The sequence below is a fragment of the Helianthus annuus genome, chromosome 15 (assembly GCF_002127325.2).
Source record: "Helianthus annuus cultivar XRQ/B chromosome 15, HanXRQr2.0-SUNRISE, whole genome shotgun sequence".
Taxonomy (NCBI): Eukaryota; Viridiplantae; Streptophyta; class Magnoliopsida; order Asterales; family Asteraceae; genus Helianthus; species Helianthus annuus.
Genome location: NC_035447.2, coordinates 50,573,594 through 50,645,682, shown reverse-complemented (window position 1 = coordinate 50,645,682; position 72,089 = coordinate 50,573,594). Strand labels below are relative to the sequence as shown.

At 35.5% G+C, this 72,089-nt stretch overlaps 5 protein-coding genes across 10 annotated transcripts; 2 read left to right on the top strand and 3 right to left on the bottom strand.

The window, feature by feature from the left end:
- Positions 1–9,273: 9,273 nt before the first annotated feature.
- LOC110913655 lies at positions 9,274–10,149 on the top strand. Its single transcript, XM_022158476.1, has one exon. It carries the CDS (start codon positions 9,274–9,276, stop codon positions 10,147–10,149), a length of 876 nt encoding a protein of 291 aa, XP_022014168.1.
- A 16,820-nt stretch (positions 10,150–26,969) lies between these two features.
- Positions 26,970–30,416, bottom strand: LOC110911546 (V-type proton ATPase subunit c1). Its single transcript, XM_022156172.2, has 3 exons — positions 30,138–30,416; positions 29,017–29,302; positions 26,970–27,337 (listed from the first exon to the last, which is right to left on the bottom strand). Exons 1-3 carry the CDS (start codon positions 30,217–30,219, stop codon positions 27,205–27,207), a joined length of 501 nt encoding a protein of 166 aa, XP_022011864.1. The 5' UTR covers positions 30,220–30,416; the 3' UTR covers positions 26,970–27,204.
- A 1,694-nt stretch (positions 30,417–32,110) lies between these two features.
- LOC110911547 (polyprenol reductase 2) lies at positions 32,111–37,889 on the bottom strand. 3 transcript variants are annotated; one of them, XM_022156174.2, is made up of 7 exons: positions 37,659–37,889; positions 35,842–36,004; positions 35,030–35,376; positions 34,700–34,934; positions 32,709–32,807; positions 32,507–32,578; positions 32,111–32,425 (listed from the first exon to the last, which is right to left on the bottom strand). In XM_022156174.2, exons 2-7 carry the CDS (start codon positions 36,001–36,003, stop codon positions 32,321–32,323), a joined length of 1,020 nt encoding a protein of 339 aa, XP_022011866.1. In that variant the 5' UTR covers position 36,004; positions 37,659–37,889; the 3' UTR covers positions 32,111–32,320. The 3 variants fall into 3 exon arrangements, with proteins under 3 accessions (XP_022011866.1, XP_022011865.1, XP_022011867.1); XM_022156173.1 differs by lacking the exon at positions 37,659–37,889 and adding an exon at positions 36,455–36,720; XM_022156175.2 differs by lacking the exon at positions 37,659–37,889 and adding an exon at positions 36,420–36,715.
- Positions 37,890–41,790: 3,901 nt separating this feature from the next.
- Positions 41,791–45,057, top strand: LOC110911549 (bZIP transcription factor 18). 4 transcript variants are annotated; one of them, XM_022156178.2, is made up of 5 exons: positions 41,796–42,006; positions 42,920–43,744; positions 43,845–43,977; positions 44,090–44,174; positions 44,571–45,057. In XM_022156178.2, the coding sequence occupies exons 1-5, from the start codon at positions 41,978–41,980 to the stop codon at positions 44,738–44,740; spliced, it is 1,242 nt and encodes a 413-aa protein (XP_022011870.1). In that variant the 5' UTR covers positions 41,796–41,977; the 3' UTR covers positions 44,741–45,057. The 4 variants fall into 4 exon arrangements, with proteins under 4 accessions (XP_022011869.1, XP_022011871.1, XP_022011868.1 ...); XM_022156177.2 differs by lacking the exon at positions 44,571–45,057 and adding an exon at positions 44,305–44,554 and having other exon boundaries at positions 41,791–43,744; XM_022156176.2 differs by having other exon boundaries at positions 41,794–43,744.
- Positions 45,058–45,426: 369 nt separating this feature from the next.
- On the bottom strand, positions 45,427–48,950 carry LOC110911550 (alkaline/neutral invertase A, mitochondrial). The gene is made up of 6 exons (XM_022156180.2): positions 48,175–48,950; positions 47,392–47,551; positions 47,082–47,293; positions 46,525–47,018; positions 45,934–45,982; positions 45,427–45,854 (listed from the first exon to the last, which is right to left on the bottom strand). The coding sequence occupies exons 1-6, from the start codon at positions 48,763–48,765 to the stop codon at positions 45,528–45,530; spliced, it is 1,833 nt and encodes a 610-aa protein (XP_022011872.1). The 5' UTR covers positions 48,766–48,950; the 3' UTR covers positions 45,427–45,527.
- Between the last annotated feature and the right edge of the window lie 23,139 nt (positions 48,951–72,089).

Sequence of the window (72,089 nt, the reverse complement as noted above, 5' to 3'; positions counted from 1 at the left end):
TGATATATGAATTATCAACTTTCTATTATAGAGGCCTGTGTTTTTCTTTACTCGCTTGAACTAAAATGTTTCATTAATAATTAATACATCTTTTTATCATGATCATTTGTCTTTTCATTTGCATGAATCTTCTAGGTTCGAATTATCTTTTAGTTAAATAATTAATAGCAGTTTTAGGAAAAGTTACGTTCCTTGTATTTACATAATAGAACCACCAACGAATCTGCTAAGAATGCCAAGGTCTAGACAAAAAAAGGGCAAACATAAACAAAAAAGGGCAAATAAAGAAACAATATATAAATTGTCCAAAGTGTGGCTCAATGGTCACTAGATAGATCACAATATAAATTGTCCGCCATGAAACTAAAAGACAACACACAATGTTTGATTGATTGGTTTTGTGTTACCTCAATACCAAGAATATGACCTAATTTTATGTGATCTTTTGTGTGGTGGTTGAGATTTGATCAACGGTACGTAAATTAGTAAAAGAAATATTGGACGATTTTCGGTAATGATGTTTTATTAAGTTGTAAAACCATTTTACATGCTTCATAATATACTTATCGTTAGTTAACATATACGGTTAAAATATACGGTTAAAATGGTTTATGTAATTACATGTTCTGAATTTACATTGAGATAGATGGTAAACGAGCAACAAGCTGCGTTGCTACCCCTTTTTGAATAGATAAACTAAGTCTTTTGAAAACTCTGTCCATAGATCTCGGGTCATAACATTACTATGCATGACCATTTGAACTTGACTAAGTAGGTCCACAACCGCTGACGCCAATGCTGGAACATGCGGATTTAACTAGCTAAATGTTGGATTATCTACAAGTTTGAATTAAAGATTATTTTATTAAGAGAAAATTACCAAAATGGCCAAAGACCAAAATGACTTGCGAAAATAGCAAGCTCATGCCCCCTTGGAACCGGGGGGGCATCATGTGTGAGATGAGTCTTTCAAGCGAAACCCAATAAAAAATGGACAGATGGCCAATGAGATGCGTCCGGAGAATTTCTGAAGCGTCCAACGAGTTTTTCCTGCGAGTTAAAGGTTTCCGACAGTGAAATCTAAAGTTCGGCTGACGAAAAGATTATGTAGGTTTCTTGGTGAATGGGATGGGGCTCTTGAGGTCATCAAGGAAGAGGTATTTGAAGAAATCATCAAGGGTGATAGAGCAGAGAGTAAAGTTAGGTTGGAATCGTTGAAGAACTAGCTCCATTAACCGCTTAGAGTCGTCGATTGTGGTATGTTCTTGTCGCTGAGACTCGATTAAAAACTGTTGGATGTGATCCGGCCCGTCGGTGCAGGAACTGAAGGCGTCAGTGATGTCCGGCGGTGGCTTACGTTCAGTGATCTTGAACTTTCGGTTGAAGACAGTCATCTTGTAGTAATGATAATTCTCTTCCATTGTTCTAGTTCTTCGTTTTCTTGTTTAACAGTGTTTTAGATTTTTATCGCCGGAAACTTGTAACTTACCGGACGCTTCAAAAATTTTCCGGACACATCCCGTGCATGATGCCTCGCTTGAAAGACTCATCTCATATTTGAAAGATTCATCCCACGTATGATGCCCCGTCCAAGGGGGCATGAGCTAGCTATTTTCGTAAGTCATTTTAGTAATTTTCCCTTTATTAATCTTATTTGATTTATTTTTGTTTGGTATTTATCTTTTATTTGGTTTGAATTAATTTTATTTCCTAGTAAATATGATGTTGGAAGAACTTTATTTGAAGATTAAATTTTATTCATCAAGAAACCTTAGGGTTTGAAGTTTTTGAATCCATTGAGTACTTACCATTTAATTGTTATCCGTTTCTGCATCAATTAGCATCATTTCACGTTAAGATGATCAAAACACAAATTTTAATCATAAAACACAATCACAAAATATCAAGACAAGTTGTAAGGTATGTGATAGTCAATTTAGCTTTCACATCGCTTGGTATCATGTAGAGATTCAGGCTTAGTAAGTATGGCTTCAGTTCTCTAGATTGACGTCGAGTACAAAACTAATTTTAAGTAGAGACACATAAGAACCGTATGATATACTTGTAGTTTCTTACTATGTTATACTAGACAATATCTAACATCTTTCTTGCTTTTTTTCCAACTCTCATTAGGGCGTCCGGTGTGGTGCAGTAAGGGTGAGCGGCAAGGGGGTTTGCCGCGCGGGAACACCGCCGCCGACCCCCCTTTGCCGCTCGGTTTCAATCTTGATCGGTGAAGGGATGCCGCTGCGGTGAGGGGAGGAAGGAGAGAGAGAGGGGGTGTGTGTGGTGGGGTCCATGTCATCTCTCAACCAATCACACCTTTTTCTTTTTTTTTTAAGTTTACCACTTCACCAAGTGTCTAACCATTACCAACACTTTTAAGCATAGTTTAAACACTTCACTGATTGACGTGACGCACTCTGATTGATTGATTTTTTAGTTTGCCATTCTCAATTGTCTAATCACTCTTTATACCCTTATCCGCTCACTCAGCAGCAGCAGTATGTACTCTATTTCTGATTGTAATATCAGATGTCTCTTTGACATTCTTGTCAATTATGAATTGAGTTTTTGCCAAAAAAAGAACTTATATCATAAAGCTCCAAATAAAATTGTTAATTTTGTAATATGTGATGTAACCCATGATCGTATATATTATATTCAAAACGTATTTTCTTTGCATGATATCATCAACTGACGTGTATAGATAACAGTCTTTCATTATTTGCTCGTTACTTTTTATCATTTCTCTCTATTTTTATCAATTAAATATGGTGCAAACAAATGTGAAATGTCCGATTTCTAATGTCATTACTTATCATAAGAACCCACTATAAAAGTTTGTTCGTATTATTTAGGAGTTGGGGATTTGAGTAAATTATGAATTGTAAGGATTATTTAATAAAATTATTAAAAGAGAAAATATAAGATAACTCTCGTATGTTTTTTTATAATAAGAAAGCCAATAAATACATGATTTCGTTGTGATATTTCAATGTGATATCACAACCTTGTCAAAGTGGACTATGAATAAACCAAATGTATCTAACAGATTGTCTCCGAGAATCCACAACACGTTTTGGGCATGGGCGAGTACAAAATGCGGGCCATTATGAAAATTCAAATTTCAACTTTCAATTTTAAAACATCAATAATTCAAGTTTCAACTTTCTATTATCGAATATCAATACCTAAAATACAAAAATATATACTAAAAGTAAATAAAATAAGTCATTTACCGTTAGATTTTATATACAAAATGGGACGGGTTTCGGGTTTATCCATCGAGTTCGGGTTCCATTGCCATCCCTAAGCTGAAAATAGGAAGACATATTTTGTAGTCAAAAGGTGATTGCTTAGTGATTACAATATCGGTCCAAACCGAAAGAAACAAAGAATCGGACCAACCAAAACTTACGGAACCAAAATGGTCCGGTCATCAGTCTTGATTTTCCACTAAAATCGGATTTGGTCCTAATATTCATATAAGATAGGGAAATAATAAATAAGACAGTGAAGAAGGTGTTTTGCCCTTGATCAAGACGCCCTCGAAAGAGGATGCATACCAAATCTTCATTGTATTACATTCTAAACGCTTTTTCCAATTTCTTATTCTATATTACGTATCCTAAATCTTCATTGTATCACATTCTTTGTATTACATTCTAAACACTTTTTTCAATATCTTATTCTATATTACGTATCCTAAATCTTCATTGTATCACATATTATATTTCAAATTGATCATATAAAGTAATTAAATAATGATTTTCTTTTTCTAGATTGAACACATAACACAAAAACAATAAATTAACCAACTTTTTGTACTAAAGAGATAAAAAGAGAGAACATGGAGCATGGTCCCATGTTGAAAACACATGTTAACCTAATTTTTTCAGGTATAGTTATAATCACATGTTGTTTCTCAATACGTTTTCTTATTATGTATTTATAACTTTTATAAATATTATGTTTCTCTTAATGTTTGATTCTTATATTAAGGTTCTCTATTAATTTTAACTTTTATATAATTACATTTTGTTTGAATTTAATTTTATCTTCTTTTCTTTATATGTTCATTAATCACTATTTTCAATTTCAATCTCATTGCATTATTTAAGTATTTTTTATTGTTTTTAAAATACATATTCATTTTTGTTGTTTTACCTCTTTTGGTTTTCGTACTAGTCGGTTTCAATATCTTTTACACTGGTGGTTCTTTATTAATATCAGTTTTTATATAATTATATTTGGTATGAATATAATTTCTACATTGTTTTCTTTATAGACAAAATTGTACAAATCAACCGTTATGTTATAATTAAACTGCACTTTATACATTTTACTATGAAATTGGCCAAACTCATCCTTTATGTTCATGTTTTGTTACATTCTATACCCTTAAAAATTAACGTCGTCCAAAAATTCAGTTAAGTTATCGATCAAAGTTATTATTTAACTAGCTTGTTTGTATCAATTTCCTTTATCCTTGAAAGAAAAAGAAAAAAAAAAGAAGAAAAAAAAAGATTAAAGACGATCAACTTAGAGCAATTTTAAGCGCTAAATAGCACAAGATATGTTGTATAGCTCGAAAAGGGTAATATCGTCTTTAAGCGTTACTTATTTATAGTTGTTGATTCATTTACGCTTGGTAGAATAACCACCGAATTTTAACCATTTAGCCACTTTTAAATATCCATTCCACACCCTTAACCATAGCCTATCGTTACAACCATATGAGACCTCTTGATTTATGTTTTTCGCATGTTAATTGGTGGAGATTAGATCTTTTGACAAGCTTATGATATTGCATGATTCGTTGACTTGGCGTTGAGTGTTTTACACATACACATTACATGTATGATTCATAAATATAACCGAGTGTGTGTGAACATTGTGAGAAATGTAAAGATTTGCATGCTAAGTCGATCGAAAGGGGAATCATTGCCTTTTGGTTATCTTTATTTATATTCGCATACGCTTGTTTGGTTTAAAATCTTTGATGATTGACTTTTTGGAAAACCGATTGACCATCGAAATAAATTAGTAACTTTGTAAATTTTTAGATTCGTTCATTTGCTTTATTTAAGTTTGCTTGAGGACAAGCAAAGTTCAAGTGTGAGGATGTTTGATACGTTAAATTATACATGTTTTTATCCCACAAAACACTTCCATTTTAAGCGTTTTTTACCGAAACTGTGACGTTTAGGTACCAAATCAGGTACTTTTATACTTTCAGGTCTTAAACGAAGAACAAAAGACAAATCTAATGAAAACTAGGGAATTTCTGATGCAGTTATGATAAAAACGATAAAAATCTGATAAATGCCAGATATTGCACGGCCGTGCGTCTCAACTGCACGACCGTTCCAGATGTTCGACCTCGGAAACACTGCCAGTGCAGGAGCGTGTGCCACTGGTTACTCGGTACGCACGGTCGTGCGAGTCAACCGCACCCTAGGGCTGTCCAAAAAGCTCGCGGCTCGGAGCTCGCGCGGATTTAGCTCGGAAAAAGCTCGCTCAATATGGCTCAGTTTGAAAGTGAGCCGAGCCGGCTCGGCTCGGTTAGAAAGTGAGCCTAGCTCGGCTCGGCTCGTGTCGAGCCAAATTAGCTCGGTTTGGCTCGTTTGGTAGCTCGTTTCGGCTTAGCTCGAATTATTTTACTTATAATATATTTTATTTTTATATACATATAATATATTACAAAAAAGTGATTATTATTTACACGTATTGAGGCTTGTAGTTTGATATCTATGACATATTTAAAGGTTGATTGTCATGCTAATGAACAGATATTGTATTTACTTGAAATTTAAAACTTATTTTGCGTTGTTGAACGTGATTTTGGTTTGTAATGTATTAGGTTGAACTTATTTTGAATATGTTGTTTTGAAGTATTGAATAATATTTTAGAATATTGTAATTTGAGAGCTATCTATTAATTTTTAATTTTAAAATCGAGCTAAACCAAGCCTAGCCGAGCCAACTCGGTTTAAAACCAAGCCGAGCCCGAGCTTAGATTTTTAGCTCGGTTTCAAATCCGAGCCGAGTCGAGCCAGCTCGGTTTATAATCGAGCCGAGCCCGAGCTTGCCCTAGCTCAGCTTGGCTTGGCTCATGAACAACCCTACCGCACCCCGTGCACCACCTGGACCATGATTTCTGATGATCATTCTGACGACCTCGCACTACCGTGCGACCAGTGGCATGACCGTGCCAATTTGGTGACCGAGACAACTTGTCCACTAGTCCACTTGTCTGACCCCGAATCGGAGAAATGACGTCACCCGACAACGTGCTAGTGCATGGTCGTGCGATCCAACTGCACGGTCGTGCCAAACTAAAAATTGCCTATAAATAGCAGCATTCGCTACTGATCAAAATGTTGGGTTTTTCTCCATGTTTCTGGGCGATTTCTGGGTTCCGAAGCAGTTCTGATCAGACCACTTTGAAGCTTCAAGACCGAGTGGAAGCATAACCGATCCAACCCATCAATTCCTTGCTTGTTTATGGTTCGTTTCCTTATTCTTATACATGTATTCTGATCATTATTCAAGTGTCACACCCCAACCGATGGCGGAATCATCGGGGCGCGACACTAGGCAATCAGATTGCTCAAGAGAATCCATAACAACTATTTAGTGACAATGTTTAATGCGTTCATAATCCCATACTAATAAACAATACAATAGTAAACAGTCATACAGATTTCATGTTCTCTCAAACAATACAAATCTGACAACCTAGATTTATTGTGAGTTTCTAGACTTCCTAGCTTGATTTCGAGATAGCCTGCGATTAACCTGCAACATACGTTAAAATAATGTCAGTACAAAAATGTACCGACGAGTATACAGGCTTGATATGGGATAAGTAGATAAAAGCGCGGCGAACTTCCACATACTTAAAATGGATACACAACATACACATTACAAGACAAATACTACCAACTAAGTCACTCGATGACTGTGATTCGAGATCCCTAAAAGGGCGTGATTCCCATAACTAAACCCCGTCGGGTGTGAGTCCAACTATAGTACCATATTAGCTAAGGTGGGACGTCGCAAGTAAAAGTCCTAGCACATATGTATCAAGCATCACGTGTAAATATGTACGACAATTCGAATGTGATAATAGTTTAGAGTATAGACTGTGTTTTGATAAGTGCGTTTTCGGTAAGAACGTATGTTACACCCCAAAGTGTGTTTAAAGCATTTAAAAAGGGGTCAAGTATACTCATAGTAGGTGTTTAACAAGTAAAAACAACTTGATTGGATTGAATGGGAGAGCGTCTGAGTTAGCCTGAGTATAGAACAGTAGTGTAAGCGTTGAACAGTGCGTAAACAGGGTGTCGGGCGAGATAAGTGCCGAATGGTGAGTCGAACGGATGAACACCCATTCGATCGGATGGTCATCCGGACAGATGGTCATCCGAGCGGATGACCATTCGAACGGATGGCCATTCGAATGAGATGTGAGTGTTTCTGAATTGTTTCATAACTTTGAAGTTTTCATTTTAGTATAAATCAAGTCATCCGGACGGATGACCATTCGATCGGATGGCTATTCGATCGAGAGCTTGATAGTTTGAAGTTTGGTCAAATTGGATAAGTGTTGAGAGGACAAGTCACCTGATCGAATGGTCATTCGATCGTATGCTCATCCGATCGGATGGTCCTTCGAGTGGGTAACTTGTTGTTTTGTAAACTTTGTAAATTTTCTAAGTTTAAGAGTTCGATTTTTACGGAAGCAACTGATGGATGGGTTTAGGAATGTGATTTATATGTGTTTAATGTCTAATCTTATGCATATTTGGTTGTTTATATGTGTGGAATTGGATAACTATGAGAAAATGATGTTTTACATGTTAAATACGAAGATTGGATGAGTTTTGGGGAATGTTAATGGATTGAAAATGAAGATATTAGAAGATGGCATGATAGAGGGTTGAATTACGAAGACGTGGGCGAAAACGGTGCGTAAAACGGAGCTAAAACGAAGAAGTTATGAAGAAAACAATTTTGCAAGAATCTGCTGAAACTGTAAGCTACGGTTCACCAACCTTAAGCTACGGTTGGGTGCTGATGTTGGTCAGAATTCTGAAACTGTAAGCTACGGTTCCCAAACCGTAGCGTACGGTTGGGGTTACGAAAAAAAGACGCAAATAAGGTTATATGGTATATATTAGGGTTTGTGATGTTGGTATTCATCATCTATCATCTACAATCGATTGAGGGCACTCCAAGACTCAAAGTTGAAGGCTTCTTTCACCCAATTCCATCAAGATTCTTCATCCGATCATCGAATCAACCATGATTTCTTCATCAATTCAAGCTTTTGAAGATTCTTTGTGCGAGATGAGCGGCTAAACTTTTTGTGGTTTCCTCCGGATGGAGGGTTTTTGTAAGTTAATGAATATTATGTGTTGATACAATCGTATAACTCAGTGATCTAAGCATTCGATGCTTTTCACTATTGATTTGATTTCTTGATTGTAACCAATTGCATTTATTTAAACCTTAATTTCTAAGCATTCAGTTCCCGAGAGTTCTAGTAATTGGGATATATTTGACATGGGGTTAGGGTTTGTAAATTGTAATTGATAATCATTCGATAACCTCCCGTTATGTATTGACCGGAGTACTTAGTCGTTGATTATCACAATTAGTTAATCAAAATTAACACTTATGTCTATGTAGGTGTCGCGATTAAACACATAGTTGAAGTTAACTGCAAAACCTGAAATCTGGAGGAACCATCTTTTCTCTTATTGATTTACATCACACTTTTTACTCGTTAATTTAGTTATTTCTCACAATCAAACAAACTGATTTTCCAATTCTGTAGTAGTTAATTGAAACTTTTCATTACGACACTTTCCACAGTCCTCCCTTGGTTCGATACCCTGCTTATTCTATACTAATAGTTTAAATAGGTTTTTGCATGTCCATAACGACAGACATCAAAATGGCGCCGTTACCGGGGAGGCGTGCGCAAAGTGCTTAGTGTTAAGTTCTAGTTTAGTTAAATATCCAAAAAAAATCCAAAAATAATGTCTTTTTAGTTTGTTCTGTTTTGTTCGGATTTACGCGAGGTTTTCTTGTTTTTGTTTGTGCAGGTGATCTAGTAAGTGTATGCATCATACTCGAAATTCCGGGAAGTCATCACCATTAGTGTTCGACCCAGAGATCGAGAGAACAGTAAAGCATACAAAACGAGTACTACATCGTGAGAACAAGATTCTACAATCACCTATACCAACATCTAAAGCAATGGAGAACATAGCAACACCGGAGAAACAACCCGCAACTTCACAACCACAACAATTCTCGCCAACACCTACCCAACCTTCACCAAACATTACCATACCAGTTCCACCACAACAACCGCAATCTACACAACCTACCTCTACATCTCCAGTACCATCATTCTCAACCTTTTTCCCAAACTTTGATAACAATCAACCAACTTCCACCCAAACAACATCTCTTCAACACCCAACTACAACCCAGACTGTCAATTTACAGCAGTCGTCTCCTTACGTTAGAATCATTCCTGATGACACTCCATCACCGATTCAAACTCAAGCACCTAATGCAACATCAATTCAGCAAGCCACTCGACCGGTTATTTCACAACAAAGTCAGCCAATGCCAAATCTTTATAGATCAACCATCTATGATCAAGGAAACAACTCAGGTGATTTTATGGTAGTCGATTATGCACCATCGCTTACATACGAGCAGCCACAGGTAGTTTTGGGTCGCCCATTCCTATATACCACGAATGCCCAAATTGATTGTCGAAGCGGAATGGTCACCATGAGCTATAAGAATCGTAAGTTGTACTTTAATGTGTTTTTAAAAACTATTTCTTACGATCCTGTTAATGATGCTTGTCATACAGTTGCTACTAATGAACATGATTCAAGTGTGACAAAGGACAGGTTAGAGGCGAGTGGATATCGGGTGAAGAAGTCAAGTGTGAGAAGGCCATTTGGCGGAGGAAAACCACCTGATGGTGGGTCTGGATGGGGTAATGAAACTGTAGTTAACCCCAACCAAAGTGAAACGGTGACCCTCCCTAAAAGATGGATGGATATGTACGGAGAGACATGCGAGGGAAAACGTGCAGCTGAACCACCCTGAGTACATCAGGTACGGTTTGGCTGAAGACCTAAAACTTAGCGCTCTCGGGAGGCAGCCCGAGGATGTAGAGTATTGTATTTCGTTTTGGTTCGTTTGGTGTGTTGTGTTTTGACAGGTTTCTACGCATTTATCTTCGCGGAGGCAATGATTCAAGTGTGGGGATGTTTTGCAACATCCCCGATGAGACATCATAAAATCCTATATTGAATGCGTATTTTCCGGTCTTGAACGCAGCAGTTACACCACTACAGACACTCACTTGTTTCTGATCAGGTGCATGTGTTTCGCTATCCTGTTTCGGTTTGTTTTTGTTTTTGTTTTTGGTGGTGTTAAAACTTTAGTGTGTTATGGGAGTGTGTTTAGTTATTTGTTTTTAGAGTTAGCCGTTTGGTTTGTTTTCCCGGGCTTATATTCTAAAAGCACCATACATTGGGGACAATGTATCCCAAGTGTGGGGATGGGGGAGCCCGGGAAGGGATTGTGGATAAAGCTTGAAGAGATTGAGATGTGGTTGAAATCGATGAAAATTGGTAAAAATTGAAAATTTTTACCAATTTTCATCGATTTCAACCATATCTCAATCTCTTCAAGCTTTATCCACAATCCCTTCCCGGGCTTATATTTTAAAAGCCCATATCCAGCTAGCTCAATCGGATGGGAATCACCCACTTCGATTAGTTTCAATGTTCTTGACGAAGTTTCAGGTCTGACCCGTTGGTCGGTCATTTCTCCTGTGGAAATCCGTTATCAAGCCGGCCTTCAACTATATAATGAGTAGAGAATCTGAATGAGTCTAGATTCCATCGGTTTTGTATGAAAGTTGAAGAAAGCTGAAGAAAAGTTTGTAAACAGTTGGAAATGTCGAGTTTTTGTTGAGACCGGTGTTAAAACGTTTGGAAATCCTTTAGATCTGAATTATTCTTAATGAGGTGACGTCACACTCCAGCTAGCATAAGAAACCGAGTGAGAACCACCTTCAAGATGTCCAAATCAGACGGTTTCAGTAGGAAAATCAGTGGTTTTCGTGGAGAAGATGATGTAAAAGTGTTTAGTGATGATGATTGTACAAGATTTGAGAAGAAATACTTACGAAATAGCCTTGAATTGTGATGAAAAGTGACTGAAAGTGCCTTGAGTGCGAGTGATCGGATGGAAAAACCAAAGTGTTGAAATGAGACACAATGGTCCTATTTATAGGCGAGGGAGAGTTAAGGCGGTGCAATGCGTGGGTCGGATGGCCAGTCGATCGGATGGCCATCTGGACGGATGATCATTCGATGGAATGGTCATTCGATCAGACGGCTTGTGCGAGTTGGTTTTCCAACTTTTGTTTCGTTCGACGTGTTTTTGTTGCGTTACGCATTGTGGATACTTTAAGCGTTATAGCGAGATAAGTAGCGTCGTGTTAGGTTGCTTTTGGGTGCGATAAATTGAGTTGCGCGTGCCAGCGAGTGCGCGTTTAGACATGTTTAATACTTCACATATTATTATTATTATTATATATAACAGGTCAGAGCATAGATAACTGTGTTTAAAGTTTGCTTTGCGTTTACGTCGCACCACGATGAGCGAGGGGAGTAGCTTAAGTACTCATGCGATGTCATCGTGGCATTACGACGAGCGAGGGGAGTAGTTTAAGCGCTCACGCGATGTCATCGTTTGCGTTAGTGTATGCGTTGTGATGTGCGATATAGCGTGTTGAAAGTATGCGATATATGCGAAGTAGCGTTGTGAGCGATATAGTTACATTATGATCCGAATCTCTAGTGCTAGGCGTAACAAGTGTAATGAGAGTAACAAGCACGAAGGTGCAGGTTGTTACATCAAGTATTGAGTTAGTGTTAGTTTATGTTTAATGTAGTATTATGTAATAGTAGTAATGAACTTGTTTCTTGAATAATCTTTATATTGTAATCTTGTTTGTATGAATCTTTAGTACTTTTTCATGTTTGAATCTTCATGATTATGTAATGAATGTTTCATTGATGTTGAGTTCTTGATTATGTTTGATTGTCATGGATAATGAATCTATGGTTAGTGGGATGGTAACTATTTATTGATTAATCACTTGTTTGTATACTTGTTTACACCATGAGACTCGAGAGGGGTATTGGTTTTATCTAAGATATATCGGATTTTGATTGAGAATGTTTTCTTGCACATAAGGGCTCTAACAAATTATATGGTGTTGAGTACATGTTCTTGACGCGGTTTATGATCTTTGTTTAGTAGTTTTGGTCTAAAATTGCTGACATGGTAGATTTGTGCTCAAGACTTGTAACTGTGAAATATTTTGTTATTTAATCTACTTAAATGCTTATCCTTGTGGCTGTATTGCGACCATCGGTATTGCTTTCTTTGATAAGTGAGGTTAGAAAACTCCTAGCGGATGACTAATCTATCTTTAAAGGTTCACATGAATACATATCAATAGCTCGCTAAAGAATGATTTTAGGTGGTTAACGTGTGTTTATCGCGTTAACTTTCCGAAGAAGCATCTTGTTAGAAAACTCCTAGCGGATGACTAACTGTCTTGAAATTGGAAAATTGATTAAATGTTTTGTGACATATCTAGATAACATGTTTAGGTTGTTTGTGAAAGAAGATATTATATATTTGGAGTCTAATATGTTTTAAATATAGTTTTAGATAATTTTTGTTAAACAACCATTCACTAATCCTTTTATCTGGTAATCTAATGACAAAGATTTAGTACTTAATAACACCTGTGTTCTATGGATCGATATCTGGCTCTTACCAATACTTTTCTACATATATGGCGGGATACACTTGTCCTTTGTTGTGTGTGTTTTAATGTTAAGGTATAAACCATTTTTATAAATATTAAAACCCACTTTCGTGTGTAAAGTTCATTATATAAATATGTATAGTTACGCACACGTCATAGAACAGGGGATGCGAGTTTTGAACTAGGAGGTAGGGCATGCGTGATAACGTGCGTGATTATTTGTTTCAACATGCGTGATTAGGTTTTGTTGAGTTTATAACGTGCGTGATTTTCAAAATAATGTGCGTAATTTGGTCACGTACGTGATGTACGTTAAGCCGTAATGTATTTTACACTTTCTCTCTCTCTCTCTCTCTCTCTATATATATATATATATATATATATATATAGTCATAGGATCCTGTAAAAAGACACTTTTCATGAGAAGTCTGAGAAGCCATAAGAATTGACATGTAGGCATCATGTTTTGGACTTGGACATAATGTTTTGGCAAGAAAAACACCAAACATAACAATTTAAGACACAATGCAATGAATTTGTAGGCTTAAAAATTAGAACACTATGCCAAAAACTTTAAGTAGTGTGTTTTAAGTGTTAAGTAGTGTCTTTTTGTTGTTTTTTAAATTTCATGGCCATAATACATTGCATTGTGTTTTAAATTTTTATGTTTGGTGTTTTTCTTGCCAAAACAACACAAAACATCATGTCTAAGTCCAAAACATGATGCCTACATGTGAATTTCTATGCCTTCTCACACTTCTCACAAAAAAGTCTTTTTTTACAGGAACCTCACCCTATATATATAGGTACGAGATCAGGAGAAAACGCCCTAAAATGTGAGAATGGTGAGAACGGATACTGGCCTAACACGTGTCACACGACATAGTGAAGGGCGGATGGGCTTTTTTGTCCTTTTATATTATTTTTTTAAACGCGTCTCACAACACCTCTCCATTTTTTGGCGTTTAACAAATACGTGGCGTTTTTATTGTTTTTTAGATCAGGAGCATAGTAAATATTTTGGCGTTTTAACTAAGTATGACTTTAATTGATTTGACTTTCACCCTTCTCCTGTCAGAGAACTTAATGACTAAACGTCCTCTGACCTCTCAAACCTTCGTGCAATAACATGTACCATTTTTTTAAAATTATATGGCGTTTCACAAGCATTTTGTCCGTGTGGCGTTTTATTAAAATAATGAATTTTGTTCTTAGCTGAAAAATACATAACAAACAACAGAAGAGGAAAATTAAAAAAATAAAAATAGAAATAATTCATCTTCCAAATCTTCACTGTCATCCGTCTCTTTCTTCTTTGAAACATGTTCACTGACGGTTTGACTTTGGTACGCTTCATTGTGTTTTTTTTTTGTTGTTAAAGTAGCCTTTTTGTCGCCGTTTGGAAGCACAAATGACGTGAGTTTTTTTTTGAAGTTCATCTTTATCTTCATTTTTATCTTCAACTCACTCATTAGTGTCACCCGTCTCTTCATGCCATTCAAATATTCATGAAGAACGAAGCACATAAATGACATAAGTCTGACATCAGCATATTTTTTTTTGAAGATTTGTCCATCTCATTCAGTAAAATGTTATTGTGTTACACCCCCTCAGCTAAGAATGCATTCTGCGAAACTTCACGTAGAACAATATTGAATATACAAGAAACGATGTTTGCCATTTTCGGCGTTTTTAGTGAGAAAATAGTGTATCTAAAAGAAACGTCGATTGAAATATTTGATGTTTGAGTTTTTTGGTGTTTTCTAAAATGATTGCTATATAGTAAAATATGGCGTTTTGAGTTTGGTGTGTTTAATGTTTTGGGTTTTTTTGGCGTTTCTAATATGTATGGTATATATAGTAAATATGGCGTTTTCGGTTCGGGAGTGTGTTTAATGAATGTTTGAGATGTTTGTTTATATAAGATGTGTTTTGGCTCGTAATGGCGTTTTATTCATGAGTTTGGCGTTTTGGGTAGAGAAGTCTAAAGACCCTTTTACCCTTAATGAAGCGCACCCACTTAATAGAATTTGTGTTATTTACGAAAACGCCACCGCGCCAATATAATCCATAGATTGTTTTGATCGGACGATCCATAACTGTTCTCACTATTCTCACACTTTTCACCGTTTTCTCTAAATCCTGACCCTCTATATATATATATATATATAGGGGAAGGTTCAAATGAAAACCACTAGTTATTGTGAAAACTCGAAAACTAATTAAAAAAGCCAAAAAAACATACCAATTTTTTTTTTTTTTTGCATACCAATTTTCGCAACTTTTTATATATAAAAAAAATTTCAAAAAAAAAAAATTGTAGTGCACATGTGTATTATTACACGTGTGTACTACAAAATTTTTCTTTTTGGAAAATTTTTTTTTATATATAAAAAATAGCGATTTTTAATAAAAAAATTTGGTGTGTTTTTTAGGTTTTTTTAGTTAGTTTTCGAGTTTTCACAATAAAAGTGGTTTTCATTTGAACATTCCCCTGTATATATATATATATATATATATAGGGTTAGGTTTATTTGTGAACCTTACCCTATTTGTGAACAAAATGAACACATCTTGGCCCTTAATCCAGTTTAATATTTATAAGGGTAGAATTGTCATTAGACATTTAAGAATTATTTATTAATTAAATTTAATATAGATTTCATTTTGAATAACTAAGGGCAGTTATCAAATATATATAACTTCCCCTACAATCTTGCATGCTAAAATTTGAATTCATCTTTTCCAAAAAAAAAAAAAAAACCCACGTACATCTGTATTTCAGTTGCCTTTCATTGTCTTCTTCCATATTAACTAAGGGTAAAACCCTCATCTACCGATATGTAAGACCATTTAACTATATGCAATTTATTGTTTACCAAAAAGCACTTACTAGTCCTATTTTTTATCCTTATAAATGACCTAAAACAAACAAACACGAAAACCAACTCAGAATGTATTAGAAACAAACAAGTCTCGGCAATAATTATATGAGAAACTAATAAAAAATACTATGAAAAACATATCAATCTATTGCTACACGTACATATATGTACATCTCAGTTTGCCCAAGTGTAATACCCATGTGTACTTTGTCACTTACACATTTGTATTATTACAATCGTTAAGTTCACAAATTACACCATTTTAAAATCGACAGAAATACACAACATATCACAATGTTTCATGATGAAGTTTGAACAAATCCACCTCTCATCGGTTCGTTTTACCCAACACACTTAACTGTACAAAGCAATATATTGCATCACCTACATATATGTACAATTCAGTTTGTCCAACTTAAATACACATGTGTATTTCTTGAAAATATGGAGGCGGTTTTTTTTCCATGATGAATTATTAAAATTGAATTACGAAATGAACGTGATGGGGCGATTATTTTTTCTGGTAACAGAACATAACTTTTAAGAACAAATAATTACGATACTGCCCTTGAGCAGTTATTTTAAATCAGGTTTTAGGTTTTTATTAATTAAAAAAATTCTTTAAAACCTAAGATCATGGTCTCCTCATCCAACGATATATATATATATAGGGTGGAGTTATTGTAAAAAAGACCAAAAGTGTGAGAAAGGTAAGAAAAAATCTCAGCCATTAGATCTAAATTAATTGAAAAGGGTATAATTGTAAATGCATTAACAAATTCAAATATGGTAATCCTTGATTTAAGGATTTGGAGAGAGAAAATCTTTGATTTAAGGACTTATAACCGTCCATAATCAGAGCATGTTCATGACATGGTGTTTTAAATAAATTCATAGTTCAATTCATGGTGTTTTTACAAAATAATATAACACCATTCAGTAAACAAAATATAACACCATTCAGCACAAAAAAAACACCATTCACACAAAAATAACATCATTCAGCACAAAATATAATACCATTCAGCACAAAAAAAACACCATTCACACAAAAATAACATCATTCAGCACAAATATAACAACATTCAGCACAAAAAAACACCATTCAGCAGTAAATAATATAACACCATTCAGTACAAGAATATAACACCATTCAGTAAAGAAATATAACACCATTCAGGAAAAGAAAATAACACCATTCAGAAAAGAAAAAAAACACCATTAAGAAAAGAAAAATAACACCATTTAGAAAAGAAAAAAACACCATTAAGAAAAGAAAAATAACACCATTAAGAAAAGAAAAATAACACCATTCAGTACACAAAATAACACCATTCAGTACAAGATATAACACCATTCAGTAAAGAAAATATAACACCTCTGTATCATCTTCTCCACTTCCGGCAAAGAGATTTCCGTCACTGTCCCCGGCGACTAACCGGCGAGATCAGTTCGTTTAAATGTCAACAAGCGTCGCACCACCACTGCCGACCCGACACCCACCACCGCCGCACCACCAGCGTCGCACCACCACCGCCGCACCACCACCGCCGCACCACCACTGTCGATCCGGCACCACTGCAATGTAGAGAGATAGATCGAATTTGAAGAGAGAGAGAGAGCTCTGGTCGTGCGATTGGAGAGAGAGATCGAAATTGTAGGGATTTTGATTACAATTACCTATTTTGAATGGATATAAAGACTTTATTACCCCTATAATTTTGAATTCAGTCCAAAAAAATAAAACAAATTTTACAATTTGGTCCCTATTAATCTAAACCATTAGATCAAAGGCTGAGATTCTTTCTTACCGTTCTCACACTTTGGGCCTTTTTTACAGGATCCTAACTATATATATATAGGGTAAGGATAGTGTAAAAAGGGTCTAAAGTATGAGAAGTGTATTATAACACTATATATAATATTATATAACACCATATAAACACCGTATAACAATATGTAACACCATATAACACTATGTAACACTTTGGGCCTTATTATTATTTTTTTTTGGCTGAAACAAGTGTTTTTTTTTTTTAAGATTTTTTAGATTTTTTTTTTTGAAAAAACCTTTTGAAAGTCTTAGTTCTCATGACTCTCACAACTCTACTCAATTTACCTCTCTCTCTCTCTCTCTCTCTATCTCTCTCTCTCTCTATATATATATATATTATATATATATATAGGGGTGGGTTAACATACAATATTCCTTAACATACGATGCGTACGAGATGAAATTACACATGTTATAAAACTCAAAATTCTAATCACCCATGTTGAAAACCATACAACACACATGTTGAAAACCATAACCACGCAGGAATATAGTCACACATGTGCAAAATTAGAAATCACGCATGGGGTAAAAACCTAATCACGCATGTTATAAAAGTAATTACGCATATTATATTTCATTTTGTATGTATTGTACGTTAAGTGCATCACTTAACCATCAGGATTTCTTCTTAGAGACGCTTATATGCATTTAGTCTCTCTCTCTATCTAATAAATAGTACAAATTTTGATATGCTTTTCGCAATTCTCAACATAGTTTTAGCTTTGAAATAAACGATCTTCTTTTATCTTTTTTTAGGTGTGTGACACACGTCTCTTTTAGGTATAGTTCTCTATATTAGTCTTGGTTATTAATTGAACTCTATCCAATAATATAAGCATGTAACCCAAATTTATTCATAGAAAATAAATCTTTATCTCTCTAATCATGATTATTGTTTGTCTTTCGTGACATCTATTTTGAAATATTTTCTATACAGAAAAAGTTTATATGACCTAATTACTTATTAAAAAAATGAAATGAAAATTGAAAAGGGGTACACATGTTAAGGAAAAAGTGGTGTCACTGATATAAGATTCCATATCTAAACAAATGTTATGGTGGGGAAGCATCCGTTTTACTTAAACAATAACTCATATAATTTCAGCCATATCTTCATGTTTTAAAGGCTAAAAGCCTAAATGACCGAATTTGTGTTTAGTATTTTAAATTTAAATTTGTTAAAAATAAGAAAATTTTAATTGGTTCAAACAGGAAAAAGTTGGATGCTATGAAAATGTCTCCATATCTTTATTTCTTTGCTACTAGAAACTTTTTACTGTTAATCATTTTAACACAATGAGGAATGGTTTAACTTTCGTAGAAAACAAAACCTCTCATACTAGAGCCGCATCAAACTCTACATTGTTATCCACTTTTTTTCCAGGCTAGAGACATGTGGTTCCACATTGCACTCTAATTTTCACTTTTACAACCATGTCATTTTTATTTTTAAATACAAAAATTATTTTTATGTTTTAAAAAGTTGTAAATCCAACCAACCAACCAAATCCAATACAACAACAATCGTACCCAGTAAAATCTCATACATAGCAAAGTGATTGGCAGGATCGGGGGAAATAGAATGCATGCAAGCCTTACTTCTATCTCTAGGAATAGAAGGGTTGTTTCTAGAGAGACTTCCGCTCTAAGATAAACAAATTAAAGATATATAAATAGACATATAAAATAATAATAATAATAGAAGAAGAGCAGGCGGGGTGATCCGTGATACCACCCCATCACGCGTGAAACTACAACGTAACACCGCCGCCGCCCCTATGATAACGCGTTATATTTTAAACGCGTTAAACTCATCATGCGTTGAATTTGAAAATTGAAACGTTGATTTTAGACCGTTTGTTATTATTTTTGACCGTTTGAAACCATATTTTTTTATAAATTCTCACTACTCAATTCAAAAAAACAACAAATTCTCTAAACCATTCTCACACTCAATACAAAAAATCAACAAACTCTCCAACTCAATCTAAATAATTTTACAAGAAACATGGAAGGTTCAAGCAAGAGAGGTGGGGGTTCGAAAAAAAGAGGTTCGGGTACGAAGAAAAATCCCGTAAGGCCCAAGGTTCGAGTGAATCTTGGCGAGCCGATGCGCTTTAGGTTGCAAGACGAACCCGAGCAAGTCCCACCCTTTCAAACCCAACAATACCCACCTTTTCAAACCCAACAATATCCACCCTTTCAATCGCAAACGTATCAAAACCAACCGTTCGTCCCACCGTTTCAACCTCACCAATTTCAACCCCAAACGTATCAAACCCAACCCCACACACTAGACCCACTACTAGAAGACAACACCCTCATCCATCATTTTGCAAACGCGTATCGTGAACCACAACAAAGTCTTGACGACGATGAAGATGATGATTACGTTCAAGAACAACAAGAAGAAGGGGAAGAGGAAGAAGAAGAAAATGATGACGTTCAAGAAATCATCCCAACCGTCCGACAACAATGGACGAGCGAGGAGGAGATGTCCTTGGTGAAGGCGTACTTGCACATCTCGGAGAGCAAGAAACATGCCAACGAGCAAAGAAATGATACGTTTTGGAGACGAGTCATTAATCATTTTCTCCGACTTCCTGATGCAAAGAAACGAAACATGGACCAAATGACGTCGAAATGGACGGATTTGAACGGGAAAATTAGTAAGTTCAACGCTTGTTTCATTCAAAAGGTATGCTTTTTTTTATAAATTTTAAATATTTTTTTAAACTCTTATTTAAAAATAAACTGTTTTTTTATAATAAATTCCGAAAACTGTTTTTTTAAAGAAACTTTTTTTTAAATATAACAGAAAACACTTTAAAAAAACGAAAACAGTTTATTTAAAAAAAACAGAAAGCAGTTTTTTTATAAAAAACAGAAAACAGTTTTTTTTTATAAAACAGAAAACTGTTTTTCTTATAAAACAGAAAACTGTTTTTTTTATAAAAAAACAGAAAACAGTTTAAAAAAAAAACAGAAAACAGTTTTTTTTTAAATACATTACCTTTTTATATTTTTTGTAGAACCGAAACCCACAAAGTGGAGCGAGCGAGGCGACAATCATGCGACAAGCCACCGAACAGTATTGCGATCTCTACAAAAAGAGGAGTTTTCCACACGTGGCGGCATGAGAAGTTGCGAGAAATCACCCGAAGTGGGTCCCGGTTGAGTTGGTTGACATGCGTGGTCCAACGGCTCCAAAAAAACGAGGAGGTTCGAAAAGATCAAAGACATCCGAGTCGGGGAACTACAAGACTTCCGCGTCGGATAACTTGCCCCAAATGAAGTTAAACGACGACCCACTTGACGAACCCGATCAACCCGTTGACGACCCCGTTGAAGAAGATAAACCTACAAGGCCACGCCGCAGGAGAGGTGGTGAATCGTCAAGCAAAGGGAAGGAAGCGGTGGCGGAGTCGATCTTCAGAATCGAAGAGGAGAAAATGACGTGATACAAGAAGGCTGAAGAAAGAAAAGATATAATTATGTCCGCAAAAGTTGAACGCGAGCAGGCCTACAAGGAACACTTGAAAACGGTTGAAAGACAAAATGATTTAAAAATCTTGTGTGAAAAGCACAACCATCTCGACGAACCGTTTAAGTCAATTGTCATTCAACAAAAGCGTGAGATTTGCGCAAAGTGGGGTTGGGAGATGCCACCCGTTTAGTTTTTTTTTTCCAATGTTTAGTTGTTGTTTTTTTTATTTTGCTATGTAATTTATTTTTTAAGTTTAATGAAATTTATAATTTTAGTGTTTTATTATTAATTTCTAATTTTAAAATAAAATTAAAAAATTTGGGAGTGATGGAATTGTATCACTAGTGATCACCCCCACTACATTTCTATCACTAGTGATAGAATATTGGGTGATGACATGACATGAGTTGATTGGATATTGGGAGTGATAGAATTCTATCACTAGTGACCACCCCTCCTCCCCTAATAATAATAATAAGTGAAAGATTACAGTAGAGAAACATAAACAGAAAAAACCTCATGACACAACACATAGAGATAAATTCAGACAACCAATCAAACCCACTAAATCACACAAATAGCAAAGATACTCGTAGGGATTCAGGATAGTGAGATACTGAGATGTAAGTAAACATTATCTCTATCTATAAAAAATGCTTCTAGAGAGACCCGTAACCAGGAATCTCTATCTACATAAGTAGGGCGGGAGGGGGTGGCCGACCCCCCGAACTTTTCGCTCAGTAGTGGAGAGTACGCAGTTTTCATATAGAAACTTTTGGGTATATACGTTTTCAACTCATTGTCAGAAATCTCAAGCTTCGCCAACTCCAAAACAAACAAAAGATGAACAAGCAAAACTAAATAAATAGAAATAGAAAGGTACCATAAACAAAAAGAAAGGTGCAAAAGTAGCTTAGTAAAAAGGGATATATACATATATAGTCTTAGGATTATGTAAAAATGACATTTTTCCTTGAGAAGTGTGAAAAGACATAAAAAATAACATGTAGGCATGATATTTTGGGTTTTTTGGCAAAAAAATACCAAACATAACAATTTAAGACACAATACAATGAATTCTAGGCTTAAAACTTAAAACATTATTCCAAGAACGTTAAGTAGTGTTTTTAAGTGTTAACCAGCGTGTTTTAAATTTCACGCACATAACGTGTTTCATTGTGTTTTAAATTATTATGTTTGATGTTTTTTTTTGTCAAAACAACCCAAAACATCATGCATAAGTCCAAAACATGATGTCTATATGTCAATTCCTATGCCAAAGGTCCTTTTTACAGGAACCTCACTACATATATATAAGGTGGGAGTTAGCTACAAAGTCTATTTTTCCTCCAAAGTGTAAAAAGTCATAAGACACCATAATCTCAACCATAAAACACACTCAAAACCCACAAATTACAAAGTGAAGATTACTAAAACGTCGTATTTGTGGGTTTTGTGCTGTGTTTAAGATGATAAGGCTTTGAATATCGAATGATTAACATTAGTGTGTTTTATGCTGATTATTATGTTGTCTTTTATATTCATAGTTCTAAGATGGTATGTTTGAAGTTTTTATGGACTGTTAGGGTTTGGATATTGTGTTTTAGAGATCTTCACTCTATTATTTGTGGGTTTGAGTGTATTTTATGGCTAAACTTGTGGTGTTTTATGACTTTGTGGAAAAAATGAACTTTGAAGCCGAACCCCCCACCCCCCCTCTCTCTCTCTCTATATATATATATATATATATATATATATATATATATATATAGGGAGAAGATCATGCGAGAACCACCTCTTATTGTGAGAACCGCGAGAACCGCGAGAACCAATGTGAACACACCAAAAATACCTAAAAATAGCTAAAAATCACACAATTTTTTTTAATATTTTTTTATATAAAAATCGCTACTTTTCGAAGCAAAAACATTTTTTTTTTTTGGCCACTAAAAGTAGCGAGTTGAGCATAAAAAATATTAAAAAAAATTTAGATTTTTTTTGATTTTTTTAGGTTTTTTGTGGGTTTAGTTTTTAGCATTTTAGCTTGGGGGGGTTAGGTTTTTGGGGGGTGGGGGGTTTAGATTTTTGGGGGTGGGGGGGGGGGGGTTTAGGTTTTTTATAGGTTTTTTTAAGGTTTTTTTGGGGGTTTTAGTTTTTAGCATTTAGCTTTGGGGGGGGGGGGTTAGGTTTTTTGGGGAGGGGGGTGGGGCTTAGGTTTTTTTAGCTATTTTAGGTTGTGTTCACATTGGTTCTCAAGGTTCTCACAATAAGGGTGGTTCTCGCATGAGCCCCTCCCTATATATATATATATATATATATAGGGAGAAGATCATGCGAGAACCACCTCTTATTGTGAGAACCGCGAGAACCAATGTGAACACACCAAAAATGCCTAAAAATAGCTAAAAATCACACAAAAAATTTTTTTTGAATTTTTTATAAAAAAAAATCACTACTTTTCGAAGCAAAAAAAATTTTTTTTTTTTTAAAAAAAAAATTTTTTTTGGCTTATAAAAGTAGCGATTTTAACAGGAAAAATATTAAAAAATTCAAAAAAAAAATTTAGTTTTTTTTAGATTTTTTTAGGCTTTTCGGGGTTTAGTTTTTAGCATTTTAGCTTGGGGGTGGGGGGGGGGGGGGGGGCGTTTAGGTTTTTGGGGGATGGGGGAGGGGGGTTTAGGTTTTTTTTGGGGGGGGGGGGGGAGGGTTGGGGTTAGGTTTTTTTTAGCATTTAGCTTGGTAAGGGGGGGAGGGGGTTAGGTTTTTTTTTGGGGGGGGGGGTGGGTGGGGTGGGGGTTAGGTTTTTTTAGCTATTTTAGGTTGTGTTCACATTGGTTCTCAAGGTTCTCACAATAAGGGTGGTTCTCGCATGAGCCCCTCCCTATATATATACACACACACACACACACACACACATATATATATATATATATATATATATATATATATATATATATATAGGGAGAAGATCATGCGAGAACCACCTCTTATTGTGAGAACCGCGAGAACCAATGTGAACACACCAAAAATGCCTAAAAATAGCTAAAAATCACACAAAAAATTTTTTTTTGAATTTTTTAATATTTTTTATAAAAAAATCGCTAATTTTCGAAGCAAAAAAAATTTTTTTTTTAAAAAAATTTTTTTTTTTTGGCTTCTAAATGTAGCGATTTTAACATGAAAAATATAAAAAAATTAAAAAAAAAAATTTTAGATTTTTTTAGGCTTTTTGGGGGTTTAGTTTTTAGCATTTTAGCTTGGGGGGGGGGGGGGGGTTTAGGTTTTTTTTAGGTATTTTTTTAGGTTTTTTTTAGCATTTAGCTTGGGGGGGGGGGGGTTAGGTTTTTTTTAGCTATTTTAGGTTGTGTTCACATTGGTTCTCAAGGTTCTCACAATAAGGGTGGTTCTCGCATGAGCCCCTCCCTATATATATATATATCATTGATCAAACGACATACAGAAATAAAAACAAGCATAAAATTACATGCGAAGTCAACCTAAAATGAAAGAAAATCTAAACTCTTGAGACAAAGCTAAAACACACCTCTACCTTTTACTAAGAGTCTTTTATTTTAATTCTACGTTTTCACAAACTATCATCCTGAATCATGTTCTCAGAGAGGTGCAACTCTAGCAAATAAAAAACTATAGCCCGAGCAGTTTAATAGAAAACACAAAGGTAAAATACAATAAAAAGTTAAATTTCTAGTCCTCATTGGGTTATTGAAGTTTTAATATCAAAATGTCCATATTGAAACTTGCCAAAGCCATATACAAGACCTATTTATATTTAACTTTGAAACCAACTCAATTTTCAATAAAATTTATATGGAGATGTTCACAATGTTTAGATTTTTTTTTTAAATGTCAGCAAATAAAAGCTATGACCGAAAAATTAGTTGAGGTGCTGGATTATAATTTTGATCAACGTTCCACGTTTTTTTTCTAGAGCCTAGGAATGCTCCTTGCAACCCCTCCACGCCCCCGTTCCACACTTCAACAACATGGTGTACCACAGCATGAAGAAATGCCACAACGTATCTTGGTGGTTCAACGGCGGCATACCCCATGGCCTTAAGAGTAGATGGGTGTTAACTGAATTTCGGAGTCACTGATCGAGCATTTCTGACAATTATGTTTATATTTTGTAGTTCTTAATGTGCTAGAGGGTGAATCTAAGTCCTCGTATCGGTTTAAGGGGTTTAGGGGCGTTCGATGACCAAAGAGACCACAATTCCATATGGTATGTTGCATGATTTCGTTTGGCTTTGGCTTTGTTCCTCTGTCTTGTCAACTCACAAAAACCTCACAACTCAAAATTGAACTTCTTTATCCCCTCTTCTCACTCCCCTCACACCACTTGTTATTGTCATTCTTCACCATGAACTCCCGATCTACAAAATGGAGCTGACCACTGATGAATAACACAAAAATGGCCACATCATCTATAAAAACTACTAAAAATCCCTTATTGTTAATGGTTTTATTCGAGTGCGAAGATACGATGCCACCAGAAGGTTGATGTGTGACATGCGAGCAATGCGTGTATGCGTCAATGCCATAACTACACACGAAGGTTAAATAATCAAGACGTGAATAACTTTTTTATTCGTTATTATTTTTCAAAAGAATATCTTTAATTTAAAAATAGTATTGTTATATTAGAAGAAAAGGTCTTTTAAAAGCATGTTGCACGCGGTGCGAAAAAACTGTGTCCCGATATTATTTCAACAGCGCGTCAAAGCTTTCAACGTTACGTCAAGTTTATGTGCACAACTTTTAAATTTTGTAGCGTATTGACCTTATCTCTAGAGACGCATGACGTCTCTTGATGATTTTCTATACTTTTCAAACACAATTAGCTATTTATATGCTTTAAAACATGTTTGCTGTGTCCATTTGATGCGAGAAATCATACCTGCTTTTCCGGTCAAAACACCTTTGTTGTGTTGTAGAGAAATTACGATTCCGGTGTGTGAATATGTATATTACTGTGTATTTTTTTAATCATTCATCATATAGAATTACATAACTCTCTCTCTCATAACTTTTCCTTCGGTGTGTTAGTTTTATTCGTATGGCCATCAAATGCGATGCTGAAAGTGAAACATATATATGCTTTGCTCACTTAATTGAGAAAACATATGTCCCGTTTATTTATGTTGGCTTAGGTACATTTATGTATGTATTAAATCATTCATTTAGAACCAACTTGATGCTATTTGGACTTTACTTCGACTATTATTGCTTTTAAATGAAGTTCAGTTAATACTCCTTTAGAACAATAAAGGACATCCATAAACGAAAACTCCATTTTTTAACAAACAAGAAAATATTTTCATTTAGGTCTTCGTAAAAGTTAAATAAACAAACCTCGTCCGCGTTCCTCAACTCATTTATAAGCCTTTTAGAGTCATATTGGTACCGAAAGAAGACCCGAGAAAATTTGAATATAAGACCCAAACTATTAAAGCCCAATCAAAACAAACAAGCCCCACTTTGGGTATTCAATATTTGGTTCAAACCGATCAAACCAAACCGAATTGCAAACTCAGTTTTCGGTTCCAACCAAGAAAACCGTCAAACCGAACAACCCATACCGATGAAACAGACTAACCCGCAAACCAAACCAATGAACACCCTAAGCCCACTACATAGATATGCCGATCTGGAAATAAAAACTACAAAGACATCATTACCTGATATGCCAAGCATGATCTTTGACAGTTTCACTACATATAAAACCTATCTTATCTAATTGCAACTCTACTTATAGTTTCAACCCAACCCAACCCAACCCAAAAACGAATAGTGCGAGTTCTGTTTACAACCCAACCCAGCCCAGCCCGGTACCATCAAATATGAATATATAAACACCATAATGAAACAGTAATAGTCTCTACAGTGCTCAAAACATAGGTCAAAAGTACACAACGGACACGAGCAATTTAACTCTTATTCCACAATCATAAACACCACAAAAGAATGCAAGCAATAATCGTTGTTCAAAAGCTGCCAGACAAGCATAAAAATGGAACCAATCTTCATTTTTTTCAGAATAACTACATACCGAGAAATGCAAAGGTGCTGTCACTTCTTAATCTGCTCTGGACTGACCCGCTCGGGAAGACAAGATGATACCCACAATAAGACCGTATAAGGCCAAGGCTTCGGCGAAGATGAGGATAAGAATCATGCCCACAAAGAGCTTTGGCTGCTGAGCGTTTGCTCTGGATAACAAATAGGAGAAAGTTTTAGTATATAGAAAGAAAAAAGGAATACTAAAGTGATTGTATTTGGCTTTTTCATACAATTACAAACAAATATAGTTTTTGAAGAAAGGTCAAAACAAATTATCTATCTATACAAAAAGCAACTTAAGTTGCCTTAACACATCATCGCACCACTTTAATAGGAGGCACCGTTTCAAAGCGCCTTTACAAAATGTTATCAGATTTTATATATCCAAACTCCAAACGCGCTGTTTCATGTTCTCTGATTCTCTGGAACATCAACCCACATTAAGAAAAAGCCCGACAAAAACTTTCACATGAATGAAAAACCTAAACAATCAGACATCCAAACCGACCTCCGAACAAAAACATTCACATGAATGATAAAAACGAACAATCGGACTATACATTTACATCCAACCCGGCGCGCCGGTCCGCCGGACAAGACTTTACATCCAAACAAAGCGTCTTCTCCAACCACTGATTACATGATACATCCAACCGTTCGAAAAAAAAAACCAAACCCATGTGTCTGCTCCAACCACCGTTTCCCGTCTTTTTCCACCCTTTCACACCATATGTAACCCCCACCATATCCAAAAAACTCCAGCCGGAAGAATTTAAACGCTTACAGAGAGAAGCCACAAAACACCAACGTTTTTGGTACGACGACGGCGTGGTGGTGGGGCAGCGGTAGAGATGGTTACGGAGAATTAGAAGAGAGATGATTGAATCGACGGTGGTGGCAGTTCGGTGGGGTGCTGTAGTTGCAGTGGTTGTGGTGTGGTGGCGGTGCGACGGTTAAGTGGTTGTTGTGTTAATTTCTTCTTCTTTAACTTTTGTGATTAGTGCCATGTTTTAGTATGTTTGTTGAGTGTGTGTAAATAGTAGGAGGTATGGCTATTTTTATATAGATTTAAGATTATTTTAGATCTAGGATTTAACATGTGTATAACATATATTATAAAAAATATGGCGTATAGTATAATTAAGTGAATTCAAAATAAACATTGTATATAACAATATTGAAGAATAAAAATAATGATTACTATTTTTGTATGCTTTTAAATTAAAAAGAGATACCATTTCAAAAAAAAAAAAAAAAAAACCACCTCACTTAACTCAAAAATTTAAATAGAATAATTGTTTATAACGATGCTCTTTATGGTGTTTTAATTATTTAAAATGATGCTCTTTATGGTGTTTTTTTTATATGTGAAGGTGTAATCAGGTTTGGGTGAGTTGGTGTTGGGTTCGTATGTGAGTGGTGAGGTTTTGACCATAATTTGAGAGGTAGAAGGCTTTAAACATCAACATTCGTTGGCACACGAGTGAAGAGAGGGAAGCCGCGTCAAAACACAATAGCTCTAATGATTATTTAGTTAATGATATTGGTTATTAATAGTAACGAAAGAATACTTCACGAAATAGCCTTTTTATCAACCAAATTTAAAAGTTTCTATAAGAATAACAATTTTTGTAACCAAATGGTACATATTTTGATAACTTTTTCCTAAATTAAAGAATTTTTTTAATCTTATTTTGTGATACTAATGACTTTCATAATCAACATCCGCCGCAACGCGCGGGTAGCATTAACTCGTCCATTTACAAATTACAACCCGTTTTAAATATTATAGCATAAGTAATAATAAAACTAGAGTTTGAAACAGTACCTAACACCAGCATCACCAACAATTCCGATAGCCATTCCAGCGGAAAGACCAGCCAGACCACAAGCCAAACCAGAGGAAAGGTGTGCATAGCCATCAAACAGATAATAAGATTTCGCCTTGGGGTTGATTCCGGTACTGATAATAACAGCAATAATCAAACCATAAATACCGAGCACACCAGCCATAACAACCGGAACAATAGATTTCATCACCAGCTCAGGCCTCATAACTCCCATAGATGCCACGCCTACACCACTCTTCGCCGTACCGTATGCAGCCCCCATACCTAACACATAATCCAATCGGAAACACCAGATCCGTAACTATTACATCAGCAAATAAATGCAGTAACAGGGTATTAAATCATCAAAGAATTCAAAAATCAATAAACTATGACTGGGTGATATAATTTGCAGTCAAACAAGAAAATACTAGACTTCAGATCCGTAACTATTACATCAGTGAATAAACGTAGAAACATGTAATTAAATCGTCACAGAATCCCCAAAAATCACCAAACTGTGAGTAGGTGATATAATATGCGGTTTAACAAATATTGATCTTCAAATCCATAACTATTACATCGGCAAATAAACATAGAAACAAGCGATTAAATCATCACAGAATTCAAAAATCAATAAACTAAGACTACGTGATATAATTTGCAGTTTAACAAATACTGATTTCAGATCCTTAACTATAACATAGGCAGATAAACGAATAAACAAGCGATTAAATCATTACACAATCCAAAAACCTAAAAACTACGATTACGTGATACGATTTGCAGTTTAACAAAACAAAATTACTGGATTTCAGATCCGCAACTATTACACCGGCAAATAAACGTATAACCAAGCGATTAAAACATCATACAATCCAAAAACCTAAAAACTACGATTACATGATACTATTTGCAGTTTAACAGATGAAAATTACTGGATTTCAGATCCGTATCCATTATACCGGCAAATAAACGTTCAAACAAGCGATTAAAGCAAAAACCTAAAAACTAATAGTACGTGATATGATTTACGGTCAAACGAGACAAAATTACTGGATCTGAGATCTAAATATTGCAATTGAAAGAAGAAATGGTGAAATTAGGGTTGATGATGTACATGAGAAGACGAGTGCAAAAGCGGCACCGAGGAATCCGAAGAAAGGTGCAGTTTCATCACCGCTGAATGTCGAATCGGCCATTGTAGAAGGAGATCGGGAGTGAAATTGATGGAATTCGGATCGGAGGGAGATGTGAAATTAGGGTTAGATCTCTGTGTTTCGATCCCTAATCAGTAATCTGGATGTGTTGGATATTTTTATGTGTTTTTCCTCTCACCTTCCTACACTTGTCGTTTTTGTGTGATCGATTGGATCTATAATCTTTGGTTTATTTGGAACCATTCTGTAACATTATCACTGTATAGAAAATTATTAAAAAAAAAAAAAAAAAAGTCGTTGATAGTTGTAAAAAAGGTTTAAATAAAATTATAGAATTTATAACTTAATTTCACTAACAGATATAAGTTTATTTTAACAAATTACATGTATTTAACATATTTTTGTAAGTAAAAATAATGAGTCATTCGGTTCGGTTTGATTTACATACAGACTATAGATTCACGTAACTAGCCTAAAAAAATAGGGGTATCAAAAATTTAGGATCAGGGGTATCCTTTGTATAACGAAGACAGAGTTGAGGGGCATTATTACACTACAAAGACGAAGTTGTGAGATATTTTTACACTGTACATATAATATGTATATGTTGTTAAGTTGATTGCCCATGTTATTGTTACACTTTTAACTCATCAATGGCCGATGCTCATGTCACTTCGCATTTTCTTTTCCAACAACACCTATTGTTAACTTCATTGCAATTTATTTTACTAGTATCGTTACAACCTCTATTCAACTGACGACATGAAACTTCCTGGTTATATGTTTTAAATACCCAATAAACCCAAACAACCTGTGAGTGCATATGTCTATCGCTTGCGTCAATCACGTAACGTAGTTTAAACAAATGAGACAATATTGGTGCTGAACAGAGAAAAGCATGAAGACTATTGAGAAAATGTGTCTCCGTACGAAGGGATGATTCGTACGAAGCCAGGAAGTATTCAAGGTTGCCTTCGTACGAAGGCTAATAGCTTCGTACGAAGCCAAGCATGTCCTTGTGCGAACCCATGATGTCTATATATAGAAGCTTAGGTCTTGTTCATTTGTAACTTTGAGCAACTTTGAGGCGAAGCTCTGCTCGTTTGATTTCACGGTTTTGTATTGTTATAGTATCAATCGAAATCATATTATAATTACATCCTCGTGTTCTCATCCACGTACGTGATTGGATTCCACACATATCACGTGTCGGTACCGCGGTACGCATTCATCGGTTGAAGATTCGTTCGAATTCACACAACCAAACTGTAGTAATGATTTGGTTTGTTTAGGTTCCAAATTTTATTACTTTAATTTTGATTGCGAGTTTGCGACACTGTTACTCAAGTTTTAACCTAAAGCAAACTGTTAAAATGGGACTTCCAGTCGTAGTCGCCTCTCAGGTATGTGTAATGTAGGAAGAACATAGATATACATCCAGGGCAAACAAATTAAGAGACATTAAATCATCGGTACTAATCTACCATACAAAATTAACAAGGTCAATCCTCATATTCAGTTTCATTACCATGTTTGTTTTTATATTTTGGTTGTTAATTTTGCATAAAAATATTATTAATATAAATCAGATGTTTAGTTTTGCGCCTGTCTTAATTAATCTCCTATAATGTTGTTTTCATTTTCTTTTGTCACTACTGTAAAATCCAAAGTAAGATGAAATTTACAGATTTGCTGATAAAAAGATTGATTTAATCATAAAAGCCCATTATGCAAGTTGCATCTTTTTCCTTGACTAGCAAGCTTGATATTTGTTATTAATGTTTATATTTTATCAATAAGCGGCCATAGATATAAATGGACACAAGTAAAGCGTTTATGGGTCAATCCTATCCGTCTTGGAACGCCCTAAAACTTTACTCATTTTGATCCAAAACTTATTTTGACATGTTACCAATGATATCGGACCCGTTTGTTGCCACTAATTCACATGGCCATTCACTTAAGGTAACATGAAAGAAGATAGGTTGATGACCTGATGTTAAGTGTAAAGTAGTAACTTATTCAACCACCAACTTACAAATAAAAGAAAAAAAAAACAAAATTTAAGTTCGCAACCTATGCGAACAAGTCTTTCACAAATTTGCTCCAGAACTCTACAGAAACAACTTACTTGCAAAACTGGCTAATAAACAAAAGGGAAAATAGCGTATCGATTAGGAGGGTAATCGTCAAATTTATGCAGGTACCACCTTTGTGTTTCTGTTGCTGCAAAAACAAGATTCGCCACCTGCACGGGAGAAATCTTTCAATTTGTGGTTGAATCGAGACTTTCAGTGTCCAATAGTGTCAACAGGGATGGAAAACATACCACGAATGCAAAAAGCAACCACAATGAGAGATCTGCACCACCACTAGCCACCAGAAGACCACCATAGATGACCTTCATGAACAACATTATAGTGAGATGAATACATAGAGATTGGTTAAAGAAAACTTATTGATATTTTACCATTTTCATTAGAATATGGATCATGATTTTAGTATTCCATGTTTATAACGAGAAAACTTACAATTTCGGCTGAGTAGTGCGGAGATGATACGTATTCGAACCAATCACCATAAGGGATCACATACTCCTCCAGCTTTTCGGTTTTTTCTCGCAAGGAACCCTAATCATATGTTCAGAAACTACATCTTAGTTAATAAAACACAAAAGAAAACAGTTACCACACAGACATTGGCGTAGCTTAGTGGGGGCGGGAGGGGGCGGCCGACCCCCCGAACTTTTCGCTCAGTAGTGGAGAGTATGTAGTTTTTGTATAGAAATTTTTGGGTATATACGTCTTTTACCCCCCGGTTTTATAGAAATTTTTAGGTATATACGTTTTCGACCCCACGGTCGGAAATCTCAAGCTTCGCCACTGCACACAGATAGGGCTGTAAACGAACCGAACGAACACGAACAAGGCCATGTTCGTGTTCGTTCGTTAAGGAAATTAACATGTTCGTGAACTGTTCATGAACACATACTGAACATAAGTTTATGTTCATGTTCGTTTGTTAAGGAAATTCAATTGTTCACGAACAGTTCGTGAACACTGGTCTCAAACACAAACGAACGCAAGAGAATAAAAAAGAATGCAAACGAACATTTAACTTGAAAATAAAACAAATAAAAATATTGCTATCCTTAAACATTGGATATAAGTAGTTAAATACAACCATCAAATGATAAATCAAAACACAAGAAGTCTAATACACCACCAAACGATGAATCAACTTTAACTAACGTAGACATAATTATCCCCAAAAACGTCTTAGCATGTCAAAATTTTAGCTAACTTAGAAAAAAATAGGGTTTCAAGTTTTCAATATGTTTAGATAAAAGGTTTATTATTTTTTATTTTTTAATATAATCAAACAAACACGAACGAACGTAACCGAACATATTACCGAACGTTCGCGAACGAAGTCGAACGAACGAGACCTATGTTCGTGTTCGTTCGCTAAGCTAACCGAACGAAATTTTTTGTTCGTGTTCGTTCGTTAAGCTAATCGAATAAACATAAACGAACTTCCCGCCGAACGGTTCATGAACTGTTCGCTGAACGTTCGGTTCGTTTACAACCCTACACACAGACGTCAACCTTTCAAAAGATACAAGAAAAAAAAGCATACAATAACCATGCTAAAATGAGGGTTTCGTGCCAATGTAAACTCATTCTAGATCAAAACTACCTTATATAATTACACTTGAAAAACTGACCTAGAAAGGTAGAGATGGCGATTAAGACCTTTAAAATCTTGTTAAACAGGTTAGATGGGTCGAAAGCGTATTTAAATGCTTACCTCTTAAAATTCTTTAATAAATAAAAAATTGATACCTACCTCAATAATTTATTTAATTATGTTTAATAAATTAGCTAGGGTTCATATGAATGGAACATCGCTCAAAACTTAATGGTATTACATGGAGCAGCTGGCAAAGTTCTGTTGCTTTATGTTAAATGTATCTTTATTTTTGGTTTGCTGTACTTTGAGAGTGTAAACTCTAAACTGCTATTATAGCTGGGCCCATAAGCACCTTTCTTGGGGATGCAAGTTTTGAGTAATTAAAGTCGTCCCATTGGCCGTTCAAAAAAATAAATTAATTAATCTACTTATAAAGTTCAAGAAGTGGAAGAAAAAAATGTAGTGGCTAAAGTCTAAACCCAACTCGTTTTGACCCGTATCACAGAATTACCCGCTACCCATCCCCACCCGTTTTGACCCGTATCATAGAATTACCCGCTACCCATCCCCACCCGTTTTGACCTGTATCATAGAATTACCCATTACCCGTCCCACCCGTTTTGACCCATATTATAGAATTACCCGCTACCCATCCCCACCCGTTTTGACCCGTATCATAGAATTACCCACCACCCGTCCCACCCGTTTTGCCACCTCTAAGAAGCATATACTTCAATAAAACCACTAAGTATAAATAAGCATGTATACAAGTTTTCTAAAAAAGAAAACAGAAAAAAAGCAGTTAAAGAGTGTCGAGGCATGGACTTACAAGAATTTCATGACAACGGTACTGATGTACCCAACCCCAAAAGAATATAACTGCACCTATCCACGCATACCATCGAAGCCTCAAAAAAGGAGTCACAAACATCCATATATTAAACTCTGGCTTCGACATTCGGTCCTTTCCCTTCACAATAAATTCCGCCACCAGATTCTTCACAAAGTCGAACACTTCAGGTGCAAAAGTACAGCATAGTGACAGAGGAGCTGCTGTATAGAAACTGGTTTAACAAACATCATTCAAATCAGCAAAAAATCTTCAAAAGCCATGAAACAAGTTCAAATATGACAAAAGGATTTCAAATAGAAGACTTACAATAGGCCGGCAAGATAACCGAAGATGTGCATTCGAGCTGATGGACTGTAGTCGAAAACGTAGATTGTTTCATAGAAGCGTCTCAGAACTTGAGCTTCCATTAGCAAAAGTAGAAACACAGACAGCCAAACGTTATATACGTGTTCTCTCATAGAGAGAGATTTATTCAAGGAGAAGGCATGAGAACCACCGGTCAAGTGACTGGTTATAGTGGAAAAGACATCTTGTTCAATAAGTGATGGTAGCATCTTGATTGCGTAATACCACACTGCAGCAAGCAAGATAGTTGTCCAGAAGATGGCCACCACGTAAAAGTGAGAGAAGAATCTTTGAGGCACGGTTAATTTCTGAAACGCACAAGCATTAATTGAGTTAAGCATGTTTGCTTGTGAAAGAAACGTTTAAAACCATAAACTAATCTAATGTCAACTATTGATCCAGACTGGCAGATTGATGATCTATAAAACTTTTTGCCACTCAACGGACTTGTAATTTCACAAATAGTTCTCAGAAGAAACAGAATTTAGGATCACAAACTCACAATGAAACAGATATGCACGTGTGATATTTTTCACGTATTAATAAACTTTGGTAAGACTCACTATCATTCCAGTTCAAACACACCATGCCATGATGTCATCGTTGCAAAAAAAAAAAAAAAATTCAATCATCAATCCATATATAATATATCGAAAAGTTATATTCAACGATAACGAATTACTTTTAACGGTATTGATTTACTGTAACGTTATATTCAAAGGTGAAGAGTTTTTTATGCCATTCTTTAGACACATATAAAAACGATCACTCACAGTATTGGACTGTAAAATCTTCCCTCTCCTAGCAAAACTCAACAGTGCTCTGCGAAACCAACCGAGCCCGGGCAACGGCAACCATGCAACAAGAATCGGCAACGTAGCAGCGATCCACGCTATCCGTAGTAGCGATACAAGCCCAAGCCCTAGCTCTTCCATCCTTCAAACAAATAAAATTATTTTTGAGCCAATATTATTACTTTAGAATAACCAACTGCAACCAAATATAACAAACACTACTTAATTTAATCAACATATTGAAGTATAAACCTTCATCATCCATCCTAACAGCAATTCGAAGCGCTAGAGTTCGAGATTCAAAACATCATGGCATACGAAATTATAGTTTTGTTGTTTCAAAGTATTTTACCAAATACCTGTACAGTACCGAACCGATACTTACACTTACACTGACTGAACAAAATCAGAATTGGTACCGGTAAAGTAACAATCTAATCCTACAAAAGCGAATCATATGAATGACGTTTTGAGATTCTAGAAACCGTAACACACACATCTATGCCCTAGAATTCCAAAATCAATGAATCGGAAGAAATTAAAGAGATTGCATGAACCTAATTATGATGACTAGAGTGAAATTACGGAATACCGGAGAAACATAATTTCTAAAATTCTCATTGCTGATCGGAACAGTGAAACTTCATTCGGATGATGGAGAAACTTCTTCTGGTTTGAGCGTTAACGAATCCGAAATTGTTTAGATACTTTAATCTATAATAACGGTTGTCAATAGAGATGAATATTGAAGCAAAATCGTGTTCTAATCGCGACTGTGAAGACTACAGAGGACGGTAGACATCACTCCGCCACCAGCACGGCGTTTTTCCACCGTCGATCGATCAATATATTTCTTTTTTAATAGTTACGAAAGAAGAAGAATAATTATAATTATAATTAGAGTAAATTACGATTTTGGCCCCGTGGATATATCACTTTTACTATATTAGCCCAAAATAGGATTTTTTAACATATGTGCCCTATGGTCTCGATAACTAACTATTTTGGCCTCTGAGTCTAACTCAACCCAACTCTGGTTAATTATTTGTCACATGGCAGACATATCATGGGTATAATGATAATTTCTCCTCCCCCTTTTACTGTCACCTACATTTTTCAACGGCGTTTAACTCGATCATCATTCTGGAACTCGTAAATTTTAGGTTCATCCCATCTTTTTTTATCAATACAAAATCCACATATTACCCTTAAACAATGCCATGTCCATGCCCTCAAAACATACATCTTAACTATAATATAACTAATACTTAGTGAGCTTATTTTGAACAAGATCACTGTGTTAAACAAGCTTATTTTACACAATATTTTCCTGTATCTCCTGATCATAATTTGGTCATCTATCTGCTGTAAGCCTTGACATAAACACAGATCAAAACACCACTGTTGTTTTCTTATGTCAATTCTTGTACAATTCGATGCAAAATTCTTTAAAACAAACACCAGCATTGTTCAATTAGTAGCACTTGGTATCAAAATATTTATGTTCTTGGTAACTTTTCCCTCATTTTTTTCAAAAATCCAAATTGATTTTAACCCTTAAAACTAAAGTTTACCAATTTTTTTTATTAATTATTTTTTTAAGAGGTAACTACAAACACCTACAACAGTTCAACCAACAAAACACATAATACATCAAAAAACTCAACAAGAAACACAAATAAACCGAGAATTTCCCCAAAAATACATACAGAATACAACCAAGATTTACAAAAAAAAAAAAAACAACAAAATCAGAAAAATAACAACTAAAATGGCCCAAGAAAGAAGTAACTCACTTAGTAACACTGCTACTGCAATTGCAACTGATTGACTGTCTCAAAACTTAGGGTTTTGAGGAATATTGGAGGATTATATAGAGAGTGTAGAGATGATCGGCGGTTGAGTGGTGAATTTTTAGATGAAATCGACGATGAAGATGGGGGAATTGGGAATCGAGGGGGAATTATGGAATTAGGGCAAAATTGGGGAAAGAAATTGCAAGGAAAAGAGGTAACGCCGTAGAAAAATGTAGAAATGTAAGTGTCACTAAGAGGGAAGAGAAATTACCATTATACCCATCATGTGTCTGCCATGTGACAACTAATTAACTAAAATTTGGGGTTGAGTTAGATTCAGGGGCCAAAATAGTTAGTTATAGAGACCATGGGGGCACATATGTTAAAAAATCCTATTTTGGACTAATATAGTAAAAGTGATATAACCACAGGGGCCAAAATCGTAATTTACTCTTATAATTAAAACAATAGTGTAAATAAAACTGTAAGTGTAAATTTTGACTGGTTAAAACCAATCATAAATGAAGGGCATGTACGGCTAAACTTTTTAAATCAAGTTATTGACTTATTAGTTTTTTTCAAAAAGCTAATAAGTAGATTTTGTATTTAGCAAACCTAAAAGTACTTTTCAAAATGACTTTTTGTATAGGAGAAAAGTTATTTTTGAGAAGTTAGGATGTTGTGACTTTTTGAACCAACTTATTGACTTATTAGCTTTTAGTTATTTTACATCAATAAGCTAAGTCAAACACTTTTTAAAAAACAACTTATTGACTTATTGGTTTTTTCCATCCTATAAGCTAATCCAAACATTTTTCTAAAAACTCCTTTTCAAAAAGTCATAAATCAATAAGTCATTTTCACAAAAAGTCCTTTTTAGATAAAATAAGCTTAGCCAAACATGCCCGAAATCAAATAGAAATAATTATTTGTGTCAGAGGTCTACGAAACCTCGTTTGGTCTAAACCGATCCGTTTATAAACCGGGCGATAATTTTTAGTTTGGTCTCAAACCGGTTTGATCTAAACCAGTTTGGATTAAGAACGGGTTTTAGAGTTGAAAACCTCTACTCGTTCGACAGTGACACCACACACACAACGCTGCCAGTAACCACTGAACCACCACGGCCAAAATCGGAATCTTCCATGAAAACCCTAATCGCCGCTGGAAACCACCGTCACTTTCGTATCATCATCCAAAACGTTACAAATCGAAGCTAAGTGTCCGACGGCTGCGAAAAAGGAGTGGGAAAAATCGTAAAACTTTTGATAAGAGAAAATGAAGATGGATTTGCAGAAGGTGAAATTAGAAATATCTTTTTTTTTTCGGTTTTAAAAAGGTGAGAAAAGTCAAAGAAAGAAACAAATAAGAGAAAAACCATATGACAATTGGGGTCTCTTTCGTAATTTCCATTATTGTTAGGCAGGTGGGTGTGGGACGAGCTGATCTAGTGGGCCACCATAGAGAGAGAGAGAGAGAGAGAGATATTTAATTGTTTTTGTTTTAATGTGGGCCAACATTTTCAGATTTGGGACTATCCTCCACACCCTTGGGTAGTCCCTAAGGGGATGGTCCTCCACCCCATGTGACGTGGCGTCTACGTGGCGGATGGTTCCCAAAGGGACTACCCAAACCACACCCCATGGTCTAAGAAGGCATTATATATTGACAAGTGTTCAAGAACTTAAAACCTAAACCCACTACACCACCACCACACCCCACCCCTCCACCACCCAAAAACCTAAACCCCCACCCTCCCGCAAAAAAAAAAAAAAAAAACTATATCTCACCAAAAACCCCCAAAAAACCTAACCCCCCCCCCCCACAAAAATAAAACCCTAAACACTCACCACCAACCCCACCACCACCCAAAAACCTAACCCCCCCACCCCTCCCCCACCCAAAAAAAAAAAGGTTTTTGGGTGGTGGTGGGTATTTAGGTTTTTTATTTTTTTGTAGTGGGTTTATTTTTAGGAGCATTTGTATACTTCTTATTTTTAGAAGCCTTTGTATTTGATCCTAAACTCTATAACACTATGGGTATGTTTGGCATGGAGCTTTTAGAAGCTTTTAGGAGCTTCTAGCTTTAAGCTTATAAAAAAAAGCTCCTACTCAATAAAAAGTCTTGTTTGGTTGAAGAAGCTTTAAGCTTTTAGGTTAGGAGCTTGAAGCTTTTGGTTGAACGCTACTACTAGTAGCGTTTATAAGGAGCTACAAGCTTTTAGGAAAAAAAATGACTATTTTAACCTCTAAAAATAAGGAACTTTTTAATGCACCAACTTTCTAAATTTTTAGTTATGTCCATTTTGGTAATTTTATACATTTTATTAAAAGCTCCAGCTACTCTACCAATCCTCAAATATATCTAAAAAGCTACAGCTACTAGCTACTAGCTACAGCTACCAGCTTCCAGCCACCAGCCACCAGCTTCTAGCTTTCAGCTACCAGCCACCAGCTACTTTTGCCAAACATACCCTATATATACATTATTTCATACCCATTTTTTCCACAAACTCATTCAAACTCTCTCAATTTCATACAAAAGTACTCTCCAACATTTAAAAAGCGATAGATCCATACAATTTAAACAACCCAAATCCAAACTTGAATCCAAACTCGTTCTTGCCAGCCGGCTACACTTCACCACTCGATCCGAATTGGTCATCCCAATTTTCTTTTTCGGGTTTCAAACAATCTCCCAATGCTTTCACCCAATTGAACCAACTACAACAAATGCAAATGCTAATACAAAACCTGTTTAACATGCCATTACAACAACTACAATCACCACCACCGTTGTCAAATAAATATCAACGACGAGGCGGAATTTGACGATGATACAAATGAAATTCTAGAGTCGTAACGTCCCATGGGGAGGGACAAAGTCAAAAGGGAGGCGGCTGCAAAAGAACAAGCCGCATCAGGGAGCAGTTCGAAAATGGAAGATTTAATGGCTCAATCAAAGCATTCACAGAGGTCGAAGCCGAAAAGGTCGAAGCCTTCGGGGGTGTTTGGCCTAGCTTTTATTTTTTTGGCTTATGTTTATATTTTAAAGTAGTTTATGCTTATTTTCTTTCATTTGATAAGCTATTTTTAACTGTTTGGATTAGCTTATATTCTACAAGTTGATAATTAATAATTAATCTTTAGTTGTTTGTTAAGTTATTTTGTATTATGGGAAGGGGTGTAATATCATTGTGTGTAATGAGTAAAAACCATCTTCTTCAAATAAGCTTATTCAAATAAGCTAAAAAACCATATTCCTATAAGCTTGTTGGAATTAGCTTATATAAGCTAATAAGCATAAGCTTAAAAAGCTAAACCAAACACCCATTAGTGCTTATTTTGTAAAAATAAGCTAAAAAAACTATAAGCTTAGATAAAAAAGCTAGGCCAAACACCCCCGAAGTTGATGAACGACTCAAGTTAAAACAAGAAGGGACATAAATAGAGGAATGGAAGATAATGACAATCAACATCAACGTGTATCTAGAAGAAGACCACCACATTTTGCAAAAAATGAAAGAAAAGATCGCCAAAAAATGCAGTTGTAAAAAACGATGATAAAGATTTTGATAAAAATGATTTTAGGGTTTTTATAGTTTTTTTTGTTGCTTGTATGTAAAATCGATGATAAAAAATTAGATGTAAAACACATTTACATCAGTGTAAAAAACATTAGCGTGTTTCGTTTTTTTAATGATTTTGAATAGATTTGAAGTTGAGATCTTTGAGTTTTTTGCGGTTTTTTTTAGCGTTGAGGGTTGAATTTCATATTTACACTTATGTACAAGTTAGGTTTTTTAGGGGAAAATTTGATGTAAAAATAAAGGAATATTAGATTTTAATAATTTCAACTATTCGCCGTTGGCCGCTAATACTCTCAACTTTAAAAATAACCACTGTTTCCCCTAAATCCTGAGCGAACACTAGTGTATTTGCGAACTGATCGAACTAATCCTGGCCATACACGCGTGTAAATCAATGACCAGGATTTGATAATGAAATCCTAGCCATACACGTATGTAAATCAACGGTTAGAATTTGTTCACTTGATACATTAGTGTTCACTCTAGAACCCTGCCCTATATATAAACTTTAGAATTCTAGTTTATTTATAACGATCGGAAATTCAAATTCAAAAGGTAGTTACAAAATTCAAACCTAGCAGAAGAAATCATGAAATCCATTCACCAGTTCATCATCAACAATACAGATAGAGAAACTGCAAACACAAAGTCAAACCCTCGCCGGCCATCCATCTTCGTCAATTCCGTCACCATGTGGCGGACAAACCGCTGCTATCTTGTTCCAATCGGATGACATATTATCTTTACACACTTATTCGGTAACCTATTTATACTCTGTTTTTTGTTTCCTTAATCACTCACAAAATTGTATCCAATTTGTTGATATTAACGCCTTAGTTGTGCAAATTAGGGTTTTACTTCGATTTATTTCGTATCTAGAGTTGGTTTTAGGGTTTGCTAGTGTTAATTTAACATTATTAGGTGTTTCTAGGGTTTCATTTGTGTAAATTGGCTGGAAATTTACATATACAGTTATTAGGTAAACTATTAATAGCCTGTTTTGCGTTTACTTAATTATTCATGAAATTGTATCCGAGTTGTTGATTTCAAATTAGGGTTTTAATTAGGTTTATTTCATATCTAGAGGTGGTTTTAGGGTTTTAGGTGTGTCTAGGGTTTGTAGTTTAATGTTCCTGATTGGTTGTGTATGTTAGGGTTTTAATCTGATTTATTTCATATCCAGATTTGGTTTCAGGGTTTGCTAGTGTTCATTTAGCATTATTAGGTGTGTTTAGGGTTTTTTCGAGCTTAATGTTCTTGATTGATTGTGTAAGTTAGGGTTATAATCTGGTTTATTAGGTGTTTGTAGGGTTTGTAGTTTAATGTTCTTGATTTATTGTGTAAATTAGGGTTTTAATCTGGTTTATTTCATATCTAGAGTTAGTTTCATGGTTTGCTAGTGTTGCTTAGCATTTTTAGGTATTTCTAGGGCTTGTTAGAGCTTAACGATCTTGATTGATTGAGTAGAAGTGTTAGGATTTGGGGAAGAACAGGGTTCAATTCGTGTAAAGAAATGAGTGAAAATAAGGACATTCAAAGAGTACAATCTTCATTTGGTGATCCACTAGAATCACATGTTTCTTTTGATCATCTTCGCATACCGCAGTCAAACACTGTCCAATTTCGTGCCCAGATTCAACCGTTTGTTTCGTATTTTAATGCTGAAAACAGCGGTAAAAGGCTCGGAATTCCTCCAGCTCATCCACAAATCCTTGGCACCCGGAGTCCTCGAAGCAATCAGCAAACTTCATCTCAGCCTTTGTTTTTCTCGGTTGATTCTTTGCCCCCTTTGAGCCCGTCTTCCTATCGGGGCCCCACATCTGATCAAATAGTAGGTGATGTCACTCACAGGCGGTCAAACAGTGATATTCCATTTGGGTTCTCAACTATCTTGCAGTCATCGCCACCTTTGATCCCGTTAAGAGGCTCTAAGGGCTTTGACGTGTCTGCACATTTGAGGAACATCAAGCAGGAATCCAATTGGGAGAAAACTTGCGGTGAAAGCAATGCAGAAGGTTTGGGCGAACGGAAATCCGAAGGTGAAGTCGTGGATGATCGGTTTTCTTCTTATGTAAACCTAAACAATCTTGGTAAATTAAACTCTTTTAGAACTGAAAACGGTGAAGATCTGGATAGCAGAGCTAGTGGTACGAAGGCAAACGGAGGTGACAGCAGTGATAATGAAGCGACAAGTAGCGTAATCGGAAGCAATAACAGTATGCAGAGGTCAGGTATCTGTTCAATTTCTGATAAACGGCACTACAGAAGTCTCTCCATGGATAGTGTTATCGGGAACATGAACTTCGTTGATGAATCGCTTAAGTTGCCGGAAGGGCAAATAGGTAAATTGTTGTCAGCTGATTCAATTAACGTGAATTCAGATACGTTTAGCTTGGATTTTGGAAACGGTGTGTTTAATGGGGCCGAGCTCAAGAAAATCATGGCGAATGAGAACCTTGCTGAAATGGCTTTAACTGATCCAAAGAGAGTCAAAAGGTGGGTACTTACGTAAATTATTAATCATTCTTTATTCTAGTTTAAATTCTTTGACAATAAAAATGTGGTCTTGAAAAAAGATGGTGTTTTTCTTAATTAGGATTTTGGCTAATCGACAGTCAGCTGCTCGTTCCAAAGAAAGGAAAATGCGTTATATCACGGAATTGGAGAATAAGGTTCAAAATTTACAGACAGAAGCAACAACGTTGTCTGCTCAGGTTACCTTATTGCAGGTTCGAGTATGCAAAGTTCTAGGAGACATTATTTCTTTTTTATAAGTCTAATTATATTTATGTTAGTTTTTTTTATTTATTTTATTTTATTTTTATTTTGTTTGCTTTTCAGAGAGATTTAACTAGTTTAACAAGTCAAAATAATGAGCTGAAGTTTCGTGTACAAGCAATGGAGCAACAATCCCACCTTCGAGATGGTATGACTTTAATGATTCTATATATTCGTGTGTGTGTGTGTGTGTGTGTGTGTGTGTGTGTGTGTGTATATATATATATTTGTATGTGTGTCTGGATGGATACGTTCAATACAAAATCATCTTTACGTAGAGAACTGCATGCGATGGCCAGATGTAGAGAGAGAAAGGAAGGTGGTTATGCTGTTACATAACTGTCGTATCAGAGTTGACCCAACAAGCACATATGTTCATACGGTTCTTGCAGTTCTTTCATTAAATTTGGTTCTGTATTGAACGTGTAATAGCACCCGATTTTTAATAAACGCTTAAAATTAAATGAAAATGCAATGAAGAATTGTGAAAAAGGATGTAGACAAATGGCATTCTTAGTCTTTGTTTTTTGGGGACTCCTGGCAGCTCTAAATGATACTTTAACCGCTGAGGTCCAACGTTTGAAGATAATGAGGCTGGAGTTAAGTGCGGATGCTACTAATTTTTCTCAGCCATCAATCAATCTGCAAATGTTTCAGTTACATCATCAGCACGAGCAGCAGGAGCAAAATGGTGGCACAACTACACACGGTTAAAATCAATTGGTCGTTTAAGTCGACTGGCTCGTGATTACAAGTATTTTTATACCAGTAGCTATATGGGTTTACTTCATTCGTTTGTTCTTTGCATCTCTTAAAAAGGAAGACATCGAGGGGTGTTGTTATGTTTGTTTGTTCGTTCGTTTGTCCATTGCATTTTATTGGAAGAAGAGGTTACTCAGGGTAGTTAGAATCAAAGGTAGTAGCAAAATAAGAGGATTGCTTAAGTTGGATGGTGAACATGTACTTTTTTGTATTTGTTAAAATGAGTGAACTTGAAATAATATTGAAGAATAAAGTAGATTTTTTTTTCATGGATGGTTCCAGATTGCGGTTTTAGTCTTAACTTTTTCAAAATTACATCCACGGTCATCATTGTTCATTCAGTTGTAACACGTTTGGTCTTCGAAATACACACCGTTGCTTACAAAACAAAAAGAAAAATTGAAATCACCTTGTATTTCACTCCCCACCATTAAAGCTCTTCTTGAATTATGATCACAAATATAACAATATTTCTATAATAAAGTTAGTTTTTTCGCGTATATTCGATAATTGTTCTGTCTAGCACTTACAGGAATCAGATTTCAGAAATTGATCATGCAAAACTATCACATAAAAATAAATAAACAACAATAATGAGCACAAAAAAATCTCATATACCCCTCCAAACGAACAAAAAATAGTAAAAAATAGCAGTTTTTTATACCAATATATCTATAACTTTCTGCAAGTTTTGATATGGTATTACTGTACACAAGGGGTTCTTCTACCTGTAACTTTGTCACACAAGAATCTGTGATTTAGCAGCCCCACGAGCACACAACTTCCTGCCGGTTTTGCTTAAAGCGCAAACACATATTTCAAGAAGATCATAGTCTTCTTCCCAATACAAAAGAGAAGCTTTTTCAGGGTTTTCTAGAAGCATCTTAGATGTCAAATATCCAGCAATTGTCCATGTTTGGTACATTCTAGATTGCTTCCCTATGAATTTACCGCTTTTGGTGTCGTAATATTCCGGCCAGTGATCGGCATACAATCTTTTTTCAGCAATATCCACAGCCTTTCTTGCTAGTTCTATTCTTCCCATCTTGATGCAAGCTAATGTAAACTAAAATACACAAGAAACATATAAAAACATGATTTTTTGTAGAAATGTTTGCGGAAAAGGAAGACAAAGTGAAAATTACCTGCCATAACAGAGTTGGCCAAGATCCGCCGTTGTGATACGACCATGGTCTGTAATTAGTCAAAAGATTGTTATAGACTTATAGTTTGATATAACATAATACTCAATGTCATACGGGTTAAATAAGTGGAAAGGGTCAAACAGGTCGAAGTCGCCCAAAGTGTATTTTTTGGTAAAAGAAACCTCCAAAACCATTTTGTTATATTTATAACAAAATTTAAACTGTTCGACAAAATTGTACCCGTTTGTCACTAAGCCATTTGACCCGTGACCTGCCTATTTTCCACCTCTACATAATATGCATGGTTCGGTTATGAACAAACTTCAACCTTTATCAGGTCAAACGGGTCAAATAAATAAAAGTATCCCAAAATTTTTGAGCATTAAGCCTCCAAAATCATTTTAGTAAAATTATTAAGATCATTATTACATAATATAACTTTTAATCATATTGGGCATATTATTTATAACAAAATTGACATGTTTTGACCCTAACTCATCTGACCTGCTGCCCGACTTTGTCTGACCCGCCCATTTCCACCTCTACATAGTATGCATGATAGTTAAAAAAAAAAGATAAAAAGGAACTCACGTGTTCTTCGGGTCACTACCAGTGATTATACGCCACTCTTCTTTTTCCACGGCAGGGTAGACGATCTTAAGAGGCATATCGCCAACAAGATCATCCCATTTGGATTCCAACAGATTTAATATTGAATTGTTTTGTTTTGGAGTGCTCAAAGAGGAGACAATTGACCAAATATTACCAAGTGTAAAGAATCTGAAATCCATATGCGCGGGTTGTAGATTTCCGATCATGTAACCCCCTTCCGCTGGAATCCAATCCATTAACCAATAAGGAATCTGTTCCGGGTAAATGTTGAATTTGTTTATCGCTTCTGTTGAATACTCTTCGGTTTTATATCGATATATTTCATTGATTTTCTTCATATCTAACCAATAATACTCTCGGATATGAAAAGATAATGCACTAAGTCTATTGTTAACCGTCCTCATTAAGTTCTTCGATCCTTCGTCTGTTGCAAGCATCTCGCGAGCACACCTTAGAGCTGAGTAAAACAACGACTGCGAATTGGGAAGAAAAGTCAAAATTCAATAGTCAAAGAAAAAAGTCAAACAAGAACTCACTTGGATCTCCAAAGGGTGGCCATGAATACCCATTCGTCTATCAATCATACATGAGCCATCAGTAACTAAAAGCGAAGGGAACATGTCGAACCCATCAGATAAACACAGGTTTAGAATTAGTTTAATGCCCGTTTGAACATCGACCCGTTCTTGCATTGCATAATCACCAGTGATCTTGGTGTAAGCTCTCAATAATATAATCCACCACAATCCTTCATTTAAGTCGATATGCAAACAAATGAACAATAGTTAAAACTTACCAGAATCATAATGCCAACAGGTCATGAATGGAAAAGATTTGACTTCTTACCAGAGTCAACTGGTGCAACGCGACCTATAGCGGATTCCCCAAAATCCGGGTCTAATACTTCTTCAAATTTTGTATCATCAAGGGGTACGGTTCGGATTTTGAAACTTGCAGGCATTAGCCCCTGTCCAGGACTGTAGCAGTCCACAGTTTTTTCCCAACTCTTACAAAATAATAAACAAGCATCAATGAATCCGGAAATATTTATAGTGTCGGTGAATTTATTATTTATAGATAGATAGATTCAAGCTTTAGAGATAGTATTTCATCATGAAACCTACCAAAAAGGGATTCTGATGTCAATTTCAAGTAGGGGTGTGCATGAGTCAGTTTGGGTCGTTTATGGGCTTAAACCAAACGAAAACTGAAATTTGGTTGTTTGGTTTTAGTAAAATGTTCGATTTTACGTATGGGTTTGGTTCAGTTATAGGTTAGTTATTGGTCTTGAGTTATTTGTGCCTGAAAAACATTGATCCAAAATAAAATTTTGTGCCTAAATTTTTTGGCTCAAAATAATGATTTTGGATCATAAATCCAATAACAAACATTCAAACAAGTTTGGTTTTCGAGCGAGGCATAACTGAACTGTAATCTTGGGTTTTTAGGGAAACAAAATCGAACTGTTGGTTATTAGTTTGGGTCGGTTATTTTGGTTTGGGTTAATCCGTTTCTTTTCGCTTAACTAGTCTTTGCTCACCCCTAACTTTTCATGTGAAATTACATGCATGAATATGAATGAATATCTAGCAACTTACAAACATAACAAGATTAAAATCCCCAAATTACCTGCAATTGCAAAGTATGCAAAAGAAAGTTTCTAACAATCTCTCCTTCTCCTTTTAACAAGAATGCTAAAGCCGACGGCACAAAATCTCGAATAAAAACTTGATCATAATTCAATGGCGTCTTATCTCCGGGATCACAGGCCGCCAGAGTCCCCACAGGGTTGCCGCAGTAAGTCACAACCGAGTCCCTCAACAACCGCCACGCTTCCTTCTCCACCTCAGTCTCCGTCCTACATGCAGGCTCATCTAAATCACCACCACCTTGCATGTAACTGGTTTCAAAATTCTTGTCATTTGCATGGTTTTCTAAAGTTGTTGAATAATCCGAAATGTGATCATTTTTATTACTATTATTATTGTTGCTAGAACTACAACATGTGGCTGGAAAAACCCGAGACCGGCCCCATTTTGGATAGGAAACAGAATATTGTTTGTGAGTTTGATTGATCGCGCATCGAAGACCCAAAAATCGTGGTAACGAGATGTGGAGGCTGCGATTTGAGTTCGGGGATTTGATGAATCCCAAAACGCTTCGGCTTTGGTTAAAAAGCCTGCAACCGAATATCATTTTGGAAATCTTGATGGCGTTCATAAGAAAGAAAGAAGAATTCAGATGAATATGTTATGGGATATTAATGATCTTTTTTTTTGTACATTGGATGAAGGAATTGTGTATATATAATGGGGTTATGATTTAGGAAGATTTTTGTGAATCTAAAGGAACCAAGAATCAAATTGGTGTATTGTAGGGAATTACGGAGACGATAAGGTGGTGGTGGTGGTGTGTGTCTATGTGAAGATTTTGTTTTGGGAGAATAAACATAGTTTTCATGAATAAACATACTTAATTTTTCTCATTTTATTTATACCCTAACTATCATTTTCTAACTATAGGATGTAAGTGAAAAATAACAATGTAGTATGGGAGGAACCGACACTCTAGGGCAAGTACCTTAGCCCTAATCAACCATCATTCGTCATATCAAAAAGTGCACCAATTACCCATTAACTAGTAAGTGGTGGCGTCGCCTACCTATGCCGCAAACTATTTTTAAAATTTTTTTATTTAAATAAAGTCAAATGTTGTAAAGAAAATAAATTTTATTAACTTAAAATAAAAATACATAATTCAACACAACCGAATAAAAAAAAATCTTACACATCGTCTTCCTCCTCGAGGCTGCAATATGGATGAGAAGATCATTTTAAGTCGATAATGCGTATCGGGATCCATCAACTCCGTAAGCACTGCGTCGTTTGATTTGACAATTGGATCCCTAATGTGGACCGGTGAGAATACATGCCCCTCGTCTTTTAAGATCATTTTGTGAAGTATCATGCACATATACGTCTCGTTAAAAATCTTGTTCACCATCATAGCATGCATGAGTCTCCTAAGTATGCCTCATTTTCCTTTTAGGACACCAAATGCCCGCTCCACATCTTTTCTTGTCCATTCTTGCAATTTCTTGAAATTCTTTTCATTTGGATCGACTAGATACGGAAACCTTTTTCACAAACGTTGACCAAGTAGGGTAGATCCCGTCGGTTAAATAGTATCCTCGTTTGTATGTATGTCCATTCACTTGAAATGGACACTTAGATGCGGTTCCATTCCGTTCGGCAAAGAATATTAGAGACTGTTAAACATTGATGTCGTTCAGTAAACTGGGCAATCCACAATATGCATGTCAAAACCATAAATCTTGTGACGCGACCGCTTCGACCATGCCCGTTGGGTATTCGTGATCAACTCTCATATACTGACCTCGTAAGGATGTGGGACACATCCTCCACACAAGATGCGTACAATCAATGCTCCCTAAGATCCCGGGAATTTAGTATTTTTCCTCATAATTTTTGTATAAATTCGCTACGTATGTGCTTGTTGGCCTACGCATGAACTCATCGCCGTACATTTGGTTAACGACGTTGCAAAAAATTGAAGTCACTCTCGCGAAGTCCTTGTGGACATTTGTTAACATCCGTCGTTCTCATCGGGAGTATTACCGGCCGCGAGTTGTTTGATGGCGGATGTAACTTTTTGTATCGCCGTAAAACTTTTTTCAACCGCACATCATATCTCTCTTGAAACCAAGGATATTAAGGTTCAATATCACCCTCAATTTTTAAGAATAAAGGTTTTGACATACGAAAACTGTATTTGAACGTTTCATCAATATACCTTGGTTCATCAACAAAATAATCCTTGATAAGATTTTCGTTACCTTGTATGCGACCACGTTTGACAATTATTTTTGGAACGGCCGACGACGTTGCCGTGTCTTCCGCTTCAAGTTCCTCTAGCTTCTCCACAAAATAAAGGAGGCTACTACTAGTTGAAAAATCGTATTCGTAATCATGTGGCAGTAAGTAAATACCCAACTCTTCGTAAGAATGATTAGCCATTGAGAATGAAAATGAGTATAGATTGTTGAGTGAAATGAGATGGTTATGAGTGAAAATGGGTTGAGAAAGAGATGGTTATTTATAAAGTTTAAAAAACAAATAAAAATACGTCAACCAAAAATTCACAAAGTCACACCTCTCATGGTGGTACCTGTGCTGGCCAACGCAACCTGCCAAGCCTACCCGCGGGGATGGCGGCGGTGTGCTGGCTTGGGTTCAAACCCGTAACATGCTACCCAGGTAGTGCCCCATCCCCCTAATGTCTTGAATAAAAAAGTTACAAGAAATCACCATCATCATACTCAGTAAATCCTACCAATAGCAATGCTAAGGTAGGGTCTGAGGAAAGTAAGATGTAGACAGCCTCACCTCTATCCCGTAGGAATAGAGAAGCTGCTTCCAAGTGAGACCCCTGGCTGATAGTAGCTTTGCATCAAGTCTTGGACATAAGGCACATAACACTCAGCAATTAAGACAAAGGTCGATTAGTGCATGTACTCCCTTGTCTTTCGGCTATTAACGCCACCACATGATGCATGATTAACCATCCCCCTCTTTTAACGTTATTTTCACGAAATTAGTAAACTAACGTTAAAAAGTGGTTGAGGATTAAGAGAACAAACATCGATCTCCATGGTAGAAACAACAAAATAGTGCAGCCTAGAAAACTCGATGCCTGAAATCATAGCTTAAACGCGTAGCCCGAAAAGTTTCTTGATCGTTGGATTATTATTATTTTTGTGGCATGAGTTTTATAGTCATTTGAAAAAAAAAAACAAATCGTCAAATTATTTAACTCCAATAAAGGAAAAAATTAATTTAATGAACGTTTTTAATAGTAAGTAAGTAAGATGTTCTAATGACCGGTTATAGATTGATTTTAAAGTGTTGTCTTAATGACTTGCCATTAAACATTTAGAGACCTGCGAGTGCTTCCGGACTCACATATACATGGCTTTTAAGACATTTGAGTGCTTCTCAACTTCGAAATGAATTAACATGGTCTTGTGTTCTTACTTATAAAGGCAAAATGTTATCAAGTAAAAAGTCAAATTATAAAAGTCTAGGTCGTAAGGACGGTTGATGTCACACCCCGCTTTCCTGGTGGGCCCGAGTATGGGGTTTTAACGTGACGATTGTATACCAGTTTCACAGCGCAGCAAAAATAGGGAGTGATAATAGATTTCAAGTATTAAAACTCCCAAGATATATTAAAACTTTGTGTATCAATACCTTGATACAATATAACCCAAAGGTGGATCGAAATAATTTAAAATGGATTTTGAGACATCATGGGTCTTTCCCATTGGAGTCGCAAATTCCAAAGCTATAGACCGGACCTTATCTAACGTATTCATCTAGGTTCGTCACCTATAAGTCAATATTTAAAAAAAAAATACGTTATCTTTCGCTGGTAAATACAACTAACTGACTCATTGTTAAAACATATACATTTCATTGGGACAAGTATCCTTGTTACCAGATTCACATGCCTATCACGTTCGGCAACTGGGATAGAAGCCAATATTGAATCAATATACACCCCACACTTATGGTCATTATAATAATGAATCAAGGAACCCGGATACGGTATTAACCCCAATCGTTTTTGTTAATCAAATAATACGGATTAAATTGAATTATTGCATTATGAAGACATTTAGCCTGTTACAATACCCAAACCAAGGAGTTTTATACTATATCTCGACAAAAGTAGTTAAAAACTATTTACCTGTACTAGCGTAGAACATAATGTATTCAGTCCGTAGTATAGCCGGACTCAAAGTTTATTGCCTATGGTGCAATTACTAGAGGGTTCTATAGTCCAGAGTGAATGGAAATGATATCCATGAGAATTGTTTACGGGTCTTTATAAGTCATTTAGACTTGACCGGTTAACGTGGATTTAAGCACGATTTTCGCTAGATTAAGCGTTGACCGGATAAAATATAGGTTATAACCATACAAGTGAGGTGTCTCATATAATATGGTTGGTTAACCTTACATTCTGATTTGAAAGTGTTTTGAAAATATTTGACCCGTTATGACTTGTTTATATGGTTTATGTAAAGAGTCGTATGCGTAAATACGAGTTTGGTCGGGAAAACGGGTTTGTGACAAGTCAAATATGCTAAAACATATTTTTATTATGCTGTATAAACTTCTTTGATGTCAAAATATCATATTAAATATGCTTAAAGGTCATTTCTTTGGCTATTTCATAAAGTTGCGTTTGACTTTTCAAAAACTCAGGTTTGAATTTCATTTTGACCCATTTAGACGTGATGATCTTGGCATACAAATGTAGGGTTTATTCCTTACGTTATGTAGACCGTGAAAGAGATTTAAAATTGGTTGACCAAATTGGCCAGAATCGAAAGTCAAACAGTTTGGCCAAACTGTTCGAAGACACTCGGACGAAATTAAACTATGAGAATAATTGCTATTGAAAGAGCTTATGAAAAGAGACTCATCAACTTTAGATCACGATTCAGAAAACCAAAGGATCTTGAAAAACAAGAACAAAAACTTATACACAAGACTTTTTAGAGTAAAGTGTGTTTGTTTGAGTTTAGAATGAAAATTATGGACTCAAAGGAGCTAATTATAGCAAATGGAGAGTCATGATGTTAGGACAAGTGTCCGAGAGTATTTATATGAGTGATTAGTGTCCACCTATGTGTCACAACCGGACAAGAAATGGCAAAAACTCAAGACATGTGTCAAAATGCAGCAAAGTGCAGCTGCCAACGAAGGTGCAGCTGTCTGGCACCCCTTGCGGACCTCAAGGGGAAAGCCATACGGTCCGCATGGCCCTTAGTATAACGAAATTTTGATTTTTGACAGTTTTAGCTCCAGCTCCTCCTGAACTTCTTTCTTTGCCCTTTTGTCAATTCTAATTCCTCAACTATAACCAAGTTAAGCGTGAGGATGATTTCTAGACACGTGTCACTTAGAAATTTGTTGGGGATAACCAGGTTGTTATAGTTGAACCTTCTTGGAGGCATAAAACTAACACTAAATATTGGGTATTTTTATAAAATGATTACTAGTTTTTCAAAAACTAAGGAAGACTCTCCTCACCTTCTCTTACCTGGTATCAGTCAAACTATGTGCAAATATCAAATTTGACAAGATGTAACAGATTGTATGAGTTAAAATAAATCTTGGACGACTTTGACCATAGCTGTTGCTTTTATGTTTTTTATATAAGTCCGTATAGGTATGCCGAAATGACATGCTAAAACTTGAATAAAGTCAAAAACAAAAGGTTCAATAAACAAAAACACAATAAATTATTTCATTGCATGGTATTTTTTCTTCGTTGTGTTTGCTTAAATAGGCTATATTTTTTGCTTTACACACCTCTAAAATATACTCTTAAAATCCATCAAGTGCCCACTTTGTACGAGGTGAACTCGGCTTTCCACTAGTTATCCAACACGTCTTTTTTGCTGGTCTAATAAATGCCTATAAAAATAGACAAATTTATAACAAACTTGTAACTAGTTAGAAAGGAAAAAAAAACTCCTAAATGTTTACAGTTACAATGCAAAAAGTTGGTCATATTTTCTTATCAGAACACAATCATGTTAATTGTATATTCTCAACAAGCTGAATGAAAGTATCTTCTCTGCAAGGGAATATGAGACCTCCCATTGGATGAGCATAGCCAAACTCCTCTTCCGACATGTTCAACAAAGTTTGAAATGAAGGATGTTTAAGATACGCTAAAGGAACGATAAATCTCTTGAGGCTGTTTTCACCAACATACACAGAGAAATGGCCTTTAGGTACATCAAGGACACGTGAAGACGATTGGCATCTCGCAACAGCCAGCTTATTAAACATGATTTTAGGAAATTTGTGTATACCCATGAACAATGAAATTGATACTATGTGAGAGCAGGGACTAAGAACTTTATTGGAGAGAAGCTCAATGAGTATTTGAGGATTCATTCAAAATCAACATTGGTATAAATAGATCTCTAATTAACCAAACTATTCCACATACAACTAGTTATCAAGTATCTTATACCTTTGGTACTTCCAAAGACAAAGTTAAAGCATCTGTACGACCGAATGATCCAAGGGATCAAAAATCTTACAACTTTGGTCATTCCAAAGACGAAATTGTTATTTTTCACCAAATGATCCAAGGGATCAAGAATCCTACATCTTTTACAAAGATCCTTGTTTTTTACTTGAATAAGAAAAAGATGATGAATGTGAATATATGTGACAACATATATGTTATCTTATCTATGAATATTCTTGGTGGCCGTTGGGATTATAAAAATATAAAGTCCAAACTACACAATAGGCCAACTTATAGAATTAACTCAAGATCTTAGAAATTTAGCGTCAGCTTAGATCATGGAATTATGATTGCTTCAAATGTTATAATTTCTTGGTTTTGTTATGTAGGAATCTTACCACAAGGCGGAGACATTGAAGTAATATTTTTGTATGCAGGGGAGGCTTAGATGGTGTGCGGGGAGGACTTCCGCATAGGGCCCGTGATTTCTCAGGGCATATGGTTTTAAATAAAATCTGATATATATGTTAATTTTTTTAAAATAGTAAACTCATACCAATTTCAAGTAAGGCTCATTTACAAATAATTTTTTATGGTTTAGACTTTAGAATTTAGCCCACTAGGTTAATTTAGCCCGATCGAGGGTCTGCTCATGGTCGGATTGAATTACAACCGATCCGATCCGATCCGATCGGATTGAATTTGCAAAACCGAGCACAAAATTGATGTTCATGCTCAGACTGAATTTGAATCGAGCGGACCGTTTTCGCTCGGTTTTTCTCAAATCCTAACTAAAATCGAGCGGATCGTTTTCGCTCGATTGAATTATAAGGTTGCGTTCAACAGAAACAAATCCTAACTTAATTAAAACATGTCCAACACCTTATTAACAAAAGCAATACATAATTAAAATCATGATTCTTAAAATGTTCTTAACAATATCAAGAAGCACAAAATAACGTGCGAAATACAAATTGTCATTTAGCTCAAAAGCCATAAACTTTTTCTTTAAGCTTGATCTCCATCCATAAAATTCAACTTCAAATCAACATATAACCTATAAACACAAACATTAAACAAAACCTTTAGGTTCTACACATTACATAACAACTTTTTTGGTTTGTTAATTAAAATCTATAAAATATATATAGGAACAAAATCAGGAGAGAACACTTCAAAGTGTGAAAACAGTGAGAACGATTCTCAGCCACAAGATCTTAGTGGTTTGTGGCTGAGATAGATGCGGTGACATTTTTGTAAATAATAGAGGCCTTGGAACAACAGGAGGGATAAAATAGAAAGATCCAAACAAAGGTGCACATGCTAATCACATGCCATTTCCCCCATCATATTTAAATGACAATAACTTTTTTATACGCTATAATTTTTCGAAAAAAAATTACACCATAAAACTCAGCGTTTTTTTTATCTTTCCAATGAGTATACTATTGATATACTTTTCGAAAAAAATTAACTGAGTTTTATGGCGTTTTCTGAATTGAGTGTTTTATGGCATTTTAGACTAGGTATTTTCATGACGTTTTTCTGAACTAGGTGTTTTTTTGGCGTTTTAACTAGGTATTTTCATGGTGTTTTTCTGAACTGTGTGTTTTATGGCGTTTTCAACTGAATTTTTTCATGGCATTTTTCTGAACTGTGTGTTTTATGGCGTTTTTAACTGAGTATTTTCATGACGTTTTTCTGAATTGGGTGTTTTTATGGCGTTTTATTTGAACACCCGGTTCATGTGAGTGAGTTTTTTTTTGACAATATTACCCCTTAGTGTAATTTAGCATCAATGCCACATGTCACCACCAAAATCATTCTTACTGTTCTCAAACTTTTCACTGTTTTCTCTAAATCCTGACCCTATATATATATATATATGTATATATATATTATTAATAAGAATAATTCGAGCGAAACCGAGCAATCGACAAGCGCGCGGACCTTTGCTCATGCTTGGATTGAATTTGAATCGAACCGATCCGAGCGGCTCATTTACAAACTGAGCGGGAATCGAACGAGCATTTTTCGAGCGATCGTCGAGCAGTTTGACAACCCTATTTAGGTATATATACATGTATCGACTATCATGGGCGAATCTTAGTTGGGCCCGGCCCCGGCCCTCTTTTTTTCTTAACAGCGTAAATTTACATTTTTTGAAAATTTTATATGTATTGAGTTCACACCTTCATTTAAAAGTTTAAAATCTGTTATACTCAACCATGAACAAATGTTACAAACTTGTATGATCAAAACTATAATCAGAAATCAAGCTGTGTTAGTCTCTACTATTGTCATTCATTTTTCATCTTTGATTACCATCAGATTAAGATTAATGGCTTATGGTTGTTGCTTTGAAATGGATTTAGAGCAGGGGCGGACCTATTTTAGAAAAAAAATTCAATGTTAAATATGGGTGAAAATATCAACCGCCCCCATAAAATTTTGCAATCGCACCCCTTGAGTTGAAGCGATGAAAGACGAGTGAAGAAAGATCCGCAAAATACATGAACCGAGATCCACAAAATAACAAAAATCTGTAACTGAAAAATGATTCGAAGTTGGAAGCGATTTTAGTGTAGGCTGAAGAGTTAAAAATGTAGAAAGAAGAATATGAAGATTTTAATGGAAGGTGAAGAGGTAAAAACTAAAAAGAGTTGAAAGAAACATATTGAGAAGAAAGATAGGAGAAAGTCAATAAAAGTGTATTAGGAGGAGGTGTTGAATGTAGTATGTTTAATGCATTGTAACTAACACAATTTTTTTTAACAACCAACAGAATCAATCCTGACATTGACGCAACTTCTATAGGGCGGGAGGGGGCAGCCGACCTCCCGAACTTTTCGCTCAGTAGTAGAGAGTATGTAGTTTTCGTATAGAAATTTTTGGGAATATATATGTTTTCGACCCCAGTCTTATAGAAATTTTTATGTTTTTATATTTCTCCTAAATAAAGTTTAATAATATCCGGTTTTCATTCATATTTTATTTTATTTATATTAGATTACTTTTAGTATCAAATATAAATACCATTCTAGTTTTATTTAAATTACTTTTTGTTACTTTATATAAATAATAGTAAAAGTAAAAGAGAATCAAGCAAAATTAATCAATGACCATCAAAGTTAATAATAGTAAAACTTGTAACGAATCAACATAATATTATTAATACAAACTCATGTTTTCATTGGTAAAAACCCGGGGTGTAACAATGAAACGTTATGTAGAAAGAAAAAAAAACTCCTAAATGTTTACATTTACATTGCAAAAAATTATGGTCATGTTCTCTTATCAAACCACAATCATGTTAACTGTATATTTTGAACTAGCTCAATAAAAATCTCCTCTTTGCACGGGAATGTTAGACCTCCCATTGGATGAGCATAGCCAAACTCCTCTTCTGCCAGGTTCAACAAGGATTGAAATGAAGGATGTTTAAGATACGCTAAAGGAACTACAAATCTCTTGAGGCTGTTTTCACCCACATATACAGAGAAATGGCCTTTAGGTACATCAATGACATGTGAAGATGATTGGCATCTCCCTGTAGCCAACTTAGTATACATGCTTTTAGGAAATATGTGTATGCCCATAATCAATGAAATTGATACTATGTGAGAACAGAAGCTAAGAATTTGCAAAGAAGCTCAATGAATAGTTGAGGGTTCATTCAAACCCAACGTTGGTTTAAATAGATCTCTACGTAACTAAACTATTCTACAAGGAGAATATTTTAAGGAAATTGGAATACACCAAGTTGGCAAGTATCTTACACCTTTGGTACTTCCAAAGACAAAATTCAAGCATCCGTGCCACCGAATGATCCAAGGGATCAAGAATCTTACACCTTTGGTCATTCCAAAGACGAAGTTGAAGCATATGTATAAATGATTTAAACTTAAAGATCATGTAGTTTGTAAAAAGAACATCATTTTGCACACTGATATTCGCTTCTTATATACAACGTTACTAGATAATCATGTTTGGTATGTGGCAACCATTAATTCTTTCTACTTATATCAAATATTTGAAAATTTCACTAAGTCTGTGGATTGTTAATAAGGGTATACTAGTTGTACGGTAGGGAAAAAAAATACGGATCACGTTGCTCAAATCAATAAGTTGTAGTTTCAATTGTAACTAGATTGTTGCCATAGGTTGCGTGTTGTGGTGGCGACGTTAATTAGTTGTTTGTAGTTGGTAACACGTTATGTGATGCGTTAATCATATGAAAATGCGTGTTTCGACGAATCTGATCTAAAGCATAGCGGTTACAAAAGAAACGGAATTGAACCCGAGTTGGTTCGTTTAGTAAGGCTTCCACCTAACCACTACACCACCGTTACCTTTGAATCAAGATTTAGCGGGTCAAAACGTACAACAACTCAAATTTATACTGTTCGACTCGTTTCCGAACATAGTGTACTCCAGAACGTAGACCAACAAAAATGTATACAAAAATAAGCATGAAAAAGTATTATATTTGACCGTACTCGTTTTCTAAAAAAGTTAATTAATATCATTTACGTTGAAACATGACACGTACATTAAAATGTCAAAACATAGGACAACTAAAAACGTACATAAAATATGCATAAAAACGTATTATATTTGACCTGACTCCGTTCGAAAAAAATTTACATCCAAACGTGATTTATACCGCTATGTACATAAAAATAACATGTGAGAAAAATAGTTTTTTTTTTTTTTAATATTAAGCTAAAGAATGTAATCACGAAATTAGTAAAATAACGTTAAAAAGTGGTTAAGGATTAAGAGAACAAACATTGATCTCCATGGTAGAAACAACAAAATAGTGCAGCCTAGAAAACTCGATGCCTAAAATCATAGCTTAAACGCGTAGCCCGAAAAGTTTCTTGATCATTGGATTATAATAATAATAATAATAATAATAATAATAATAATAATAAAAATTATTATTATTATTATTATTATTATTATTATTATTATTTTTGTGGCGTGAGTTTTATAGTCATGTGAAAAAAAAAACAAATCGTCAAATTATTTAACTCCAATAAAGGAAAAAAATAATTTAATGAACGTCTTTAATAGTAAGTAATTAAGATATTCTAATGACCGGTTATAGATTGATTTTAAAGTGTTGTCTTAATGACTTGCCATTAAACATTTAGAGACCTGCGAGTGCTTCTAGACTCACACACGAACATGGCTTTTAAGACCTTTGAGTGCTTCTCAACTTCGAAATGAATTAACATGGTCTTGTGTTCTTACTTATAAAGGCAAAATGTTATCAAGTAAAAAGTCAAATTATAGAAGTCTAGGTCGTAATAATAAATTTCAAGTATTAAAACTCCCAAGTTATATAGTAAAACTTTGTGTATTAATACCTTGATACAATATAAGTCAATCTTTTAAAAAATACGTTATCTTTCGCTTCGCTGGTAAATACAGCTAACTGACTCATTGTTAAAACATATATTTTTCATTGGGACAAGTATCCTTGTTACCAGATTCACATGCCTGTCACGTTCGGGAACTAGGATAGAAGCCAATATTGAATCAATATACACCCCACACTTATGGTCATTATAATAATGAATCAAGGAACCCGTATACGGTATTAACCCCTATCGTTTTTGTTAATCAAATAATACGGATTAAATTGAATTATTGCATTACGAAGACATTTAGCCTGTTACAATACCCAAACCAAGGAGTTTTATACTATATCTTGATAAAAGTAGTTAAAACTATTTACTTGTACTAGTGTAGAACATAACGTATTCAGTCCGTAGTATAGCCGGACTCAAAGTTTATTGCCTATCGTGCAATTACTAGAGGGCTTTATAGTCTAGAGTGAATGGAAATGATATCCATGAGAATTGTTTACGGGTCTTTATAAGTCATTTAGACTTGACCGGTTAACGTGGATTTAAGCACGATTTTCCGGATAAAATATAGGTTATAACCATACAAGTGAGGTGTCTCATATAATATGGTTGGTTAACCTTACATTCTCATTTGAAAGTGTTTTGAAAATATTTGACCCGTTACGACTTGTTTATATGGTTTATGTAAAAAGTCGTATGCGTAAATACGAGTTTGGTCGGGAAAATGGGTTTGTGACAAGTCAAATATGCTAAAACTTATTTTTATTAAGCTGTATAAACTTACTTGATGTGAAAATATCATATTAAATATGCTTAAAGGTCATTTCTTTGGCTATTTCATAAAGTTGCGTTTGACTTTTCAAAAACTCAGGTTTAAATTGTCATTTTGACCCATTTAGACGTGGTGATCTTGGCATACAAATGTAGGGTTTATTCCTTACGTTATGTAGATCGTGAAAGAGATTTAAAATTGGTTGACCAAAGTGGCGAGAATCGAAAGTCAAACAGTTTGGCCAAACTGTTCGAAGACACTCGGACGAAATTAAACTATGAAAATAATTGCTATTGAAAGAGCTTATGAAAAGAGACTCATCAACTTTAGATGACGATTCAGAAAACCAAAGAAGGAGCTTGAAAAACAAGAACAAAAACTTATACACAAGACTTTTTAGAGTAAAGTGTGTTTGTTTGAGTTTAGAATGAAAATTATGGACTCAAAGGAGCTAATTATAGCAAATGGAGAGTCATGATGTTAGGAAAAGTGTCCCAAAGTATTTATATGAGTGATTAGTGTCCACCTATGTGTCACAACCGGACAAGAAGTGGCAAAAACTCAAGACATGTGTCAAAATGCAGCAAAGTGCAGCTGCCAACGAAGGTGCAGCTGTCTGGCACCCCTTGCGGACCTCAAGGGGAAAGCCATACGGTCCGCATGGCCCTTAGTATAACGAAATTTTGATTTTTGACAGTTTCAGCTCCAGCTCCTCCTGAACTTCTTTCTTTGCCCTTTTGTCAATTCTAATTCCTCAACTATAACCAAGTTAAGCGTGAGGATGATTTCTAGACACGTGTCACTTAGAAATTTGTTGGGGATAACCAGGTTGTTATAGTTGAACCTTCTTGGAGGCATAAAACTAACACTAAATATTGGGTATTTTTATAAAATGATTACTAGTTTTTCAAAAACTAAGGAAGACTCTCCTCACCTTCTCTTACCTGGTATCAGTGAAACTATGTGCAAATATCAAATTTGACAAGATGTAACAGATTGTATGAGTTGAAAATAAATCTTGGACGGCTTTTGACCATAGCTGTTGCTTTTATGTTTTTTGTATGAGTCCGTATACGTATGCCGAAATGACATGCTAAAACTAGAATAAAGTCAAAACAAAAGGTTCAATAAACAAAACACAATAAATTATTTCATTGCATGGTATTTATTCTTCGTTGTGTTTGCTTAAATAGGCTATATTTTTTTTTTGCTTTACACACCTCTAAAATATACTCTTAAAATCCATCAAGTGCCCACTTTGTACGAGGTGAACTCGGCTTTCCACTAGTTATCCAACACGTCTTTTTTGCTGGTCTAATAAATGCCTATAAAAATAGATAAATTTATAACAAACTTTTAACTAGTTAGTAAAGTATTATTTATACAAACTCATACTTTCATTGGTAATAACCCTGGGTATAACCATGAAAAGCGATGTAGAAAGGAAAAAACACTCCTAAATGTTTACAGTTACAATGCAAAAAGTTGGTCATTTTTTCTTATCACACCACAATCATGTTAATTGTATATTCTCAACAAGCTGAATGAAAGTATCTTCTCTGCAAGGGAATATGAGACCTCCCATTGGATGAGCATAGCCAAACTCCTCTTCCGACATGTTCAACAAAGTTTGAAATGAAGGATGTTTAAGATACGCTAAAGGAACGATAAATCTCTTGAGGCTGTTTTCACCAACATACACAGAGAAATGGCCTTTAGGTACATCAAGGACACGTGAAGACGATTGGCATCTCGCAACAGCCAGCTTATTAAACATGATTTTAGGAAATTTGTGTATACCCATGAACAATGAAATTGATACTATGTGAGAGCAGGGACTAAGAACTTTATTGGAGAGAAGCTCAATGAGTATTTGAGGATTCATTCAAAATCAGCATTGGTATAAATAGATCTCTAATTAACCAAACTATTCCACATACAACTAGTTAAAGCATCTGTACGACCGAATGATCCAAGGGATCAAAAATCTTACAACTTTGGTAATCCCAAAGACGAAATTGTTATTTTTCACCAAATGACCCAAGGGATCAAGAATCCTACATCTTTTACAAAGATCCTTGTTTTTTGCTTGAATAAGAAAAAGATGATGAATGTGAATATAGTGACAATATATATGTTATCTTATCTATGAATATTCTTGGCGGCCATTGGGATTATAAAAATATAAAGTCCAAACTACACAATAGGCCAACTTATAGAATTAACTCAAGATCTTAGAAATTTAGTGTCAGCTTAAATCATGTAATTATGATTGGTTCAAATGTTATAATTTCTTGGTTTTGTTATGTAGGAATCTTACCACAGGGCGGAGACATTGAAGTAATATTTTTGTATGCAGGGGAGACTTAGATGGTGTGCGGGGAGGACTTTCGCATTGGGCCCGTGATTTCTCAGGGGATATGGTTTTAAATAAAATCCGATATATATGTTAATGTTTTTAAAATAGTAAACTCATACCAATTTCAAGTAAGGCTCATTTAAAAATATTTTTTAATGGTTTAGACTTTAGAATTTAGCCGACTAGGTTAATTTAGCCCATTACTAATTGAAAACGAAGTCTTAGATAATCTAAATTGTGAAGAGTTAATACACCAATTTGCTATGAAGAACTCAAGGAGGGCTGCACAAATCATTGGGTAGCTATTAGTTTATTAGTTATTACGGTATGTAATGTAACTCATTTGAATACTATAATTTTCTCATTTTTCGTAATTGCATTGTTTATCAAATACTACGATTTTGTCATTTTCGTAATTGCATTGTTTATCGTTAAAGCATAAGGGATATTTTTCGAGTTCGAACAGGGTGCATGAATTCTCAGAGACGCCACTGTTTGTATGATTATATTGTAAATTAAACTAAACTTATTATGAAGTATATATAAGGGTCTAATGTCATTGTTATAATTATGTTTAAGGGTCAAGGTTGTATATTGTAAATATGTAGGGGTGTAAGTAAAATTAGTGTCAATTAGTTTGTGTTGCTCTTTATCCAAGCGTTGGAACGTTTTGGAGATACCGGTTGATTTAGGTATGGGGGTGTTCATGAGCCGATCCGATCGAGGGTCTGCTCATGCTCGGATTGAATTACAACCGATCCGATCCGATCGGATCGAATTTGCAAAACCGAGCACAAAATTGATGCTCATGCTCGGATTGAATTTGAATCGAGCAGACCGTTTTCGCTCGGTTTTTCTCAAATCCTAACTAAAATCGAGCGGATCATTTTCGCTCGATTGAATTATAAGGCTGCGTTCAACAAAAACAAATCCTAACTTAATTAAAACATGTCCAACACCTTATTAACAAAAGCAATACATAACTAAAATCATGATTCTTAAAATGTTCTTAACAATATCAAGAAGCACAAAATAACGTGCGAAATACAAATTGTCATTTAGCTCAAAAGCCATAAACTTCTTCTTTAAGCTTGATCTCCATCCACAAAATTCAACTTCAAATCAACATATAACCTATAAACACAAACATTAAACAAAACCTTTATGTTCTACACATTACATAACAACTTTTATGGTTTGTTAATTAAAATCTATAATATATATATAGGAACAGAATCAGGAGAGAACGATTCAAAGTGTGAGAACAGTGAGAACGATTCTTAGCCACAAGATCTTAGTGGTTTGTGGCTGAGATTGGTGCGTTGACATTTTTGTAAATAATAGAGGCCTTGGAACTACCAGGAGAGGTAAAAGAGGAAGATCCAAACAAAGTGCACATGCTAATGACATGCCATTTCCCCATCATATTTAAACGACAATAACTTTTTTATACGCGATTATTTTTCGAAAAAAATTACACCATAAAACTTAGCGTTTTTTTATCTTTCCAATAAGTATAGTATTGATATACTTTTCGAAAAAAAATTAACTGAGTTTTATGGCGTTTTTCTAAACTGAGTGTTTTATGGCGTTTTAGACTAGGTATTTTCATGGCGTTTTTCTAAACTAGGTGTTTTTTGGCGTTTTAACTAGGTATTTTCATGGCGTTTTTCTGAACTTAGTGTTTTAAGGCGTTTTCAACTGAGTTTTTTCATGGCGTTTTTCTGAACTGGGTGTTTTATGGCATTTTTTAACTGAGTATTTTCATGGCATTTTTCTGTATTGGGTGTTTTTATGGCATTTTATTTGAACACCCAGTTCATGTGAGTGAGTTTTTTTGACAATATTACCCCTTAGTGTAATTTAGCATCAATGCCACATGTCACCACCAAAATCGTTCTTACTGTTCTCAAACTTTTCACCTTTTTCTCTATATCCTGACCCTATATATATAGGGGATGGTTCAAATGAAAACCACTTTTATTGTGAAAACTCGAAAACTAACTAAAAAACTCAAAAACTAACTAAAAAAAGCCTAAAAAACACACAATTTTTTTTTCAATTTTTTAATAAAAATCACTGGTTCTTATATATAAAAAAACTTTTTTTCAATTTTTTTTTTGTTAATGCACATGTGTAATAATACACATGTGTAGTAATAATACACATGTGTAGTGCTACACATGTGTATTATTACACATGTGCACTACACAATTTTTTTTTTTTGAAATTTTTTTATATAAAAAAACCTGCGAATTAGGTTTGCAAAAAAAAAAAAAAAAATTTGTATGTTTTTTTGGCTTTTTTTAATTAGTTTTCGAGTTTTCACAATAACTAGTGGTTTTCATTTGAACCTTCCCCTATATATATATATATATATATATATATATATATATATATATATATATAAAGAAGAAAGGGCATATTAGTAAAATACTATTTCATTTATAACTTATATCATTAATTTTTTACTTTTAATTAATTAGTCAACTAATCATTAATTATCCTACATACAATCTACAAAACCTACACATATCTAAATTTTCCTACATATACCCTACACATTATAGAATTTTATCCTACACAGTCGAAATTTATCCTACACATCTCGAAATGTATCCTACACAACTAGTAATTTATCCTACACAACTAGTAATTTATTCTACAATTTAAATTAAGTTGTTTTTTTAATTTGGAAAAAGTATATATTTTGAAAAGGAGTTACAAATTTAATTTAGTTAGTTATTAAATGGGAAGAATACAAATTAATGATTTTTGTAAGTTTACCAATATACCCGTATATTAAAATTAAATATAAATATTAAATGAAGTAAAATGAAGCATTCTTATTGAATTAAATGCAAATATTAAATGAAGTAAAATGAAGCATTCTTATTGGTTGAAACTTCTTCTTTTTTCTTCTTACAAAAAAATTCTTCTCATTTGAACCCTCCACTATATATTGTTTTGGTCAAAAATCTGATGAGGATAATGCAACCAAACTCTTAGTTATGGGGTATGATGCTTGAAATGAGGAACAATGATAAGGATCACTTCAATGTAAATTGCACAAGTGACACAATGATTTATACGAGGAAAAAGCCCTTGATCAATGAATGATCTCCGACATAAAAAATTTCGGGTGATGGAAACTACCGATCACCAAGCTCAAATTAATCAATAAATGTTTACAACTTCGGATAGCAACGAGCTAGGTACAAGGATCACTATGGTGAAATGTGTAAAAGTATGTGAAAACTGTTAAGTGTTTGCCGAATGCTTCAAGAGTGCAGTTGTATGAGAGTGTGTATAGCTGAAAATGGCTAAGTGTTCTAATTACTAGCTCGTTGCCCCTTTAAAAATAGAAGTTAACTATGCTAACAAACTATCCGACTTTTGTGCCATGCTCCCACGTTCTCCACAACGTCCATTTCCAGTCAAACGTGTGCGAAATACCCGTGGAATATTCCATAGCAACGTTGCCAAGACCAGGTCAAGCTTGTTATTCCTGCAAAACAATACGAAATTCAAACAAACAATCGTTAGTATGAGGATCCTTAAGGTGATCCATGATCCTGATCCTGAAACACTTCTGAGGATCACTATCTGTCACAGAAGTAAGGATCATTGTTAGGATAACAAGTAAGGATCATGGGTTATTAGAAAATCCTCCCCTAACAATTGCCCCCAAAATATAAGGAGTAATTGGTAAAATGTGCGAGTTATTTCTTGATCTTATCCGCAACTAACTAACGGATATATAGCCGTTGATATAGAACTATCCGTTGCAATCCTGACGTCACATAAGTGACAACCCTGCACAATCATGATTATAAATAGGAGATAGAGATAGGATCGTTTGCATTTAAATTCCAGAGATACTCCCTTTATAATCCCATCCGAAGATAAACAAGTATTCTCTCTTCATCTTCTTCCTTCTCTTGCTCTGTTTTCTTTCTCTTTCCATCATTCTGTCAAAAATGTTGCTCTGGAACTCCCCAGCTAAGGATCACCAGAAGAACAGCCCACTGAAGAGCCAGGGGATCATTGAAGATTCCATAAAAGAACGTTGTTGTTTCACCGATCCGCAGATTGATAGGATCCGCTATTGCTTCCCAGCGAATATTGTGTTTAAATCCTTTGACCCCAATGCCCTGAGTGATCATATTTCCGATAATTGGGTTGCTTTTCCTGTTACTCCGTTCACCATAGGCTATACATATCCTTTTCCAGCCTTTACCCAATCTTTCTTTTCCCTAACCGACATCTCTTATATCCAAGCCATGCCGATGATCTGGAGGGTTTTGTATACCCTTGAAAGGATCATTGAGCAGGAGAGGATAGACCTAGGAATGTCAGAGCTGGGAGAGCTGTATGATCTCACTACCTTTGGTTCTTATCGTTATTTGTTCAAACGTAAACCTGGTGAGGAACACCCGATCTTCAAAGCCACCAAGAACGATACTAACTGGAAGCGGCGTTTCTTTTTCGTCAATAGAGATTCTATCCCTGATGGGAAGGATCTACCCCGGAAATGGGCTACCCATGGTAGGATGGAGGATCCTGAGAAGGATCACCAGAGAACTTTCTTTTCATATAAGGATCACTGACCCCTTCTGTTTTTTTGTTGTGCAGCTATCACCATCTCACATCTCAGACTGACTCCTGCTGCCAAAGAGAGACTCGCCGCCTTCAAGAGACTTGATCCTGAAACAAGATCTTTCAAGACAACCACCCAGGATTCACAGGAGGTATCCTCAGGCTATGTCACGATGTCAAGTAAGTATCTTTGTTTAAAAATTCAAATAAATAGTGAAATATAAGTAAGGTAAAGATACTTATCTTGTTTTGGTTGTGTAGGTGCTGGAAAATCCACCAAGTCTGCTTCAAAGTTCAGTGTCACCGATCTTACCACCGTCAGATCCTCCAAGAGAAAGACTCCTGCCAGCCCGACTGCTTCAATCCCCAAGGCACCCCTCAAAGGAAAGGGAGGCAAGAAGAGAAAAGCCTCCGAAGCTGAGGATCTGCAAGGTCTGCCCTTGATCCGTCAACAATTCCTTGACTACTTCAGTGAGGTAAGGATCACTGTCCCTGCTTGTATATCCTGCTTGTTTGAGGATCACCTGATCCTAAATTATCCTTTGTCTTCTTTGCAGAAATTCGCTGAGATTGAGGACTACGTTGGCCACGTTGAGGATCAGGATAGGAAGATTGCTGACCTCCAACAGGTTGCACTGCTAAAGGACCTCAAGATTGCCGACCTTCAGAAGGATCTCCAGAATACCAAAAACGATACGGCTAAGGTGTTGATCAACTTTGACTACGAGAGGCATGAGATCACCGAGGATGCCAAAGTCTCTGCCGCCATAGCGATGTACAAGTCCAAATTGCAGATGGCCTTGGAAGCTCAGGATCCTGACTTTGACAGGAGCAGCTGGGATGTGGAAGGCTGGAAGACAAGGCTGGCTGAACTGGATGATGAAGAGGAGGCTAAAGAGATCCTGACGATTGAGGCTGGAGGCAATGGCAAGGATCAAGGTGGTGAAGCAAGTGGAGCTGGAGGTGGTGATGCAGCGAAGGTTTAGGCTGCATGATTGGGCGATGATGGAAATTTCTAGACATAGCCGGAGCCCAATTTTTTTAGTTTGATGGTTGTTTTGTTGAACAATTTGATGGTTTGTACTGAACAATAGTTTTTAGGATTAAGGATCTAGGATCCTTCAGACAATAGGCAGGATTGCAAATGGTGGAGGGATCCTCTGTTTGGGGGATGAAGCCATTGTGATCCTGCCGCCTTTATATTCCTGCACTACTTAGAACTTATTATCATGGACACCCTTTACCTACCCCAGCGGATGGGCCACGTATTGCTGGTAGATGCTCGGGGTAGGTAATTTTGACAACCTTTTAAGGGTTAATCTTTTGTTAATAAATAAAACCTTAATCTTTTGTGGCTTATCTTGTGTTGTTATCCTTTTTGTCCTTTTAATCCTCAATTATTTTGATGTACACTTGTTTAAATAGGTAATTTTGAATAAGTCAGAATGAAAATATTTAGGATATGATCCAAGATCAAATATCCTATATTTGAAGAATCCCAAAAAGTAATATATTTTAAGGATCATAAGTTTAGTTGTCAAATTATAAGGGTTATTCAAATAAATAATGAATAAGATTAAAATAGTTAAGGATCATACCTGAGGATCCAAGTTAGGATCCTAACCACAATCAGGATAACTATAAGGTAAACCTTAGAGAGAAATGAGAATCAAGGATCCTTAGTTGTTTAACTTCAAGGACCTGAAATAGAGCATAACTTGGGACTAAGCCAATATAAGATAAGAGTTAGCAACTGGGGACAAACCCAAGGATAACTGGGGACAAGCCCAAGGATCGTATGTAAACTGGAGTATGGCCCTAACTGGCGACTATCCAAACTTAGTGACATGAAAATGTCAAAACCTTAGCTAACGTGAAAACGTTAGAAACCTTAGGAACGGATGTATGGTACGTCTACCATTATACGTAGGATCCTAGGTATAGCCAGTACAATGGAATTATCAGCCCCTAAAGCGAGTACTGGTCCCACTGCCTTGAACTATACCAGGATCATCATGCGCTACAGGCGGAACTGGGGTCAAGCCCAAATAACTGGGGTTAAACCCAAGGAACGGATTGCTTCTGTGGATAATCAACATTTTGCTAAGGATACCTGAACTTTCAAAACTCAGAATCATGTGAGAGATGGATAAAGGACACATGATCCTTATCCTTATATGAGAAAATAAGGAAATGAAATAGTTCAAGATTAGGACATTACCAGAGTAAGGATCGTTGATGCTTTAAGGATCCTTCAAGGATACCCCTAATGTAAGGATCATCTGTGCCATGAGGATCCTGCTCACATGAAATATTTCTTCAAGTGGACAACATTCCAAGCTCTTGGTAGCAAATCACCTTCCATGGTTAGCAATCTATATGCCCCCTTTCCTGCTCCAGCTTCAATCAAATAAGGGCTTTCCCATTTTGGTGCCAATTTTCCATCAGCAGGATTGGTGGTATTCTGAAATGCTTTCCTTCATACCATATCTCCAACTTGAAACTTCCTGATCCTGACATTTTTGTTGTAAGCACCAGCCATTCTTTGTTGATAACTGGCCATCCTTATCCTAGCTAGATCCCTGATTTCTTCAATGGTATCTAGGTCTCGAGCCAAGTTCTCATCATTTTCCTCAGGATCACGGGTACTTGTTCTAACAGTTGGAACCACCATTTCTGTTGGGATCACTGATTCTACCCCAAATACCAAAGAGAATGGAGTCTGGCCTGTAGCATTCTTGGGGGTTGTCCTATCAGCCCAAAGCACATAAGGTAGTTCTTCTGCCCATTTCCCTTTCTTGGATCCAAGCTTCTTCTTCAAATTGTTGATGATGATCTTGTTGGATGATTCCGCTTGACCATTAGCTTGTGGGTGGACTGGTGTTGATGTTATCATCTTAATCCCCCAGCTGTCACAAAAGTTAGTAGTTCTGCCCCCAATAAATTGGGAACCATTATCACATATAATTTCAGAAGGAATACCAAATCTAGTTATAATATTTCTTTTAATGAAGGATATAACTTCCTTTTCTCTGACTTGGGCAAAAGCTTCAGCCTCTATCCACTTGGAGAAGTAATCAGTCATAGCTAGCATGAACACTTTTCCACCAGGTGCCTTAGGGAGCTTACCAACTATATCCATGCCCCATCTTATAAATGGCCAAGAGGAGGATATAGGATGTAAAAATTCAGCCGGCTGATGAAGGATATTGCTGTGTCTCTGACAAGGATCACACTTCTTGGCATATTCCACAACATCTCTTTTCATAGTTGGCCAGTAGTATCCTGTCCTCAGGATCCTTGAGAACAATGCCATGCCCCCAGTGTGGTTTCCACAATCTCCTTCATGGAAGTCTTTTAAAACTTCTTGGATTTCAGGATCCTCAATGCATCTTAAATATGGTCCTGCAAGAGATCGCTTATACAACATATTATTTAAGATTGTGAATTGAGATACCTTAATTTTGAAAGCCCTAGGGTTTTCTCCTGTAGGAATCTCTCCGTGTTCTAAGTATCTCATGATTGGTGAGATCTATGATCCTGATCCTGAATGAGATTGAGTATCCTCGCTAGGGATAATCGCAGAATCCTCCCCTATTTCCATGGCCACATGATCCTCGATGGCAGGAGCCAAGACATGGATAATGGGGATACTTATATCCTCCGGGATCTTCAAAGATGATCCTATGTTAGCCAATGCATCAGCTTCTGTATTTTCTTCCCTTGGTACCTGTGTCAAACTAAATGAAACAAAAGAGAGTGCCAATTCTTTGACTATCTCTAAATATTTGGTTAGCTTTTCACCTTTAACAGCATAGGATCCATTAAAGTGATTTGTAATTAACAATGAATCTACATGTACCTTGTTTTGGTCAAAAATCTCACAAGGATAATGCAACCAAACTCTAAGTAAACGGGGAATGATGCTTGGTTTGTTGAAAAAGTAAAGGATCACTTTGGTAAGAAATATGCAAGTGACACAAGGATTTATACGAGGAAAAAGCCCTTGATCAATGAATGATCTCCGGCATAAAAAACCTCGGGTGATGGCAACTACCGATCACCAAACTTCAATATAACAAAAATTGGTTACAACTTCGGATGATAATGAGCTGAGTACAAGGATCACTATAGTATCGAGTGTCTAAGCGTGTGAGAAATGTGTTGTGTGTCTTCCGAATGGGGAAGAGTGTTATATATACAAGTGTGAGTGACCTATTTTAGGTAAATAGACTAACAATCAGCTCATTACCCCTTTAGAAATAAAAGTAAATCTAGCCTAAATTATTGCCCTTAAATCATGCCGAGTTTCCATATCCTCTACAACGTTCATCTCTGATTAAGCGTATGCCAAAGTTGT

Excerpts from the sequence above, each read along its gene's own strand:
- LOC110911549 (XM_022156176.2), top strand. The coding sequence starts at position 42,762 with ATGAGTGAAAATAAGGACATTCAAAGAGTACAATCTTCATTTGGTGAT. Across the intron at positions 43,978-44,089 it reads CTCAGGTTACCTTATTGCAG|AGAGATTTAACTAGTTTAAC; the intron begins GTTCGAGTATGC and ends TTTGCTTTTCAG. Across the intron at positions 44,175-44,570 it reads ACAATCCCACCTTCGAGATG|CTCTAAATGATACTTTAACC; the intron begins GTATGACTTTAA and ends GACTCCTGGCAG.
- LOC110911547 (XM_022156173.1), bottom strand. The coding sequence starts at position 36,483 with ATGAGAATTTTAGAAATTATGTTTCTCCG. Across the intron at positions 35,377-35,841 it reads AGATTTTACAGTCCAATACT|AAATTAACCGTGCCTCAAAG; the intron begins GTGAGTGATCGT and ends TGTGCGTTTCAG. Across the intron at positions 32,426-32,506 it reads GGTTGCTTTTTGCATTCGTG|GTGGCGAATCTTGTTTTTGC; the intron begins GTATGTTTTCCA and ends TCTCCCGTGCAG.
- LOC110913655 (XM_022158476.1), top strand. The coding sequence starts at position 9,274 with ATGGAGAACATAGCAACACCGGAGAAACAACCCGCAACTTCACAACCA.
- LOC110911546 (XM_022156172.2), bottom strand. The coding sequence starts at position 30,219 with ATGGCCGATTCGACATTCAGCGGTGATGAAACTGCACCTTTCTTCGGA. Across the intron at positions 29,303-30,137 it reads TTTTGCACTCGTCTTCTCAT|GTATGGGGGCTGCATACGGT; the intron begins GTACATCATCAA and ends ATTATGTGTTAG. Across the intron at positions 27,338-29,016 it reads GTTGGTGATGCTGGTGTTAG|AGCAAACGCTCAGCAGCCAA; the intron begins GTACTGTTTCAA and ends TTTGTTATCCAG.
- LOC110911550 (XM_022156180.2), bottom strand. The coding sequence starts at position 48,765 with ATGAACGCCATCAAGATTTCCAAAATGATATTCGGTTGCAGGCTTTTT. Across the intron at positions 47,019-47,081 it reads GCCACCCTTTGGAGATCCAA|TCGTTGTTTTACTCAGCTCT; the intron begins GTGAGTTCTTGT and ends CCCAATTCGCAG. Across the intron at positions 45,855-45,933 it reads GGCCAACTCTGTTATGGCAG|TTTACATTAGCTTGCATCAA; the intron begins GTAATTTTCACT and ends TGTGTATTTTAG.